Here is a 72089-nt window from a genome sequence, read left to right as displayed (position 1 = left end):
TATACGGTATATACACCTACGACACTAAAAGCAAAGCATGATGCTTTCTGGTGATAGAGTCCTTACAACAAGCAGCTATTCCTTCCTTCCAATGTTGTTACCGAGTAGATTGTTATTTTTATGTAAGACCTATCCATCTTCTTCGATAGCATTAGCGACAAATGAAGACATGGCCGTTACCGGCCGGGTTGTTAAAACACCACTCCCACTTTCATTTGTCTTTAGCCGCAAATGCCTCGGACGATCTGTTCAAAAACGGCTGTCATGTGTTTTACCGTGGAAGGTGCATCTACTTCGGTAGAGCCCCTTTTTGTTGAGACAGAGCAGTGGTTGAAATTCAAGATCAACTGGTACCTCACTTTCCTTGCACGACCACATATTAACGTCTTGGATAATCCTCGGCTTGGTAATCATAACCAAATAACCAAATAACCTTTTCTATTCCTTTAAGGTTCTTCCTTTCGGCGCCCGGTTACCTCGGTAAGGTAACCAATCCCCAACGGAGTCGATAATGGATTTATGCGAAGCCTACACGTAAACCTCTTGTTTCAGAAAAGCCCTGGCAAAAGGTGAGACATTCGAACAATGAATCTTTCAACATTATACTGGCAACATTTTTGTTTCGTTTTGGTACTCCTTGCCTGCATAAAGTTTAAGCAAATATATCGTAATCTGCTATTGTAAATGTCAATGTTAAGTTAAGAGAAGGTATGGGCTTGACATTTTTTTCCCAACTAATGAATGTTGTGTCAAATTTTTAAAGCGATGGGGGCGAAATTAGCCAATATAAGAAATTTGAATCATTAGAAGATCTGATTCGCTCCTTCCGATCTGTTGAACTGTAAAGCGATTTTCCCACACTTGACGTTTCCAAAGTTGGTGACGGCCGTATTTCAAAATCTATTTTACTAATCCTTTTGAAATTTGGTACACACTGTCCCTGTATAATTCACCTCGTAATGCTGACGAGTGTATTTATGTTCGTTGTTATTTTTTACAGTAGCAAATGTGCCGATTTTTTAAGCGAAAATTGCGTTTTCTGACTTTCCAGTGTTACCAAAATTCGAAAAATCATTACAAAAAGAAAAACTGGAACACGTTACTTGGGGAAACCCACCCAATAAAAACACTTTGGTTGTTTTGCTCCAGGTGATCGAGTCATGAGTCGAGAGATATTTCTTGGCAAAGGTAAACAGTTGAGAGTTGCCCTTGAATCAGCTCCGTAAAATCCATTACAGAAAGCAGAAAAGTCCAAATAACGTTTATTACAGTCAATAATAACACAAATATTTATTTCGTCTCAAGGTAAATACTTTCTATCTGGAAGGCTGATTATGTAACCCCGTTGACCTATAACCCTGAGACTCTTAAGGACTAAAGAGCAAAAACACTTGTATGCCAGCCGACCTCACGCTAGCCCAGAGTTATTGGACAAAAACAAACATGCCAGGGTATTAGGGCTCTACCAGAAACGATAAAGTTTTCTTTGACATTTTGCATGAACAAAAACACATTCAGCTCGCAAAATTGCGCCGATTTTTCTCGTTTTCATGCTACGGATAATATCACAGTGAAAAACTTCCCAGCTCCCAGTCGTGTTTTTCTTTTACTGCAACCCAGACAAACTGATATATGACCACGACCAACTTGAGAGCGCTTACTAGGGGTCCAGCCCTTTCGTTCCTCCTGAGCCCAGCCCCATTTTCACAGTCTTACGTGCTCGAAAGAAGAGGACTACGTCACCCGTTGGAGATTCGTCTAATTACATTTTACAGAAAACTTTCCTGTTAATTTTTAATTAAAAGAGAAAAGTCCAGACTTAGCAAAATTTCAGACAACTGAAAATTTTCCTATTCACTTAGTTCGCACATTTTTCTCCTTGGTCCTTGGCTGGCACTCGAGGGTACAGTTACTTAGCTGCGGAATGGAAGACGACAATCAGACCATGGAAGTTTTTGAGAATGTGCATAAAATGTTACTAAGTATTCAGCTCAGTGAATGTTTAAGCGCAGTTTGCATCTGAAATTTAAATACCGGCCACTTTGTAATAATGAGCTCAACTTTGAAGTGGAGGAGATCAAAGTTATTACAATTATTGAAAATTGTCATTGAAACTTTCTGGCAATGGCAATAATGGGAAAGTGTTCGGCAAGATAAATTATTGAATGAGTTTCGTCTTTGCGCACAGTTTGCGGAAATTGTGAAAGCACGTCGGTTAGGATGTTTGATAGTTCGCTTCAAGGACTAAAATTCTGCGAATTTGCCATCTAGAATTAAGTACCAAAGGAAGCATGAATTATTCGGGAGAAATACGAATAGCTGAAGGAGAGAATTCTTGACAGTTCGCTAATCATGGGTATTTTAGGACAAGGTTCATCTTGCCTTAATACACCCGGAAGTTAGTGTGTTCGATAGTCAAAGACTTATTAAAAAAAGTATTTTCTTAAATACAAATATAGAAAATGTACATATATACACATGTGTACGTATGCAGCAGCCGACGATTCCTTGTATCCATGCACATCCTCCCTGTGGTAATGTAACAACCCCGAATTAACGTGCCTAGACTTCCTAGTCAACCTTATGGAATCACACAACGTTCATTATGCTCCTCGAGATCTCGTTCTCGTTCCACTGCACCGTATCTTAATGCTGTCCAATTAAATTTTATTACTCAATCAGATTCTGGTATTTCTCTAAGCTAGCAGGAATATATCTTTCATGTTTGCTCGCATCAGATTCTCTGGAGTCATCCCACATTGTGTTTAATAATGTGTCTGCGAGTATTTTCGGAATACGCTCCAGCGAACTCGATTCAATTCATTGAGATCAGAACAGATTAGGCCATATAAAAACGCCTGTACACAGATGAAAGCTCTAATGAAACTGAATCCTTTCAAATTTGACGAATTGCTTTCTTTAGTTTTTCGTATGTACATAACCGGGGAGCGCCGACTTTGAACTTTTTTTCACGATGCCTACTACCATCCAATTTCATTTGTCGAAATGCCCATGAATGAAGACAAGCTCCTTAGACTATCTGCGGCACGTACGGACCGGAACGACACTACGGACGGAAATAAACCAAAGAAGCATCTCAGCACCATCTCAGCATCAACTTCATCTCGTTCTCATCTTCTAGCTTTCCTGTCTAAGTTCTAGTTAAGGCTTAACATTTTCGGCACCCGATCCGAAATCCCTGCTCTTGTCCTTGGCAAATCAAATCAATAGTTAATCTCCTTATGGTTGGATAGTCTTTGAAAGCTCTTAAATGAAAGCCGCACCCTCCCTTTTCGAGCGCAATGAACGAGAACGGACATTGAGACCTCCCGGAGATGAAGATGGAACGGAAGACATGTTCGTCGAAGCGAAATTATGGCACGTTTCAGCACTAGAAAAATTATTTATCAATCGGTGGCCATAAATCCGTAACGTAAATGGTATAGCTAACGTCCTTTTCTCCATTTCGTGAATGAATGGAAGAATGAAAGAGGACGATGACTGGATAGCAATAGAAAGTTGCAAGCGTGATGATAAGTTGAACACAAAAAGGCGGATTATCGCATTCCAAATAGATAATACTTGAATAGGGTTGTGTACACAACAATACGTCGGAGGAGATGGTCCCTTTCGCAGCATAATGTAATATGAAGTCCTTTTTCTTTGTACAGTTAGAAGAGTGATTTTATCTTAGCTTTTTGTTGACACTTTTGATATTGGATAGCAAAGTAAAGAACTGCGATATTAGAACCTTTTGAAAAATACGGAATTTCACTCATAAAGGGAGAAGTATATACGCACGCTGGAGATTTGAGCAGCCTGGAAGCTTCTCGCAATTCAAACTTAGGGCCAAATGCCAAGATGAAAATTCCTTTTGACGTCTAAGCAGGTTGGTAAATTTAACAAGGTCGTACTGCTGCCTTCACGGATATTGGATGACTTTTATTTATATCTCTAGAACTGGGAACCGGATATTGACCAACATTTTGAGAAATTTTGTAAAGTGTGGTTCTATGTATATCTGTCTGTTATCTTTCTATCTTTGTTAGTTGCCTTCAAGTAGAAATCATGAACAAAATAACGTGGCTATTATCATTGATATGACAAAATGGTCTAAAGGTGGATATGACGCAAATAACTTCAACTACTTTGTAGATTGCACGATGCTCAAGGATCATATGAGATAACTAAAGCTAATTAATGGGTCAAGGCCTCCGAAAAATTGTCAAATTTGACCCGCAAATATTGCAGCTAGAATGAAGTTACCCATTAACACCCGCTTCCATGCCCGCTTTCATCCGGTACGAGAGTGTACCAACACATGAAGTGCGAAGTAGAAATGCAACTGGCGTAACGTCAAAATTAAAAAAATTAAAAAAACTCGAAACCCGAGTACCGCGATCGAGAAATAAGATCCACTACGGATTACATCTTCAGTCTATGCCTCTCCTGTCTCTAATTTTTAGGAGCCGTGGTGGAAATAAAAGTAAACACGGTTGGGAAGGGAGGAAGAAAGGATGGCTTCAGTCTGAATAGCTGTTGACCGCAGCATCAGCTTTGTGTTCACCGAGGTGGTCTAGGCGCTCGTGTAAACAGTGAATCAAATGGACTGAGGAAATGAACCAAGTAAAACATGTCACCCTCCTATAGCACCAAAAAATCGTAGAGCGTTTCTCGTAAAACGTTGGATTGCAGAGCAGTACCGCTTTATTACTCGCAGCGAAACAATTCTGTCCGTCATTAAGGAGTCTGTTTAACTTCAGGTTCACCTCAGAAACTGGTGATCAAGGGGTGATGGGGCAGAAGTCCTCTTCGTACATAGGTTGATTTAGGGATCAAATCAAACCGACGCCATGATTAGCACAGTGGTACTGGTTTGCAGGGTCAATATTCATACCACGGGATGCAAGACCTATCTAACCCGTCGCAACTGAGGAGTACGCCCCTGCCTGCGGTATAGGCAATTAACCGAGCCAGGAGCATTTCCCCAAGAATCCTTCTGGATTATAAGGCCATCCTGGTTCCCATGGTTCCACAAAACTTCCGGTAAAACTTTTACACAATTAACCGCAGCTACATGCAGTTCAGGAAAGACCCCTTAAAGAAGACACTGTGATCGTGATGGGTGATCTGAATATCAAAGGGCTTTGCATGTTGGCCACCTTGCTTGGACATGTGATGAGGAAACACGGTCCCGGCGATGGTAAGGATAATAGTGGAAGCTTTGTAGATTTCTGCTACTTCCACTGCCTCGTCATTTGGGGCACTTTGTTCGAGCAAAGAGCCTGCCATAAGAAAGTGGTTCAACTAGAAGTCAAAACTCAAAAATATGAATAGTATCTAATCAATGATTGGTCATTATGGTATAAATACTTCCGCAATAAAAAAATTTTTACCTGACTTCCTTCCTTGTGTAAACCAAAACCTTATTAAAATCGGTTTACTGTGTGTCTGTCTGTATGCTGGTATGTCCGTTATACGCATTTTCCTCGGAGACGGTTATAGCGATTGACACCAAATTTGATAAAAAGGTGGGAACTGTGAACACGCACGCATATAGTGAGTTACATTCTTTTACGTCGAATTTAAGGGGGATGTAATTTTTTTTCATCAAATATAGTTATGTAGTGTCCGGGTAGCTGAGTGGTTAGAGCACAAGGCTATCAAACGGAAGGTCGCGGTTCGAATCTCACTGGTGGCAGTGGGATTTGTATCGTGGTTTGACGTCAGATACCAGTCGACTCAGCTATGAATGAGTTGACTCAGGGTAGTAATCTCGGGCGAGCGCAATGCTAACCACATTGCCTCCCACAGTGCACTGTAGTGCACCGTGACGGTCTTGAATGAAGTGCTCTAACACACTTCCAGGCCCTGATCCAGTATGGATTGTTGCGCCAACGATTACTATTATTATTAAATATAGTTATGTGGGGTGAAAGGTGTCAGTACTTTCCGAAGCCGGTCTTAGTTTTGGCATTTGTTAGAAAGGTTGGGAGTGCGGGAGGTTGAAAGTGATCTTTTCTTTAAGGGGGCCATTCTCAGAAACTGCCACTGTATGCTGCCTGGAGTCCGAAATACGAAATACCATACCGATATCTATTCAAACAAAGTTAATAATAGTATATTACTATAATTTTTAGTAATTGGCTGTAAATTCCACTTAAGTTCATCCTAGGCATCCCACGTGTAGACTACAATATGGAGCATGATCTTACCAAGTTTGGTGGAAATCACACTATTGCTAACAAAGTTGTAATATGTGAAAGTTGTTGCTTCTTTGCAAATTCAAGGCTATGTCAATCGCACCCGGAAGTGGTTATATGCGTATAACATATGCATATATTAAGTGCTACGTACTAAGGAATACACAAAACCTTTCGTACCTGAAGCGTCTTGTTTATAGATTAGAACGATATATACATATTGTATATTAGCTGCTCCCCTAGTTTATACACGCTTGCAACGATATAGGTATTACAAGGCTACCTAAATATGCCCTTTCTTTTCTATTATCTATTCTACTACTAACGAATAAAGTGTTCGAAATCTCGTGTCTCCTGAGAGCCACAAAAGTAGGTAAAAAGGGGACAATTTTAGATAAACTGTTAGCGGAATTGCCAGATTTAGAGAAAGTGGACCTTAGTGATATTGCTTCCTACATCAAAAACATATGCAAAAGGCTTCCTGAGTTTTAGAAAAACTGTTATAGGTCAAGGAAAGAAGTGAAAAACAAGCATTCAAACTGGTTGGATGTGACGGAAGTTGGAATTCTGCCTAAATATACAACCATGTCCCAGACGGCATCAACAAAGGCCACTCTCATGGTCAGTGTCGAACTTTGCACGATTGCAGTGAACGTTTTAAGCTAAGGAGATTAACGCAATTGGCGAAAGTGGACAAATCAGCTGTAAAAAGTTTGTTGGAAAGTTCGGAGCCTTCCACCCAAAATGATTGTGAAATCGATAGTGACGAAATGTTTTCTTTGATAACTGAAACAAAACTCACCAAACTTCAGTATGTATTACTTAGAAATTTTATTAATTCTAGGAAAAATTCCGTGCTAACATTATATCCAGAGGAAATTAAAGTTTGCGAATCATCGGCTGAAGTTGTATTACAGGCTTTATTTGAGGCTGAATTGCAAGCTTTGCTTTAGAGTTACGGAAAGAAGCTATTGCGTCCATTTCATTTGATTGACCAAGAGGATTCACTGTGTACTTAATTAGAAAGCGGGGTTTCGATGGTAGCACAGGTCATACCGAATATGAGCAAGCATTCAGCGAATCAAATATATATGATAGCTGCTTGTTTGTGACGTCATACATACCTCTACGCTTAATTTCAACTAATAGTACCTCCGATGGAATCATATTATGGAGGTACCCAAGATCATCCTCCACTCGATAATGCAGGCCTATACGATTGCAATTTGCTAAGGAGACTGAAGAACTGACTATCCAAAAACAAAAGTATTTCACAGAGAAGATAAAAATTCTCATTCCCGCCAACTATGCAATAGCCGAAGAGAATGAAATACAAGTAAATCATTTCTTGGAACTTACCATGATGGACAGGAAAGTTTGCAGTATTTTGACAGAAAAATCTAGTTCGAGGTGTTACGTGTTTAGTGAATTACCTACAAAAATGAATAATATAGACAGTTCCATTCAAAGATCGGTTGACTATAATGCCCTTTTTAATTGTTGCATTTATTTGTCACTAGTTATGAACGGTCTCTTATGAGTTTTATGTTGTCTTTCAGTATACGTTTTTATTAAGTTTCAGATGATCCTGTTTTTAAAGTAAGTCTCTACACTACTAATACTCATTTTACTTAAAAAGCCTACTACAATGCAAATAAAATTATTTTTAAATAAAGCATAACTCAAATCCAACCAATAATTAATTATGACCGCACCGCCAAAACAGCTGAACTAGGGTACATAAGGTCAACTGGGTTTTAACTGGTCAATGTCATAAGAGCATTCAGATCGACCACTTCGCGATCAGCAGCAGATTTATAATGAGAAGCTCGTTTGAAAAATCGATGAGCATTTGACTGCTCTTTTCTCGGGTGCTACACATGTCGTTGATCTCGTCTCGATAATTTGGCTGGCTGCAGAATCGTGGAAGCGTGGAAGCAGATCGATGAATGGAAGGGATTGAAGGCTCTACTGTCCGCTGCGAGTGATGGTGGGCGTGGCGTTCTCAAACTCCGATACCGATCGAGATCGGGAAGCGGAAGATGCCGTAGAACGCAATAATTTCAAGAGGGTATACAGCATCACGAAAGAGCTTGCTTGTGGTCGCAAATCTTTCAATGGTCCTGCCAAGGACGTCAACGATCAACTTCTGTGTTGCGTCCGCCATTTCTCGCAGGGTTGAAGTGCTGCGACTCCAAAAGTTCAAAACCGACCGCTTATACGATCCAACGGTCGCTAGACAGTGGAGTAGCTATCCTGCTGACCGGACGCAGATATCCAAAGTAACCCACGTCCGAACATCGACTTTCGCAATTTATCTCGACCCTTAATTGTATCACATCCGGTGAGGTCCTTCCTCTTGTGGATGAAGTAGCCAGTCACGGTAACAAGCGGATACGGACTGTTCTTCTAAGTAGAAGAGAAATCATATCGGCCATGAATGCACTCAAACGAAGTAGAGCCGCTAGGCTTGACAGTTTCCCTAGAGATTTATTTATCGCTTCCCCTGCAGCCACTGCAGGTCTGCTTCTGCCACTCGTCCGGAAACCCTGGGCATCCAAGATCTTTCCCAGAGAATGGAAGCGGGGGGTGATCGTAACAATTCCAATGAAGAGTGTCGGTTTTCAGTATGGTAATTGGAGTGGTAACTGCCTGTTCACTGCCGTTGCAAAGATAACTAATAGATAAAATATTCCTGGAACGCATCAAGAAACGAAAGAGTGGCAGCGGCTAGTTTGGTTACCACTCCAGATTCTCCATCATTGACCACTTCAAAGCCATGCGGATCATCATGGAACAATACGCGGAATTTACATCTTCGCTTTAACAGTTTTTCGTAGATTTGTAGAAAATTTAGGACAGCGTGAGGAGGGAGGTTTATTTCGCAGAAACTAATAGCTACTATCAGATCGATAGATAACAGCGCCAAATCCGTTCACTCTCTCGCCGGAAAGAGACGCAGGGTAAGCTGAACAAAACCAAAGTGAAGTGGTTGCAGTGCTCATTATCGACTTGGTAGTTGTGTGTGCCCGTCCTAAGGTAAAAAATGAGTAATATATTATATTAATGAGTAATATATAATATTAAGTTCTCTTCGGCTTTGTATAGCGCCGAACCGCCTGATATAGCTACTGAATCATGCTAGAGGGCTTGGTTATGCAATTAAACATGTCCTACGTGCTACGTGCCAGTTGGCATAGTTAATGTATTTAGATGAATGCTGATACTGACCAGCATCTTAGAAGGCTAGCAATGTTCGGATGGACTTTGGTCTTGACAAGTGTCGAATACAAACCATCCACAAATGTCACCACATACCAAACAAGCTATGACTAAGCCAAACAAAACAACTGATAATGAAAGAGCGGGCCGACCATGATCAGTGCAGAATGTGTGGTTTGACATAGTAAACGTTGGATTATCTCATTTCTTGATGTACCGTGATTGCGCCGGTATAATACGAGGGTAAGCTTAATTTTGTATGAAATATTATTCATCGGAACCTTCCATGTAAGTTCGGACTGAACACGGGAATAAGTTTGGATTACTGAAGCAGTACTCAATAGTTGTGCTTACGGGTGTATTGGAATCAGTATGTTTTAATGATTGCTATATTGCCCGCAATTAATCTAACGTTCTGTACGTTGATCAGTTTATATTAATGACTTTGCATTCCCCTATAATAACATTGAGCTGAAGCACGTGATTCTCCTCCATTTGTCAAGAAATGAGAGAAATTTGGCATTCCGAGAGGGTTTTTATATTCTCTATAATATTGTTAAACCCTGGAGTTATAAGGCTGTAGTTCCCCGGCTTTCCGACCAGAGACAATCGTAAAAGGAAGGTCATTTAATATTATATAAATAGGATATATTTCCTCCTTTTCTTCCATTTGAACACTCCTTAGCTTTCCCAATATACTCATCCCAATTTCTTACTTCCCACCCCGAAATTCACTTACATCAACCATCTAATATTTTAAAATTAATAGTTTCAGTAGTTTCAGTTTATTTTCCTTCAACCTTTTTCCTCAAACAATTTATACGAAATGATATTACATGACCGGTCAAAAAGGAACGTTGACCTTCCAGATAATCTTAACCAGGTGTCATATTATTAAATGCAGGCCCAACATTTTGCTTCTGGTTGAGGCGACTGCAACTGTATTTTGCAATGCGATTAGCGGGATCGGGACCGGCTGATGGATGGACAGCTGACCAGTTGGATCTGAGAGTGGATTGAGTGTCTTGGAGGAATTGGATGTTGATTGCGGAATCTTGTGAACACTCTGAGGTGCTGCACTTTGTCTGTTGCAATTTTCGCTACATTGAATTTCATAAAATACCGGGGGTGAATTTCTTAAAAGGAAGTAAAAAAAATAAATTAAATTGGGAGTTCGATTTTGACTTTGGAAGAGGCCGAGTGGTTTTTGTCGTTTTGGTGGTGCTTGAGATTGATGTGTCGGATTCCACAGAAGAAGATCGATTAAACATCCACAAAGCAGATTTCGAAAACATTAATTTGTCGACATTGCTATCGCTGTGGAGGAATTATTGTGGGAAAGTGCGCGTTTTCGGGACGCCAAGGCTTGCAAATGTTCGTGTATCTAGAAGACAGGAATCCGTCGTCAAAGAATCCGAAGCCATCAAACTACATGCGGCCGACCGTACCCCTTCAAACAGCAAACTTAGTGTGTTGCGTATCTCGTGTTGCCAGAAACAAGGCATTAAAAGGGGCGGTTGAAAAGAAGCAGATTTAGGTGCAACACTTGTAGCTGACAATATTACGGAATCTAGAAGCACCCTCCCCCCGAGACGTTCCCATGATAAGCCCATGCCTGTACGCAAGCTTCTGATGACTCATCTTATATACGGCATTGTGTTTTGCACCAGTTCCATTACCGTGCAGCCAGTAATGAGATGATCCAACGTCTTTAATGCCGAACCACACATTCTGCACTGGTCGTTCTCCGCCCATTCTTTCAGTATGGGCTTTTATAAGCTCGGGTGGAAACCACGCCATCTTGAAAAGCACACATGAATTCCTCTACCTCAGCAACAAGCGCCCCAGCACACAGCCATCTGTTTGACAAATGCAAATTGAGAAATGTCTGCCACAGACAATTCACGTGTTTACCGTGCATTTCCTTTGACTTCCATTCATACATCCGCCCTTGGTCCGATTTCACCCCATTCAGCGAATTAAAAGATCGATCCTTCAAGTTAAGTGGAGTCAGCCCACAGTCTGCCTTACAGATAGCCTCTTAGGAACTCCCCTGATCTTTCCTGTAAACATAAGCGTGCAGCCAGTCAATTTTACGATAATGTTGTGCCACCACGTCACGCCACTACCTCCGGTGTCACGAGGCACGTTTATCGGCTCCCCGGCACAGTTTGGGTGGTGCATTCGGAATTTGAACATAGTAATCCGTATCCGCCGCTGGACGTTTTCCAGGTTGGTTTTCCTCCACGGCGATATTCCGAATGCATAAGCCAGTGAAGGGATAGCGAATATGTTCAATGCGCTTATTTTATTCTTCCCCGAGAGATACGATTTCAGTACCAGCTTTACACGTCGCAGGAACTCCGACAGCAGAACATCCATCAGATCACCAACTTGAGCATGGGTTCCTTACAGAATTCCTTGGTACTTGTAGAAGTCTGTCTCGATCATACCTTCGATGTGGAGGTCACAAAAGCTATGTCCGGCATGCGATTCGTGATTATCTTCGCGGATGTCTTGGATTCGACACTTTTCTAATCCAAACTCCATCCGAATATTACGGTTGAACATTTAAACTATTCGCAACAGACTTCTAAGGTGGTCGTCAGTACCAGCATACAGCTTGATGTCATCTAAGTACATCAAGTGCGTCAGTTCGCACTTAGCACGTAGGCCATACTTTATTGCATAACCATGCGCCCTAGCATCACTCAGTAGTCTCAGTATACGGATGGACTCTGAGGTATTAGCATCCTCAGACGTACGCACTGATAAGGTGGTATGCCACCATTCCATGACTGCCGCCAAAAACTTTATTAGTTTCGGATCAATGGGAAATTGTTGTAGAACATCGATTAGCCAGGTATGCGGGGCGCTGTCCAAAGCCACAGCATATTCAATATAGCAACTAAAGAGGTTTCTTTGGCCTCTAGTTGCTTGCCCTACAACTACCGATTCGATAATGAGTTGCTCTTTGGAACCCTTTGACCCAACTCGGCAGCCCTTCTGCACCTCGGACGGAATGTTGTTGGTCTCGTGGTGTGCATTGACCCTTCCACTAATGATGGAGGTAATGAATTTATAGAAGGCTGGTAAGCAAGTAATCGGTCTTGTATCGACGGGGTCCTGCACCGTGTCCTTCTTAGGGATAAGGTAGGTAATCCCCGCTGTAAGAAAGGGGGGAAATTAAAATTATATATTTCACGTGAATTTATCGCACTCTAAGACGAATATTACATCTTCATCACAGAAGTGAACTCATATGTGCGGCGGCGTTGGAGTTTGAGAATACATATTAAGAAATATTTTGAACTTAAGGCATACGCGAATGGGGAAACGTAAATAGGAAATTGTGCATAGAAGATGAACACAAAATCTTTATACCCGAAACTGGATGCAGTTTACGGTATTCCGACTTGTTTAGATTCTCATTCTCCTCCGATCTACATCTCCCTCGTTATATTTATTCCTACCAACTCGTTTTTATTGTGTGTTGTGTTTTCAACTTTTCCTTACAAATCAAATCAGAAAATAACTTAAGACTACGTTATACCCTAGATTAAGTTTAGTGTTTGGGTAGCCAATAAATTAACAATAAGTAATTATATCCTGAAACGTAAAAATGTTATCTGTGAAAATCAACAACCAACAAATTGAAGCAGGCAAAAACCAATATTCCGCTCACTCATTTTTTTCACAGGATCTATCTCCCCAACGCAATGGATACAAGGGATGATATCTTATGTTTGCCTAGACTAGCTTTATTATTATAGAAATTTAAAGGCAAATGATTGAAAACAACAACAGAATAAGAAACTTTTGAAAAAGGTTTCTAGTTCTCAAAATCGGCAATAGAACCTATAAAATAAAATTTCACTTAGAGACAATCTTCTAAGGTAAGGCCAGGCCTTTTACTAAAAATAACAAAACTGTGTGAGGAACGATTTCTTCATGATAAGCAATCAAATAGAACCCATGAGAAACAGACGCACATCTAACCATTATTGCAGTCTATACATTAGAACTTTGAAGTTGTTACATTTCCTAAATCAAAAACATCCCTTTCATATATTTGCAATGCTTTGCAATGCATTTAAAGACCGGTTTAAAGTTAACACCAACACCACATAATGCTCACCGTACGCACGTATACCCCATTGAATGAATAATTAACCATTCCCAGTGATGCCTTTTTATGTGACTCTTCGTGTTTATTAAATTAACACCCTGTGGAATTTTCTGCAAGAATATTACCGTCTCATACATTACAGCGTGTGCTTAATCTTCAATTACATCCGAGCGTAACTCCTTTGTGCGCCCCAACATGTAACGTATTATTGCCGTAAAGTGCCAAAGCAAATTCTCCCTGTTCATTCACCTCACCACTTTACTTACTTTACACTAATTAGAAAATAGCACTAAGTCTTAAGGAATGCCCACCTATGTTCCAGATTCATTCAGTTGCGGTAGATAGGTAACAGTCTGCGAAGGAAAGCCGGGCACGTACACATCGGGGAATAGTGTCCCTTCGCTTCCCTGGAGTAGAAATTTCGACACACCATAAACGACATCGAACCTTTTCACTTTCGAAACTTAATGATCTTCTAGTCAACCAAAAAGAACTTTCAACCAAAATCCCTTTAAAAATTTGGAGTCCTAGTCAGCTCAAAACAGAAGGTTCCGCAAACTCCACTCCAACATACACTTCCTTCATTCGCAACATAAACTGTGCACCCCTTCGAATGTAACACCTTCACGTTAGCAAACCACCCTCTAAATACTATTTGCATTATGTGTGGTCGGGATTATATTGATTCCTGTGAGGCTATGCTACGCTACTTCTTCGCCGCTGCTTCCGAGTTTAGTGGTAGATAACTGAAATGTCGGTGTCACATGGTTTTGCAGATAACCCTCTTGACAGGATATCTAATGGCATGTCCTCTGAGTAGCTACCCGAGTTCTGCGTTCATCACCTCTCGCCCCCGCTACATACGACGACTAGGAAAGTACAATAAAGCTCGCCGTAGAGCAAGTCAAAACGACGGATGCAAAAAAATAACGAAAGTAGCTAAATAAAAAAAATATAAGTTAGGTAAAGGAACCAGGCACCTTCGCGAACAGTGGCGGTGCTCTAGATAGAATTGCCACTCTACGTAGATGTTCCTACACGTCATGACGACCATGTCCTTAAAATGAAATGTTCAGAACGACATGGAATCCAATAAAAGCCGGAGTGAAAAGATTTCGATGTCATCGTGAATGGAAAGCAATGTCTTCTGGCCTTCGTGGGAAGTCGATACAAGGAAAGAAGGGGACGAGGCTCGGAAGGTGGTGAAAATGTGCGAAATATTTACTGAAGAATGGCGGCAAAACGAAATTAAAATCCCATTTCATCATTGAAATGAAGAACAAATTTATTCCCATATACAATATAATAGAAACCGACATATTGCACTACAAGGATAAACCTAGAGGGTCACTTCGATAAGCGTCCTTAAGGGGAACCTTAAAGAGTAGAAAATTTTTTTTTATTTTATTTTCTAGTGGAAGAAATTTGTGCATCCATTTCATTTCAATGGAAGTGTCTACCTTGATTTGAGGAGAGTGAGAGAGAACTTCATTTATTTATTTGTTTCGTTTAAGGAGCAATGCGGGGAAAGTGAATTTCTAATTAGGTATTGCCCTCGGCGAGTACTCTAATTTATGCTTAAAACTAAACCTATATTACTGCAAAATTTCATGATTCTAGAATGGACTTAAAGGGGATTTAACAATAACTAAAAATTGCAGTAATATACTATTATTAACTTTGTTTACGGCGTGCTTCCGTACAGCAGCCTTGTACCGATAACTGAAAAGGAGAGTGACACTCCCAAATACCTGGTAGGTATCGTTACGAGAGGCTGTTATGTTAAGTTTCGGACAATGTGACTTAGGTACCTAAGACACATCAGACAACCTGCGGGGTTCGACAATAATCGGCCCACGGCTCTCTTTTGTAGATAATATTATACAATGGAATTTAGAAGATACAAATCCCCAAAGCAACGATGTTATCGGTTTCGCAGATGATATCCGAGAAACTATCGTGGGGAATGTGGTGGGATTCTGGGTAGGAGGCGCTTTTCTGGCTCTCGCAGAGTATAAAACAGAGGGTTATTCTAATCACCAAACGAAGGAAGTAAACACCGATGAAGATTAGGATTTTCAAACAAACCACATACTCATGATTGACTAAAAATTAAACTTCAAACCACACCTTGAAAGTTTAGCAACAAAATCATCTGGAGTTACAACATTATTGCGAAAACGTTACCGAATATAGGCGACCCAAATCAAAACCGTCGATTCGTTATCTCCAGAGTCGTTAGCTCGATTTCGCTTTGTGCACAACAACACCTGACGAAGCAGTATGCGTGGTGTAAGCACGGCGACATATTGGCAAACGAGGATTGATTTGTCGTTGCCCCAATGCCCGCAATCAGCGCATCCTACACCTATCGTTGACAGTTGGCAGGAAACGAAGAAATATTGGAGTGGCAGAAGATATGAGACGATTTTCTTAAAGAACGCTGGACAGAATTATCCCAGATATCGCAATGTGTGTCCGGATGGCTCAAGCAGTTAGAACGCTGGGCTATCGTACCGGAAGATGACGGTTCAAATCTTACGGGTGGCAGTGGGATTTGTTATCGTGATTTGACGTCGGATACCAGTCGACTCAGCTATAAATGGGTACCTGAGCCAAATCAGGATAATAATATCGGGCAAGTGCAATGCTGACCACATTGCCTCCTATAGGGTACTTTAATTCTGTAGTCTACCGATACGCCCTCGAATTACGTGCTCTAAACACTTCAAGGGATATATTTTGAGGCCTAGATTTCGCATGGATGCACCGTTGCGATTTTTTTTCGGTAGGATAGGTTCTGAGAACGAGATCTATTTCACATTTTGAGTCATACACTTTAAGCCGAGATTCCCCTATGTTTCATCCAGTGCCAACATATTATCATTTTCAAAAAGCACTTACTAAGCTGTTTCATTTGATTCCGATACCACACGACCATATCCTGTGAAAATAAGTTTATATTCCCCTTTCAGGCAGCTCCCCCCCCAAACTCAACGCAAAATGGCACCCCTTACTACATGTAAATGGATTCACCGATCACACTTTCTCACGAAATTTCGTGACAATTCGTGCAGTCATTTCCGGGTAAATCGAGTGTGGTTGACCGATAGACAAGCGGATAGACAGACATAGAATCGATTCTAATAAGTTTTTTTTTTTACATATTTGCCTTGTACAGCTTAAATAGCGAGGCAGTCATAGTTCGCGGGAGGGAGATCAAATTACAGCACAATATTGAAGGTTGTTTCTGACAAGGGAGGACTACATTGAGATAAAATTGGAAGAGAAACGTAGGATACCAAAATCATACATTTTGGAAGTAGGCCTGATATTGTCAACGAAATCTGAATTGAGACGACGCTTGGCATTGAAGGTTACACTTAGAAACAGGATGAACGAATATGAAAAGAAAATCTGCAAAAACAGTTAGAACGGCAGGAGGCAAGCCATGAGATAATTTAGGACGGGAAATCGAGCAGAGAGAGTCTGGTAACATGTACTATATATTGTGGCTGGCGGAATCAAAGACTGTAAAGAAATCGATGTAAATGACGCCATTTGCTCGAACTCCTGCAAGGATTTAAGATATAGAGCAACGAATTTTGTGAAGTCAAGAAGCAGCAGATCTACGCATGTTGAACACAGTTATGCTGCCCTTTATTTCGCAGGTGACCAAAGTACTCGGCCAACCAATCGTTGAAGTATTTCTTGACGATTTTGGAACAAGAGAAGAGTGTAGATAGGGCTGTAGCTTCTCCATGTGGGGTATCAAATGAAAGGGCTCAATTAGTACATAAGGGAGTGAGGGCTCAGAATATGACCGTCAAAAAGTGTAACAGGTCTCGTTCTCATAACCTATCCAACCGAACAATCGAAAAAAAATCACAATCTAAGCTTCAAAATACATCCGGTTGCGATATCAATGCAAGTAAAGTTAATAATAGTAGATTTCCACATTTTAGAAATTTACCTGGTAACCCACCTTATATCCATTCCAGAAAATTTGGCATGAGCATAAGGGATAGCATAATGCACAATCCGGCCAAATTTGAAGAAAATGCAACTATTATTAACAAAATTAAAGGGGATGAAACTTCGCCAATTTTTGTGAATTTCGTGCATTCTACAACGTGTATGACGTCATCATCACATATCAATTCGTCAATACCACAACGAAATGATTTCTTATGAATGGGGTCGCAAAGAATTATTTTGTTTTAGTTTTTTATTCATTTGTATATGAAAATCACAACCGATAACAGCTACGATGATGAAATCCGCGCTCGGTTGTTGTCAGCCAACAGAGCCTATTTCAGCTTACAAAGACTGTTCCGCTCGAAAGGTCTCACCATAGGGTCAAAGCTCTTAATGTACAAGACTATGATCTTGCCAGTCCTCATGTATTCCTCGGAAACTTGGGTTCTTAACAAGAGAAATTGCGAACTCTTGGCCGCGTTCGAGTGAAGAATCCTCCGAAGAATTTTTGGCCCCCTACATGAAGATGGACGATTCCGTAGCCTACACAATGACGAAATCTATGAGCGATACCATGACCGTCCGGTTGTGGACAAAATCTGGCTCAATAGGTTACGGTGGGCGAGTCACTTAATCCATATGGATGAGGATGATCCCACCCGGAAAGTCTATAAGGGCAATATTTATGGTAGAAAAAAAAGACGAGGCAGACCCTGCCTAAGATGGAGCGATAGCGTAGGTCAGGACGCCAGACAGCTTTTAGGTATATCGAATTGGTGGACCTCGGCGCAAAACCGGGATGTTTGGAGTTCCTCATTAAGGCAGGCCTAGACCGGATACCGGTTGTTGCGCCGTTGATGATGATGATGATCATCATCCTCATCCATACGTATCAAGTGATCCGCCCATTGTAGCCTATAGAGCCGGATTTTATCCACAACCTGACGATCATGTTTTTGCTCATAGATCATGTAAAATCCGATTTGCCGCTGATTTTCCTGGAGTGAAGCCTCTTTGGTATGGGCTATTGACGTTCTGGGTGTATGGGGCTATCCGGCCTAGCAAGATTGCGGAGAATATCTCATAGGTTGTACTCAGCAACGTGATATCTCTATAATTGCTGCACTGTGTGATACCTCCCCGTTTTATGTATGAGACAGATAATGCCTTGTTGCCAGTCGGCAGGCATTGATTCGCTGTTCCATATGTTGAGCACAAATTGATGAATCACTTGCTGTAATTGGTCGCTAGCATATTTAACTAATTCGGTTGTAATGCCATCCGCTCCTGGCGACTTATGATTTTTAAGCCGACCAATTGCACGGACTGTTTGTCCTATACCTGGTGGTGGCTGTATTTGTCCGCGGTCTTAAGTTGACGGGACCTCCAACTCGCCGATGTTCTGGTTGTTTAGTAGCTCATCAAAGTCTAATATGTAAATTCTAACGGAAATCAGATTTCCCTCTTTGTCTCAGCTCGCCTATATGTTCTTACATTCATCAAAGCTGAGAGGTGGCGGTGGCGCAAACCAGGTACTCCCGACAACCATTTCGTGCGATACTGCTAACTGAGTAATCCGCAGTCCGTTATCATTGGTATCCCTATGTAAGCTACGGGAGACGACGTATCGTCTGAATGTGGGCTCCGTCCCTACTGAACTGTTGAAATATCCAAGTATGATTTTAATATCATACTTGGAACAGGCTTCGAGGTTCCGCTCAACTGGCTCGTAGAAGGAATCCTTCTCCGACCCTGCAGTCTCCTCTGTAGGGGCGTGAATGTTTATGAGGCTTATATTTCTAAACTTGCATCGCAAACGCAGAGTGCATAGCCTTTCGCTTATATTTTCAAGGCCGATAACAGCAGGTTTCACTTTTTGGCCGACTAAGAAACCTACGCCGAGCACATGGTTTACTGGATGCCCGCTATAATGTATGGTGTAGTGGCTCTTCCCCAGGAAACCGGTCCCTGTCCATCGCATCCCTTGCAACGCCGTGACATCAGCCTTATATTCGGCTAGGGTATCGGCTAGCTGCTCAGCAGCATTCGGTCTGTACAGGGAGCGCTTGGTCCATGAGAAAATGCGCAAATCGTTATTCCGTTATCGTTGCCGAGTTTGTCGTTGTAAAATCCATCCTGTCTGAGGCTCCTTCCGTGGCTTGGTAACATCGGTTTTCCGTGTAGGGTTGTCAGCCCTACCCAACCCCCAACCTGGAAGACCAGCTGGTACATTTTGTCCCGTTTTTAGGGGCGGGAGACTCGCGTTCATCCTTCTCCGTCCGCAGAGAAAGAACTCCCAGCGATCACTATGTGGAGGTGGGGATAGGGTTTGGTAGTTGAGCTGTGGGTACCAATCCAAGTTTCATCCTGGGACCTTTACTATCCTTTGACCGCCTGATGATTTATCGAAAACATACTACACGTGTTGCCTATAACTGAGCTTCCTCTCTATCACCACTTCCAAGTATTTGATGGTCGACTTGGAAGTGTTAATATGATTCCCGATTTTAATACAGGCGTAATTTATCTTCTGGCGCTTAGTGATGAAGACCGTTTCCGTTTTTTCCTCCAGGAGTGTCAGATCAGCTAACCCTTAACAGCACTGATTGGCTCGCCCGAGTATAACTCTGCATCTTCGAGATGCTTGGCGACAACAACCAGCGTTATGTCGTCAGTATAATCCACCATTGTGGCTTCCGCTGGAAGGGAAGATTAAGTAAATCTTTGTACAAGATGTGCACCAGTAGTGGACCCAATACGGAGGTTTGTGGAAAACCCGCGCAAACAACGGACTCCTGGGGTCCGTCATCGGGGTCATACCACAGCCTCCTTTCAGCTAAAGAATTATCGGCAATAGTAGTGAGATAGGGGGGAATACCAGCTTTCACTAAAGATTTTCGTATTAGATTTAAACTAGCCGAAGTGAATGCACTTTTCACGTTCAAGGTTACTACCGCACAATATTTGCTGGCACTACCCTTTCCAAGCCAGTAACCAATTTGATAGTATCAAGGGTTAATCTGGTTCTACGGAACCCATATTGGCGATCTGCAAGGTCGCCTTGGCTCTCGACAACTAGAAGTAATATATTATAGATTACCCTTTCCCCACAGTATCCAAAAGACAATTGTGTCTGTACGAGGATGGTTCATCTGGACGTTTACCAAGCTTGGGTAGAAGTATCAACTCCTGGCGTTTCCATGTCGCTGGAAATATGCCTTCAGAAATGCACGCTTCGATCAACTGAGCGAACATGTCCGTCCTGGATTGCGCATGCTTTGGCGATGCATTGGGCCACAGGCACAGCTCTTTCCGTAGAGACGCCTGCTTTATCAAATTGGTCTAACTGCACCCATATGAAGCTCCGGTCATCCGAAGTTTTTGCAGACAAGTCTGATATCTTATTCGGTTTCGGGCATACTGGTCCCTCTGGCTCCACACAAACCTCGAAAAAGATTGCCCGGTCATCCTTGTGGGTGTAGCGTTCGCACCAGGATATACCACGGGCCAGCGCAAGGTTGACAAAAATCAGGTTAACAACCGAGGCTAGCCATCCTTTCTAAAAGGTATTTAAAACATCTGGGTTAACCAAAACTATGTCCATTTGCACAAAAGTTTCTAATAAACTGCGCTCCCTTGCATTTGATTCTCTGGTACCCCACTCAAGTGCCCAACCGTTGAAACCGCACCTCTGGACTTGAACCCTTGCGTCGAGAGCAAAATTATCAATGTTTTCGTCGAATTCAGACAATGTCAAACTTGGTGGGGCGTAAAAGCTGTATACTATATGTACACCTCAATTATTTCCGCCTACACAAAGCCATTGGCCTAACTTGCAGTGCGTTGTATTGCCCGTCGAATCCATGACGCATATGCCGCCGTGACGGTTTCTATACGGTTCATTTATGATGGCGATTTCCATTTCAGATTTGTACGCGTTTTGCTCAAGTAAATCCTGAGCGATCCTGCCATGATTGCGGTTTATTTGAATAAAGTTAATTTTCTCATTGCAATCAGGGCCTTCCTAAATTCCGAACATTTACCACTTCCGGCAATATGCCGGTTATCCTATCCCTCTTTTACATCGTATAATAGGCATTAGGGTTCCTTTCGCACTCCCTGGCAATGTGGCTTCCATACACCTTCTGAATCGATCGGCTCGTTCGTTCAATGCCGCTGGTGCATGCCTTCAGGAAGTGCCTAAATATTAGGCATTTAAAGCACTTCTTTTGTGAAATTTGTTCTCTTAAACGGCAGATTACCCATCCAATCGGAACTTTTCCGGCCACCAACAACTTCTGCGCACTGGTACTCGTATTGTGTCCGTTTGAGTACCGCTGTAGGCTTTTCATAAGCCCACAATAAACTCCTTCGCAAGTTCTTTAAACTTGAATTGCTCCTTCAAAGCAATTTCTCCTTTCGATGTCATTTCATCAAGATCTTTACAGTGTATGTAGATCTCATGTTTTTGGGCACAGGCTGCGGCATTCTCCCCAAGTGAGTTTTTAACTTGAGTGCGAAAGTCGTTAGATTTGCTAAATGCTGGATCTTTGCAGCTCAAACATGAGATCCTTTTTTTTTGGGTTCTTCGGATTCTATTCACATTTATTGGAGATAAAAATTGTCTCTGGTCGAAATCGCACTTTTGCTTTTGCTCTGCTGTTTTGTTGGTAACTCCATCTATTGTTTTCTTTCGTCTTGAGTTTCGCAGCACTCGCCGATGTTCCTACATTCGCCGTATGCTTCCCCCCTTCTAAACTATTAGTGCTGGTTTTCAGAATTGCCTGTCAGACTTTTTTTCACTTAAGCGCCTGCTAATTATTTAAAGGATCCAATCTTCTTCGCGTACTCGTTCATTTGACCGTAATTAGATGGCAGTACGGTCGGGGGTCATTTGGGTAGGTTGTGACACTGTTGCGACAGCAGGGTTCGGCGTATCCTTAGTGTTCTTTTCCTCCATCCACGATCTATTATAAAGGACTCTAATAGCCCTCACCATATTCTTTATCGGTTGGTGCACGTTGTGCTTGTCCTTGATAAATTCGCGCAGCTCAACTCTTTTTGCTCCAAGCTGGGTGAAAACTGAAAAAAATTAACAGGCTGTCACTATATGTTACCTAGGCTCCGAAATACCTTCCATGCGGATATAGATTCAAATATAGTTAATAATACTACTACAATTTTTAGTAATTGACAGCAAGTTCATCATCGACCTTTTGCAGCAGAATAGGCTATAGTATAGAGCATGATCTCCCCCCCCCCCCAGTTTGAGGAAAATCGCACTATCACTAACAAAGTTATAGTAGGTTAAATTTGTTGCTTCTTTACAAAATCAAGGATGTCAGTATCACGTAAAAGTGGATATTCTCGCATAATATTGGGTTGGGGAAAAAGAAATGTCGTATTTTGTCAATAGATGGAGACAAGTAAACATATCTTGTGTTGTGTTTATCGCATCGAGTCATACTAAACGGCGATTTGAAGACGACAATCTGTGCTATAATTGCCTCTTTGACAGTGTTGTGATCGTAAGTTTCAGTCTCAAGTTATAGCGCGCGAAGGATGGAGTCCACCAAGCAAGAAATTCTTCACATTTTACGTTTTTACTACCAGAGAGGTAAAAATGCAACGAAGGCGGCCGAACAAATTTGTGAAGTTTACGGGTCCGATACTGTAACGATTCGCACAACACAGCGTTGGTTCGATCGATTACGTTCTGGTGTAGTGGATGTCGAAGATACACCCCATACTGGTAGGCTAATCGTCGTAGAAACCGATAAAATCGTCGAAATCATCCAAATAGACAGGCATGTGAGCATTCGCTCGATTGGCCAGGAACTGGGTATATACCATAAAATCGTTTGGAACCATTTGCAGAAGATTGGATTCCAAAAAAAGCTGGATGTTTGGGTGCCACATGAGTTGACGCAAAAAAATCCGTTAGACCGAATCAACGCCTGCGATACACTGCTGAAACGGAACAATTCGACTGGTGACGTACGAAAATGTCAAACGAAAAAGATGGTGGTCGAAGCACAGCGAGTCAGCCCAAACCATCGCCAAGCTCGAATTGACGGCCAGGGAGGTTTTGCTGTGTGTTTGGTCCACTCTGAGCTGCTCAACTATAGCCACATCCTCAATTCGGTCCTCTACTGTGAGCAATTTGACCGTTTGAAGCAGGCGATTGATCAGAAGGGGCCAGAATTAGTCAATAGGAATGGTGTCGTGTTCCACCAGGACAGCGCTCGGCCTCATACATCTTTGATGGCCTGCCAGAAGCTACGGAAGCTCGAATGGGATGTCCAATCGCACCCACCGTATAGTTCGGACCTGGCACCAAGTGATTACCATCTCTTCCGGTCCATACAAAACCCTCGTGGTGCTACTAAGTTGACTTCAAAAGAGGGTTGCAAAAACTGGCTGTCTGGCTGTTTTGCAAATAAGGAGGGGGGATTTTATATGGGGGGTTAATGAGACCAATCAAGTTTGCGAACAAAACGGCGCATATTTGACTTAAATCGGATAATTCTAAGTATGTTAAATAAAGCGTCAAATTTCGATAACAAATACGACATTTCTTTTTCCCCAACCCAATTTATGCACATATTACCTGCTAGGTTCTAATGTTCTTATAAAAGAAATACACGAAACCTCTCATGCCTGAAGCGTCCAGCTTCCGCTTTCCCGTCTTATTGTTGGTAATGGTGATATCGCAATGAAGTGTATAAAGAACAAATTTTATTTATCTTTTGGTAAATCGCAACTAATTTACAGCAGATTCCCAAATCAATATAGCAACGCCGTGTCGCATACGGAAGTATTCTCTATGACATCTACAGTTTATCCAAGGAACCATTTTGGTCTACTATACAATGTTTCGAATCAACTAACAACATCAAACCGCACTGGTCAAACACGAAGAAGAATAAGGATAGGAGAATACAACTTTGAGACCGTCGACAATTTCCCCTATCTAGGGTCGAAAATCACAACCGATAACAACTACAATGATGAAATCCGCGCACGGTTGTTGTCAGCCAACAGAGCCTTTTTCAGCTTACAAAGACTGTTCCGCTCGAAACGTCTCACCATAAGGTCAAAGCTCTCACTGTACAAGACTATGCTCCTATACAGTCCTCATGTATTCCTCGAAAACTTGGGTTCTTAACAAGAAAAATTGCGAACTCTTGGCCGCGAAGAAGAATCTTTCGAAGAATTTTTGGCCCCTACATGAGGATGGACAATTATGAGCGATACCATGACCGTCCGGTTGTGGATAAAATCCCGCTCAATAGGTTATGGTGGGCGGGTCACTTAATCCGTATTGATGAGGATGATCCCACCCGGAACGTCTATAAGGACAATATCTATGGTAGAAAAAGAAGACGAGGCAGACCCTGCCTAAGATGGAGCGATGACGTAGTTCAGGACGCCAGACAGCTTTTAGAGATATCGAATTGGTGGAGCTCGGCGCAAAACCGGGATGTCTGGAGTTCCTTATTAAGGCAGGCCTAGACCGGATACCGGCTGTTGCGCCGTTGATGATGATGATAATACAATGTTTCTCTAAATGAAAATCAGGTGTAGCATCTTTGTTTAAAGCCGGACAAGTAATACAAATCCACGTGATTCAAACTCCTGGTGTCATATAGTGCTAACAAACGCATTCCCTGCCCATTCTCGAAACGGTTCCCGGAAGACGGGAGTTGTCTGATGATAACGCTTGCTCACTATGGTTTGCTTCCGTTCCTTCGTTCTTTTTCGTTATTCAACATTTCTGAAGATGCTATGAGTTTCACATAAAGTACCCGCTTATCGCGGGTTTGAAGATCAACTAGGGGAGAAATATCATATGGAAATGTATGCAATTGTTCTTAAGAAATTATGACAGCATTGATGAATTGAATGAAAAAGTTGAAAAGGAAACTCCATCTTTTTCTTCAGCCTTTGTCCCATTCACAAGCGGGGTCGGCTCGTCGTGATCGGCTTCGCCATTTGGCTCTATCGAATGCCTGATCTGGGTACAATCTCGAGGCTCCTCATCTAGCGAGAAGGAAACTCCATGATATATAGTCTCTGTCGTTGCATATTTCTAGCATACCACTTATTTCGTAACCGTATATATTGAGTAATTACTTTTGCAAGTTTCCATGAAAGCAGGCCAAAATCGGAAATAATTTTCATAGCATCGTGAGCCCTTAATACCACCATCAGATACCTAATTGAATAAAAGAAACTGTTACTTCCTTAATATCCATGCGCAAGCTCCGAAATTTGATTGAAATTCATGAGACACTTCACTGAGATTACTTGTTATGTACAACATGTACGCACCACGACACAAGGCGGGTTCCACCCCCGAATCCAGAAACTAGAGCGCATAAATATCTTCTTCCTCGTGCTTTGTGACCACCCTACTCATAAATTATTTCCAAACCCATCTGTATGAATCCAGCAGAGTCCAATCACTTTATCCTGAAATTATTTTGTGTCCATCATGAACACATCACCAGTTATCTAATATATTAAGGTCAATTGATAGAGTAGGAGCAAAGTTTCTCGACGCAGATCGTCTGATACAAAGCTGACACCCACAATAGTGGAGAGTATACAAACTTAAACACAACATACCACCATGACTGAATGAAAGGTTAGACAGCCCTGAAAAGGTCACCAGAAGCAAGCAAGCAATCAAGCAATCAACCACTAGTCATGTATTAGGACCATCGACAAATTATAGGAAATCCATCAGATTGATAGGATTGGATTGAATAGATTACGGAAAATTACAGAATGCTTGACTTGCAAGATATTCACGGAAATTGAAGGACAACAAACGTATGGCAGTTTTGGGCAGGAAATAAGTTGTGAAAATTATAGGCGGCCAGATGGAGATACTAAGACAATAACCAAACAAACGGTTCCCAATAAAATAGAATATTAGATAGAATTGATATGGTTCCGGGCATTCAATTTGGAGGTAATCGCTTTTATGTATTATTGACAAGGTTCTTTGTGTGACCCCGATATATTAGTAACGTCTTTAGCTTTCCGCGAGTGATTGGACGTTGGTATGTTATCAGGTTTTATTATTTATGAGTTCCGCAATCCAAAATGAGGACACATAACCTCATATTGAGAAGATTAGTTAAATTGTCCACAGCTATTCGTGGGAAAAATACATCAAAGATATGGATGTCTTTAGCCATATCTTCTTTTTCTTCAGCCTTTGTCCCGTTCACAAGCGGGGTCGGCTCGTCGTGATCGGCTTCGCCATTTGGCTCTATCGAATGCCTGATCTGGGTGCAATCTCGAGGCTTTCAAATCCCCGTCCAGCGTATCAAGCCACCGTTGCTTAGGTCTGCCTTTTGGTCGTTTACCATCGACTTCGATGTTCAGACCAATCTTTGCAAGTGAATTCTCGTTTGCACGAATTGCGTGACCATACCATCGAAGACGCCTCTCTCGCAACTTTTCCACGATCGGTGCAACCCCATAACGATCGCGGATATCCTCATTTCGGATGTGATCTAAACGTGTGACGCCACTAGTCCAACGTAGCATCTTCGTCTCCATTACCGCAAGACGCCGTTCATTGTTTTTTATGGTCGGCCAACACTCAGAACCATAGAGAGCGACTGGACGGACGACATTGCGGCAAATTTTAGATTTGAGACGTTCGTTGATACGTCGATCACAAAGGACACCAGTTGTGGAACGCCACTTCATCCAGGTTGCGTTAATGCGTGAAGCAATTTCATAACGCAGCTCTCCATTGGCTGATAACGTTGACCCGAGGTATTTAAATCGCTCAGTTCTGGGCAGATCACTGCCGCTGACAGTGATTGTGCCTGTTTCATGGGGATCGGTCGTCAAAAATTCAGTTTTGTTTAAATTCAATCTGAGACCGTGTTGCATGAGGCGATCATTCCATTTTTGAACAAGTTGCTCGAGATCATTTTTGCTATCAGATGCTAGGAAAACATCATCTGCATAAAGCAGTGTGTAGGGCGCTGGACGTTGGACATCCCATGTGACGATGTCCATAACAAGGACAAAGAGGAGTGGTGAGAGGGCACTTCCTTGATGAACTCCAACAGAGACACGAAGCGGTTTTGATACACCCGCCATACTTCGAACTTTACTTTTCGGATCGTGGTAGAGCAGTTGAACCCAGCGCACGAGTTCTTCTGGCACGAAGTGTTGTCGTAAAGCATACCAGATGAGTTCGTGTGGCACACGGTCAAACGCTTTCTCAAGATCCAGAAAGGCAATGTAAAGAGGGCGATGCTTCTCACGGTGTTTCTCCATGAGTAACCGCGCAGCGTGTATTGCGTCAGTAGTTCCGCAGTTCTTGACAAATCCGGCTTGATTCACGGTTATTTCAACGATTTCGCGAATACGGTTGTCAAGAATGCGTTCAAAAATCTTCATGGTATGGGAAAGTAACCGGATCGGACGGTAATTTGAACATTCTGCTGGGCTACCTTTCTTTTTCCATATTGGAACAGTAGTACTTTCTTGCCAGTCAGATGGTGTTCTTCCTTCCTGAATAACCCGGTTAAAGAATTCACTGAGCCACGGTGTTGGGTCCCGGCTCTTTGCTTTCCAGAGCTCAGATGCGATGTCGTCAGGTCCTGTTGCTTTCCCCGATTTCATTTGTTTTATTGCCTCCTCGACTTCAGTTGCGCTGGCTGGTGGAACTGCTCCAAATGTCGGCAATGATTGTGGAAGTGGAGGATGAGCAAATTCTTCAGTTGAAATCTGCTCGAAGTATTCTCGCCATCTATCCGTCGCGGCTCGACGATCAGTAAGCAAAGTACCGTTCTTGTCATTAACACAACAGAAGTGTTCGATATCCTGTGTGCGTTCATCACGGCTTTTAGCAAGTCGGTACAGATCTCTCTCGCCATCCCGAGTGTCCAGTTTATCGTAAAGATTTTTGAAATGGTTCGCTCGGGTGACAGCGACCGCTTTCTTTGCTTCCCGGTTGGCATTCTTATAAATTTGCCAATTAGCAGGCGTTTTATCGTCGAGAAATTTGTGGTAGAGGCGTTTCTTTTCACGGACCTTCATTTCAACATCATCATTCCAAAGCCAAGTATCTCGGTTGATGTACCGCTTACCCGGCTTGGTGACCCCGAGGGTTGCAGAGGCCGCTTTGTGGATCGTGTCTTTCATTTGGTTCCATGATTCTTCCACATTCGTAATGGTTGGCAATCGTATGAGTGAGACCGTTTCTTCGTTCTTCTCACCAAATCGCCACCACTTAATGCGCGGCGGGCCAGTGCGTTCTTCACGCCGTTTTATCGGTGGCTTAATTCGCAAGACAGCAATCAACGGCCGATGTTGAGGTGCGATGGTCTCATAGGGAACGACTTTGCAATCAGTGACAGTGGTAAAATGTTGGCGTCTTATGAGAATATAGTCGATTTGCGTTTTATTGTTCCCACTATAAAATGTGGGAAGATGAGACAATCGTTTGATGAACCATGTATTCATAAGTACAAGGTCATGGGTGTCCGCAAAATCGATTATACGTTCGCCACCTTCATTGCGCGCTCCGAACCCCTTTCCCCCATGGCACCTGTTACCGTCTGCCTTTTCACCCACATGACCATTAAGGTCGCCGGCAATGATTATGTAATCATCAGCAGGCACGTGACAAGTCTTTTCATCGAGAAGTTGCCAGAAGGCATCTTTCTCGGCATCAGGTCGACCTGTCTGTGGTGCATACGCGGTGAAGAAGTGAATAGTGCGATCAGCTGATATAATGGTGAGCTTCATCAGCCGATCATCAAATCTTTCGACTTCTTTAATGGCATCACGGAAACCCTCTGAGATGGCAATGCCAACACCATATTGAGTGTGTGGGTTACCGAAATAGAGAAGTTTGTAGCCATTTTTACCGCGTTCGCGTTCAATGTCGCAGCTTTTGGCACCAGACCATCGGGTTTCTTGCAGAGCGCAGATGTCAATGCACCTTTTCCGAAGGGCTCTTGCGAGTTCCTCGGTCTTTCCAGTTAGGGTACCAACATTTAGCGTGCAGACACGTATTTGTTTTGTTCGTTGTGTGCGGACTAACTTGCTTACGTCCTGACGCCGTCCATGCGTCAAGAACCCTTGCCCATTTCTCGACAGGACCGGGGCCCGTCCTGCCGCGTCGACTGAGGTGGACGCCCTAGCATTTCTCCGAGGCCTCTGACTTAATCCGATCATCATGTTTGTAGCGACATTCTATGCATTTTCTTGGTCGACCTGTCGCGGGGCCTGTCACCAAGAGAGATCAGGTAGGATTTTGCATAGTAGAATAAATCCAACTATACTCTATTTATAATATCTCTTCCCCTGATCTCAGCATTTTATTTTTGTTTTACTGAGGATAGTACAGAGTACGTTGCCTCAAACCCTCCTCCTTTACCTGGGCTTGGGACCAGCATACTATGTTAATAGCATGTCTTTAGCCATATATTTTCTACTATTTCTGAATTTCCATAATATTCGATCCAAGTCGTATAACCAATCTTATGATACTGCTTATGATACTGATCAAGCAATATCACCTGTAGCGAATCACGTACCAGTTTGTTAAACGTGTGGTATTCGATGGATTCTTCACTTTTTTGGGGTTCCCTGGATTCCCGTTACTATGTCGCCTAGCTCGCCTGTTCCAAAACTTGGGAGATCCAAAATAGGTTGATTCTTAGAACCAGGAGACCTAGACACGCAACATCGTCCAGGAGTTACGGAGGCGACTCATGTCCACCCTTATGAGATGAGCATACCTTTACATCTCTTCCTTGTCACCTTTTCCCCCAAATTCCAATAGTCCACACTTTCAAAGGCTAGAGTGGTGTTGCATTGTATGGTGAAATTCGTAGCGGTCGAATTCCATGACATCATGCAATATCGCAATTGCCCACCAATTGCGATCCGTTCTTCCTTCCGAACTTAGCCCCGTCCCTCTCACCAAACCAACCACGCAGCCCAAATCCTCTCAAACATTATTTCTAAACTTTGGTCCCACGATTTATCCTATGCATCCATAGCTAGGAATGCTGCTCGTCCTCTACCATCTTCTGATCTGAACTTTGAGATCCAGGCCCTCTTCAACATCTCCACTTCTCAACTTGCCGCCCAACTTAGTTCCTCCCTTTTCCTTAACGAAACCAAATATAATCCCAGACATGAGTTCTACATACCCAGTTACGCCACATTCCGCTCCGACTGAACTGCTGGCGAAGGCGGAGGAACTGTCATCTTGGTAGCATCTCCTCTTCACGGTCAATAAATTTTCATTCCCACCTTGCCCACCACCTCAGGGCCAACCTAACAGTCCACAGTAATTGCCCTGCCCTTGTTCTTGGTGGCAAGATAAACGCCAAACATAGCTCATGATACAATACCGCCATGAACCGGAACGGCAACTGGTTGGGTAATTGGTACGCCTAAAGCTCCACCCCCTCCAACTAATCCTCCTTTTCACCAAACAATGTTTCGCCACCGTCCGAACATGCTATCCTACATTAACCTCTTCCTAGTAAGCAACAACTTTCTTTCCCTGTCCTATAGCACCACCAACCTAATACACCTTCCAACCATCTCGGACCTCAATGACCAAACCCCGATCAAAAAGCTCCCTCCCGCAAAACACCGTTTCAAAGATCCTGCAGACAGCATTGCCGAGACTTTCCTTACAGTCCACCATACCACGCTCCACATTTCTGCCTCTAATTTTGTTTCAAACGTATGCCAGTACGTCCAAAACTGGATAGCATCCCATCCCTCCTCGCTTCACTTCCCGATCTATCCACCTGTCCTCACAACTGAAGCCTTTTCCCCCAATCCATGCCGTCACCTTCCACACAATAGAATACATTATAATATCCCACAACAACAAGAACTCCACCGCCCCGGACCAGATCCAGATCATTGTCCGGAAACGGTAGGTTAAGACTCTTACCGCCTTCTTATTCCAACTGTTCAATTCATGCATCGTTACAGCCCATTTCCCCACTCCCTGGCAAAATGCTCAGATCATTCCAATTTTATCCCGGCATTTGAATTTTTGAACATATCCCACATGACATTATTCACTCCCAAATCTCCAAGAACAAAATCATATCACCTTTCCAAATTTGCTAACTGCCGTGTCCATAGTACTTCCCACGCCCTCCTCATCCTTAAAACAGACATAACATATGTCCAATCTGAACAATAATATTCCTACCACTGCTTGCCCCCTTGATTTACAGAAAGCCATTGATTCCATCTCGCACGTTGGCTTGACCTTCAAATTATGCAACACCTTGAAATTTCGCCTCCACCTTTGCAGATTAATTATGAGTTACATCTTCAACTGCATCCCACAAGAATTAGTGCTGTCATCTACCCTTTTCTCCCCCTACACTGCTGACAACCCTCTTGAACACGCAACCAACACTACGCCATTAAAACCATCCAATACGCTGATGACATGCCAGCTGCTCATCAAGCTTAACCTTACCATCCTACCCCTCAATTAGGTCCTCCACTCCTGGAAACTCCTTTTTAATCCAAGTAAGTGCGAAGCCATAGTTTTCCGAGGTAGAAACAAATTTACCCGAAAGACGACAGCGGACACACAAAACTTAAATATTAATGTTGAGGCAACTTCTATCCCCTCCGGTTCGATCCATCAAATACCTGGGAGTGCACTACAATTCCCGCTTGTCACCAATTCCCCTCGACGATCTCAAACACCTGTACCGGTTCAATTACTCTATGGCCCCTCCTTCACAGAAATTCCTTAAGCCGCTCCGCAATAAAACTGTTTTTCTACCAAATGAAACGATTACGTTTATACGAGAGGAGACCATTCCGTCTAGTCACGCCAATGACAATGCGAACTCCATCTATATCGACAGATTCCTCTGTCAACTCTTCTTCCAATCCCACGATAACGGCCTAATCCGTTCCTACGCGGCCATTCAACAAGACCTCACTGCCCACTCCTTAAGACACTATTCAACTCCCATTGACCTCACCAATCTCCACAACGTAGGCAGCATTTATCACGGCGAATGGCTAATTCTATACCACCGCCCATACAGTAGACATCACCGAATGCCACGCTCTCCCAGTTTGGACTGTTGTTCAAACTTCTTACCGAAGTGAAACCGTATTGCAATGTTACTCCTTGGAATCAGTAATTTGAGATGCCGCCTAGAAAGAATATTAATTTTCCTTCGATTTAAACAACTCCCCGCCTCAACGATATTCCTCTCCCAGGCAAGATGTCCAGGTGGAGGGGGGGTTAATGCCAGAAGGACTACTAGAGATGGCCCACGCAAGCTAGCCTTTGAAGTTTATGTAACTCCCTGGCTGTTGTGCTGAAGAATTCCCTTCCGCCTAGATTACCGCCCCATAGGTAATCATTGGCATTACGATTGCAGTGTATATCCAGTGCAGCATTTTCGAATCACATCACCATTTTTTCCCCTGGTATGGACCTGCAAGTCATCACAGCCCTTGTAACTTTCCGACGTATATTGGCATCATGTGCCTTCCAGAGTAGATTTTGGTCTAGTGCGGCTCCAAAATATTTGACCTCTATTCCATGTAAATGTATGGCTCTCAGTTGATCATGTTTGCATTTCCTGGTGAATGGTGCTATATTAGCCTTGGCTAGACTGATGCAGCCCCACCTTCCTGCGCCCGTAACTAGTGATCAGCAGTCCGGTTTTGACTCTGTCACATAAGGTATTCTTATATTTACCCCTACAGATTAAAACAATGTCATCAGCGTAACTCTGGACCTTTCTTGGATTCCAGTGTTTACTAGCTCTCCTAGGAGCTCACCACCTACCATCATCATGATCATCAACAGCGCGACAACTTGATACCACTAAAAGTTGTCTGGCATAATGACCTACGCCTTCGCTCCATATCGGGGTCTACCTCGTTTTCTTGTTCTAACATAAATATTGTCTATAAGACTTTCCGAGCTGCGTCCTCCTCGTCCAAACGGATTAGGTTACCCACCCACCGCATCCTGTTGAGCCGGTTTTAATCGACAACCAGACGGTCGTGCTATCATTCATAGATTTCGTCATTATGTACGCTATGGAATCGTCCATCCTCATGTAGGGGGCGAAAAATTCTTCAGAGGATTCATCTCTCGAATGTGGCCAAGAGTTCGCAATTTTTTGCAAAGAAGCCAGGTCTCGGGGGAATACATGAGGGCTGGCAAGATCATTGTCTTGTACTGTAAGAGCTATGTAAGCGCTGATATGGCCACCATGTACTTCGTCTTCCCTTCATTAATGTGCAGCCCGAGATCTCGGGCCGCCTGCTCGATCTGGATGAAGGTAGACTGTACATCTCGAGTTATTCTTCCAATAATGTCAATATCGTCAGCGTAGGCCAGTGGTTGGGTGGACTTGAAGAGGATGGCGCCTCTTGAATTGACATATGCATCGCCTCTCCTCTCGCTGGAGTTCGTGATAAGTCTGCGCGAGTGCCGGCGTCCTTTGGGAATGCAACATTACTCAGTATGAAGAATTCTTCCGTTTTGTTGCTAGCCTACATTCATCGTCGAACCAGCCGTTCCACAACTTCTCCTGCGGAAGAGGCCAAATATGTTCTTCAGGCGGTGTTATAGGTGTTACGGAGGGCTGTGTTGTGAATGGTTTCAGTATTCACGCTCACCTAATTGTCAAAGGGGATTCTAGTTGGCATTGTAATTCGAGTTAGCACCATGCCAACGATATAGTTATCCGAGTCTATATTGTCCCTCCTATATGTTCTGACATTCATCAAGGCTGAAAGGTGGCGGCGTTCTATCAGCTCGTGGTCAATTTGGTTGAAAGTGGTCCCACCTGGAGAAACCCATGTATGTTTGTGGACCACTTTCCGCGCAAACCAGGTACTTGCACCAACCATTTCGTGCCATACTACTAACTGAATAATCCGCAATCCGTTATCATTGGTATCTCTATGCAAGCTATGGCCGAGGTATCGCCTGAGTACGAACTCAATGCCCACTTGGCTGTTGAAATTTCCAAGTATGATTTGGATATCATACTTGAGGCAGCCTTCGAGGGTCTACTCAATTGCCTCGTAGTAGGTATCTTTCTCCAAATCTGCAGTCTCCTCCATAGGGGCGTGAAAGTTAATGAGACTTATATTTCTAAATTTGCCTCGCAAGCGCAGAGTACATAGTTTTTTGCTTACGTTTTTAAAGCCGATAATAGCAGGTTTCATTTTTTGGGTGACTAAGAAACCTACTCCGATCTCATGGTTTACTGGATGGCCACTATAATATATCATGAGAAAATGTGTGAATCGTTGTTCCGTTTTCATTGCCGGGGTCGTACTCGTAAGGCACATCCTGTCCGAGGCTCTTTCTGTGGTTTCCTGGCTTTGGTCTACCGTGTAGGGTTGTCAACCCTACCCAATCTCGCCTTCATCCTTCTCCGTATGCAGTTTTTTATTAAGAAACAACTCCCGGCGATCACCAAGTGTAGGTGGAGATAGGGTTTGGTAATATAGCTATTGGTGTTGGTTGAGTAAGAGTTTCTCAGGTTTTATGGTCCATCGTGGGTACCAATCCACGTTTCGCCATGGTACCCATACTATCCTTTGATCACCAACTGCCATGCTCCACATTAATGGTGATAATACCCCACCTCGTGCACAATTTCGAATAGTGTTCATGCCAATAGAATTTATCCCTGTCGACACTTCTAGTTGCCTACTCTCTAACATTCCTCCCATCTGGAAGGCCATGTTGTTCCCCACTCCCTCTCGTATTAGAACGTCTCGTATCTCTTTGTACGATGCGTTATAGGACGCTTCTTCAATGTCAAAAAACGTGCACAGTGTTATTTGCTTTGTTTCTATGGCATCCCATACTAGTATACATCCGCTAGCTGATATAATGTCCTGCCTCGGAAGCGTGCTGACATGGATGTAAGGTATTACGCACTAGAACGTTCATTCCAATATAGTTTTAAGTACGAACGATGTGGGGTAAAGTAGTCTGAAAGATTTAGGGTGAAAGGATCGTATTTACCGGCTTTCGGAATAAAGGCTGCTTTTGCCCGTCTCCACGCCCTTGGTATATATCCCAAGGCTTGGTATATATGCCCCCTACTACTCTTAGGAGAAATCCCAAGATTATTTCAAGGCTTCTCTGGATTAGTGCTGGGAAGATGCCATCTACTCTGGGTGATTTCGGCGGTTTAAAGGTTCCCACTGTTCATCTCGCTCTAGTTTCTCCTTTTTCCCCCTTTGTTCATTCTTCGGGTGTCCAGCAGAATTTTAAAGCCTTTCACCGTGGGGTAGGACCTCGGGAAAATGAGTTTCTAAAAGCAGATGTACCCTGTCCTCCTCACTCTCGGTAGCCTTGCTTTGGCTACAGCTTTTATATAGCCGGAATACTGTGGTTTATCCTATCCCCTCACAAAATTCCCCGAGGTTGTCTCGTTTTGCTTCCCTGATAGTGTTGCTGTACGTCATCAGGGCTCAGTCAGTCCCCGGTTCACTTTGCCCGGTTGAAGAGTTTTCGCACAACTCATCTCATTCTGGTTAGGTTCCAGTTCCACCACGGTATATCCCTTGATGGCTTAACTGTCTTAGCTAGACAATTGGCCTCAAAGACGTCATTGACGCCTTTGTTGAGGTTTTCCAGTTCCAGTTCGCTCCTGATATCACCGCGCCTTTGTTGGTGAGTCATGTTGTTACTCAGGTGCATTGATTAGGAGTCTCAATTCGTTCGCCTGGGATTCCTTATTATTCTTCTTATTTCGGAATTGTCAATTTCGAACTTGATTATTCTGCGATCCGACATAGAGGACTCATCCGACGTCTTCCAATTCTTGCCCAAGGCGCACATCAGGGTATTCCCTAAGAATTATGTCTAGTACTTTTTCTTGGTGTTGGTCACGAGTGTTACGTTATGTATTTCCAATTTGTTACTGAGGATGAATTCCAGAAGGTGCTCGCCCCTTCAACTAATGTCGCTACTTCCCCAGACCTCATGATGGGTGTTAGAATTGCAGCCCTGAAGAAGTAGTAGCGCCTTACTCTCACAGAACTAGGCCAGTCTAACGACTAACTCCATTAGTTTCCTACTATCGCCTCCTGGAAACTATTCTGATACTACGACTGCCTCTCGAGTTCTTCCCTCGGCTTCCAGTGAGATTTGGACAGCCACGAGCTAGTTAGAAACTTTGAGATGCATCTGTATCTTCAGATTCTTTTAAGAGTGATTCAGGCTCTTGGTTTTCCACAATAGGAGTCCAAAATTACGTGCATACTTCCTCCTTTCAGATCGCGAATCCGCCGTTCACCCAGGGTTCTTGAGCCAGCACTATTCCCATGTTGTGCTTGGAACTTGCCCTTGACATTACTGCAGATGCAGTTTTTGCATGGTAGAGGTCTATTTTAGTACTGGCCATCGACTTTTTGCTTCTAAAAACTCTCCATAACCATGTGTGAAGATCCACATTTTGAGTGGTGGGGAGTCGTACAAACTTCCCCGTCATCCCCAGCACATGGCGGTAGTTCCGTTCTCTTTCATTCTGGCCTTTTGGGAACTGTAGTCCGAAGCCCGTCGTCGTTTCTTCCGTCACGAAGCGCACTAGTATAATACTTGGTAAACATATGTTGGTAAACACAAGATCCTTATTCCATCTTTCATACATGACGATGAGCTCTTCAATTATTTCCTGTTCCCCACGAGTGAGTATTTGCCCGGAAATGCTTTCGATACTTTCATCCTGATCGCCTCGAGGTTCCCCTTTCTCAAGCCCGGATTTAGGTTTCTTGGGAGCATTTCCTTCTTGCGGGGTGATTTATCATGATCCCCGCTCTTTTGGCTGTGATACTGAAGGCCATCCTGAGTTTTCTTAAGAGCTTCTTCTGGTTTTAGGCCTTCTTTCACGTGCGCCACTGAGACCGGTCTCCGTTCTGACGTCTGTTAGATTAATTCCGAATCACATGGTGCGATCCGCTTTGCATGGTGAGAACGCTTGAGCTTTGCGGCCGTTCTACCCAAATGATGGGTCTTTCGAAAAAACTCTCACGACCGAAGCGTTGGTGTATCTGGACAGCAACAGTTTAGTTCTTAATCCTGACGGTGACTAGATTATGGATCATATACAGGGTGCGGCAGCATAAATTCCTTTTTTAAAATGCGCGCCACTCAGTTAGTTGATGTCATAGCGGAGCGCTAGTGGTCTCGTTCAAGAGGGGATACTGTAAAGTTTTGTCCCGACACGGTTCAGTCGCCATCATGCGTTGGAATAGTGAGGAGCGTGCCTTTGCCGTTGAAGTTTACTTTTCAAGCGGATGTACGGTTATTGCAACCCAGCGTGCATTTCGGAATCGCTTTAATTTAGCCCCGTTGGCTCCCGTCCCAGACCGCAAATCAATTGTTACATGGGTCACTACATTCAGACAAACTGCAAGTGCGACAAAAGGAAGAACTGGAATCCCTCGGCCCGTTAGATCACCTGAGAACATTGAAGCAGTGAGAGCGTCAATGTTGCGATCGCCACGGCGTTCTGCGCGCAAACACGCATCTGCCCTTGGACTATCCGATCGTTCTGTGAGAAGAATTCTTCGTGATGATCTTCATTTTCATCCCTATAAGATGGCGATAGTGCAGGAACTTTCAGAACGTGACTTCAATTCTCGGATGAACGCGTGTGAGCTTCTTCTTGATGTCGTTCCCGAGGGTGCTATTGTTTTTTTTAGCGATGAAGCCCATTTTCATTTGTGTGGGTCGGTTAACAAACAAAACATGCACTCCTGGGCTGACAGTAACCCTCGAGAATTGCATCAAAAGCCTTTGCATTCACCTAAAGTCACAGTGTGGTGTGCAATTTCCTCAGCTGGAATTATTGGTCCTTGGTTTTATGAGGAAAATGAGGTTACAGTGACAATGAATTCGGACCGGTATGTAAACATGCTACAGAATTTTTTTTCCCACGGCTAGAAAATTTGGATTTGGGGGACACTTGGTTCCAACAAGACGGTGCAACAGCACACACTTCAAGAGCATCGATGGCTGTTTTGAGGGAACACTTTCCAGAGCGCCTTATCTCAATTAGAGGCGATTTGGAATGGCCGGCACGCTCTCCCGATCTGTCCCCTTGTGATTTTTTTCTATGGGGTTTTTTGAAATCCCGTGTTTATGTGAACCGTCCAAGAACCCTACAAGATTTGAAGACCAACATCCAAGAAGAAATTGCCAACGTAACACCTACTATGCTAGCAAGAGTCATGACAAACGCCAGAAATCGGTTTACGCAATGTATGGAGAATGGGGGACGTCACCTAACAGATTTGATCTTCAAAACAATGTAAATAAAAACTTTAGACATGTGCCTACATTATAAAAAATAAATAAATATTTTCCGATGCATAAAATAGTTTTTATTGAGTTTTGAAAAAAGGAAGTTATACTGCCGCACCCTGTATAGGCGGGTCGATTAGCGGCGGCCGCGCTTAGTTCTGCCGCTTGTCCCTTGGTAGGACTATGTAAATAGATATTATAGGGTGTTGTAATTGTAAGTAATTCCAATTGTTCTATGTACGTATATTTTCTAAATAAGTAATCAACTTTTGTCACGAATACTAAGGATTTATTCCGTTCTAATTTCAAATCAAATGTCAAGAGATACAATTGGAATAAAAGGTTCCCAATTCTTTACCGGCATCCAATTAACTTGCTTAACTTCAATAGGTCTTCCATTTTTGGAGCAGGTCCCCTATACAGAGCCTGTTTAGCGCCTCCTTGCTTCTTTCTTGCCGCAATCATCGCACGTTTCTTCAATGTATCTGGCGTATCTTCCCACTGTGCTTTAAGTTCCTGCGGAACGTCTTCCTTCCCAAGAAACACCGCTTCTTCTTTCGTTGATTGTGCGTTGTATAAAACTTCCACTATTAACCAAGATACGCAAGTAGCAATGCCCTTGTATAGTGGTCCATTGACCTTATGATCTTCCGCAGTGACTTTGCACGTTTGACAAATATTGTACTGAATGCAATTGACCAAGCGTTGCACATTTGCAGGACAGATTTCAGTAATACCTTCCATACCAATAGTGCAATTCGCAAGATACTTGGAGAATTTGTCGAACGCATCATCTAGGAATTTCTCCCGGCATTGTTGTTCCAGCTTTTTTAGCATTTGTCTATAGATAGTTCGACGCTTCCTGCGACGCCTTCGCTCATCTTCCTTTTTGTTTTCTTGCTGTTTTAGGTATTGCTCTAATTCCCTGTGGAAGGCAAGAACTACAATATTTGTGTGTGCATATATATTCACTTAATGTAAAACTGCATTTTGAAAATACAGAAAACATCAACGCATAAAATCATCATTTTAAAACTGTTGTAAACAAGAAACTATAGAACGTTGACTTGAAATTTTACATGCTTCGGTACCCAGATGCAAATGCAAAAAGATGGAGTTGCAACAAATATATTTCTTTTGTTATGATGAAAATCTTCGTCACACACCTAAATTTGGGAATAAATTTTGAATTTTGCCAAGTTAGAAAGCTTTTGAACATAGAATATTCGATTTCGATTCGGACTTTTGTTGGAAAAAGTGCTTCCAAATTTGCAAAATTTTATATTTTTGTCTAACAACTCAACTCAAACTGCAAACTCTAGTTATACCATGAGTTTGTAAATAAAATTTGTATTAAATCGGTTCACTCGATTTTTCCCTGTACTACCTCGCGCACTAAAGAAAACATGTTTTAGAATACAGTTTTATTACTGCTTCTTATTGTATGGAAATTGTTTGACGCACGCCTCGAAATATGTTTATAGAGTTAGAGTAGAGTAGTCATCAACGTAATATTTTACTCCCGTTCAAAACACCCCGGAGTTATAAATGAAGGGTGAGATGAATAAACCATAGAACGAATGCAATGGCTTATCGGTAGAGAAATAGAAAAATTTTCGAATGTAAGAGCTATGCCTTCCTTTGGACAAATATATCCGTTAACAGTGGGAGCTCATTTTATCTTTGTCTCTACATGTTTGCATCCAGATATTTCACGTAGTTTTCATCTTTGGAAGGCAACGATCATTAACTTTCCTCTTTGTTGGAAATAATAACGTCGGGACTTTATTGAATGCTTGTGCCAATGGCATCAATTATTAATCAAACTAATATCGCCTTGTATTATCTACACATAATTTATAGTATAGAGGCTCAGCCTACGTTATCGACCAGCTGAAGTGATGAAATAAAATAACTTCCATATTTTAGAATGCCAAATACATATTTGCATCGCATCCTATTAAAAGCTCAAAACCACTTGATTCTGCATAAGCTACGGTGTGGGGCAAAAAATCGTAGGGTATTACACAAAGGGGGCTTCTTCTGCTATTAACAAGATGACTACAACTAAGTTCTGGGGATGACATCATCACAGCTTCTAACAATTTTAATATCAAGACAGAGGCATTCGGCTTTGAGGATCTTTCATTGTCGAAGATCCTGTCCCCCCTCCCCCCTAAGCTAATTCAAATCCCATGGCTTTCGTACCAGGAAGATATAAGGACAGCGCTTTGTAAGGCTTCCTGGTAGCAGAAAGGAAGAGACTTTGTCATACTACAGGTTGACCACTCCAACTGTTATGTTTTTTGACATAAGCTTTGTCTTACATACAATAAACAGGTCGGGAAACCGGAAGCTTGACGCTTCAGGTATAAAAGGTTTTGTGTTTCCCTATGTGAGGAGCATAACGTAGTTCTCCATTGGCTTACAGCATTGACCCGAGATATTGAAATCGCTCAGTTCTGGGCAGGTTATTGCCATTGCCAAAACTCAGCGATTTAAATATCTCGAGTCAATGCTATCAGCCAATGGAGAACTGCGTAATGAAATTGTTTCACGCATTAACGCAACCTGGATGAAGTGGGATTCCCCAACTGGTGTTCTTTGTGATCGACATATCAGCACACGTCCCAAATCTAAAATTTCCTGCAATGTCGTCCGTCTGCCGCTCCCTATAGTTCTGAGTACTGGCTGACTATAAAGGACAATGAACGGCGTCTTGCGGTAATGGGGACCAAGATGTTGAATTGCACTGGTGGCGTGATCACGTCTGAAATGAGAATATCCGCGATCGATATGGGTTTGCACCGATCGTGGAAGAACTGTGAGAGAGGTGTCTGCGATGTTTTGGTCACGTAATTAACGCTAACGGGAATTGAATAACCAGTATTGGTCAGAACATCGAAGTCAATGGTAAGCAACCAAAAAGCCTCCAAAACAATGGTGGCTTGATACACTGAATGGGGATTTATAGGTCTCGCGATTACATCTTGATCAGGCATTTAGTAATAATAATCGTTGGCGCAACAATCCATATTGGATCAGGGCCTTGAAGTGTGTTAGAGCACTTCATTCAAGACCGTAACGGTACACTACAGTAGACTGTAGGAAGCAATGTGGTCAGCATTGCGCTTGCCCGGATCAGGTATTTGATAAAATAAAATGACGAAATCGATCACGACGAGCCGACCCCGCTTGTGAATTGAAGGCTGAAGGAAAAGAAAAAGATGTGAGGAGCGACGAGTGCGCGACAGCTCCGTGTCAAATAGCTAAAAATTCCACTGCTCTCCATTTTCTAGAAAGCGATTTAAATAAATCATTTGATGGAAAGCCCTATATTGATAATAGTCAACCTCATACGCTTCACACTCTGAATTTAATATTATTATCAAATGCCAAGAATTTAACCAGCATCAAATATGAACAAGTCGGGAAACCGGAAGCTGGGCGCTTCAGGTACGAAAGGTTTTGTTTGCTTCTTGTGTGAGTATATTTGAGTGTAGAACTACCCCATTTGTACGTAGCCCGTTAAGAATATGCATTTAGCATATCAGATTTAGTACTTCGGATTGTGAATTTACACGGTAAAGTCAATTTTGAGCTACTATAACTTTGCTAGTAATCGCATGATTTCGATCAAACTTGGAGGTAATATGCTTCATATTATATTTTATACTACTACCAACTTTTATAACTCTGAGATGAACTTAAGGGGGTTTTACTGAATTTTTCCAAAAATATTGTAATGTACTATTATTAACTTAATTTGAACAAGATATCGATATGGAGAATATTTTGAGGCCTGAGCACCATATAGAGGCAGCCTCATGATTTTTTTCAGATTTTGCGGTTGAGTAGTTTTTGAGAATGGGTCCGTTAAAGAAATCATCACTTTCCACCCCTCCCACTCCCCGCCTTTTTAACAAAACTCAAAACTAAGACCGGGTTCGGAAAGTACTAATCGAGATCTTTCATTTGATAACCCACACGACTATATTTGGTAACAAAAATGTTGTTTGTTTATGTTACCCCCCTTTTACATGTATGGGGACCCCCCTTAAATCTCAACGTAGGAGGATATCACTCACTACATGTGTGGGGGTCTAGAGGTCCCACCTTCTCACCAATCTCATCAATCGGTATAGCCGTTTCTGAGAAAAGTGCCTGTGACAGACAGATAGACATACAGGCGGACAGACAGACAGACATTGAACCGATTTTAATTAGGTTTTGTTTTACAAACAAAACCTTAAAGAGGGCTAGGGAGAATTAAATTCTTCTTCAATGGAATTTTAATATCTCACTCGAATTTCAATTATTCTCGTTAATTATGACGTCAGCATCTTATTTGTATGGCTTAGGATGCTGTTAATCAGCACGAAATTGATAAGTTTGAACTTCTATAACTTTGACACTAATAGTTGGATTTTCATGGAACTTGGCATGTGTATGCACGAGACTGTCCTCTATGTCAGTGTAGACCTAGCATGAACTTAAGGGCAGTTTTTTAGTCAATTTCTAATAGTTTTTAATATACTATTAGTAAATTTATTTGAGCAGATACCGGAATGGGACATCTCTCGAAGATTAGATTTCACATAAGTGTTTTACACAAAACCTTAAAAAGGACTGCAGATAAGCAGATTCTTCATAAATGCGACCTTAATATTTCACGCGAATGTCAATTATTCCGGTTAATTATGACGTCAGAATTTTATTTGCATGGTTTTGGAAGCAGTAAATTCGCGCAAAATTGCTAAATTTGAACTGCTATAACTTTGGCGTTAATGGCCAGATTTCCACGAAATTTAGCGCGTATATAGGAAATATTGCCCTCTATGCTGGTACAAAATTCGGAAGTCCTAGGATTTAAGGGGGTTTTTCATTAAATTTCTAAAAAGTAGTAATATACTATTAGTAAGTTTATTTGAGCAGATATCGTAATGGGACATATTTTGAGGCCTAGATTTCATCTAAGCGCACCATCTTGATTTATTTCGGATTTTTGGGTTGGGTAGTTTCCGAAAATGAGTCCTGTTTCACTTTAAGTGCATACATTTTGACTTCTTACTCACGCGTTTTGCAATTCACGCCAAAACTAATGTCAGTACTAATCGAGACCTTTCATTTGATACCCTAAATGACTATATCCGGTGAAAAAAAATTTTTGAATCCCCCCTTTGCATGTATGGGGAGCTCCACTTTAAACTCCCCATAAATTTATGCCACTCACTGAATGCATGGGATTTCATAGTTCCCATATGTTCACCAAATTTCGTTCGGATCGGTTTAGCCGATTTGGAAAAAGATGCGTGTAACAGACAGACAGACATTGAATCGATTTTAATCAGATTTTGTTTTACACAAAACCTTAAAAACAATAACAAGCATATATCACGGTGAGTGTGTCACTAGAATTTCCTCAAAAAGGCTCGGCCAATTTCTCTGAAAATTACCACATTTGGTGACGCCTCAGTATCCATGTCATCACCTACAAGAGGTTCCGCAAAAGACTCCTCTGGCTTAGATTTAACACTTTTCTAGCTCGCGATGTCCGTTTAAGACAGATCTGTCTCAATAAACTGCCATCGAGCCAGTCCCATGAAAGATATAGGAGAAAGTACTAGCAGGTAGCAGCCCCATTTGGGAGTGTTACCAATGTATGCGTCATCCTCAGCGACATGAAGCCATTGTGGAGAAGCGCGCTGAAGATTGTTGTAGTCTACTCCTTTCAAAAAAAAGTGAAGCATGGGGTCTGCCTATGAAAACTATAAGACCCTTTTGGTCCAGTTCGTACGCAACTATCCTCCACTTTGGTACATTTATCTTTACTGGAATTTGTGAACCTTACCCCTCAGTGTCCACGGTCAATACTCGGATTTTTTTACGTAGCACAGGAATGGTGACTCCTGTCTTCGTCCGAGGATGGCATATTTAAGATTCGGCGTGTTCTGCCCCCTACAGCGTGGGTCTTACAAGCGTTTTTAGCCTCTCACAGCCTCTCTCCACCGATGATTCTGTTTTTTTTCCGCCCAATTTCTCTGAACATCTGATGATCTGATGATGCAGCCACGCCAATGTCCACATTCTTAATGATCTTCGCCATCTTTTGAAGCACCTTCCTCTGTCACCAGTATTTTAAAATACTTTAGTGATCAAAGTTTCCTTTTGTCGAGGCTTTCAACTCCGGTTTCTGGTCGATTTAGGCAGTAACGCCGCGGATTATTGAGTCGTAATCCGATTTCCTATTCTCACATCATGAGAGTAGTCGTTTTTTTCTTTCTACTAATTGCACCGTGGACACTAACTGTTGGCTTTCCTATGAAGTGGAGAACACTCCTTCCACACATTTTTCCTTGGGTAATGTGTATCTGTGTGATCAAAGGGTAGTATAGGTCCCAGGGCGAAACGTGGATTGGTACCCACGATGGAGCATAAAACCTGGGAAATGCCTGCTGAACCAACACCAAAAGCTTTACTACCAAACCCTATCTCCACCTCCACTGGTGACCGCTGGGAGCTCTTTCGTAACGAAAAGCTGCAGACGGAGAAGGATGAAGGCGAGCTTCCCGCGCCTAAAAAAGGAACAAACTGTACCAACTGGTCCTCCAGGTTGGGGGTTGGATAGGGCTGTCAACCTTACACGAAAAAGCGATGTTACGGAGCCACGAAAGGAGAAAAAAAGGAAATATGCGAGGCCCGATAAAAGCAGCAGGATCACTCTCAAGACCATTCGACATCAACAACGGTCTACGACAAGGAGATGCCCTATCATGCGTCCTCTTTAACCTGGCCCTAGAGAAAGTGATCCGTGATGCTGAGGTAAATGCAAGAGGTACGATCCTCTTCAAGTCCACCCAACTACTGGCCTATGCTGACGATATCGACATCATGGGAAGAACCACCCGAGACGTACAAACTGCCTTCATCCAGATCGAGCAGGCGCTAATGAGCGCGAGATCTTGGGCTGCACATCAATGAAGGCAAGACAAAATATATGGTGGCAACGTCAGCACCGAAGACGGATCAACCAACAACATCAGACCGCACTGGTCAAACACAAACACGAAGAAGAATAAGGATAGGAGAATACAACTTTGAGACCGTTGACAATTTCTCCTATCTAGGGTTGAAAATCACAACCCATAATAGCTACAATGATGAAACCCGCGCACGGTTGTTGTCAGCCAACAGAGCCTATTTCAGCTTACAAAGACTGTTCCGCTCGGAACGTCTCACCATAGGGTCAAAGCTCTTACTGTACAAGACTATGATCTTGCCAGTCCTCATGTATTCCTCGGAAACTTTGGTTCTTAGCAAGAAAAATTGCGAACTCTTGGCCGCGTTCGAGAGAAGAATCCTCCGAGGAATTTTTGGCCCCCTACATGAGAATGGACGATTCGGTAGCCTGCACAATGACGAAATCTATGAGCGATACCATGACCGTCCGATTGTGGACAAAATCCGGCTCAATAGGTTACGGTGGGCGGGTGACTTAATCCGTATGGATGAGGATGATCCCACCCGGAAAGTCTATAAGGGCAATATCTATGGTAGAAAAAGAAGATGAGGTAGACCCTGCCTAAGATTGAGCGATGGCGTAGGCCAGGGCGCCAGACAGCATTTAAGGATATCGAATTAGTGGACCTCGGCGCAAAACCGGGATGTCTGGAGTTCCTTATTAAGGCAGGCCTAGACCTAATACCGGTTGTTGCGCCGTTGATGATGATGATGATAGTAAATTGTGAACTACAGAGGAAAAGAAGAACTGTGGGCTAATGTGTAATTTTCATTAAATGAAATACATATGTTATAGAAAGAGCCTCTTTTGAAGGTTAGGTAAATAGCTCCCGAAAAAATTCTTACTCAAGATTATGTTTAATGTATTATTATTTGGTAGAAAAACGAGATAGGACACTGGCGTCGAGAGCGCTCAGGGGAAAAGCAGAATGGAAAAACATAGAGTGACGCTGGAAAGGTTGAGAAGTTGTGCTCTGATGCAAAGTAAGTGTGAAGCAAATTTGCAGAGTTACAAAGTGTTGGCCCTGGATTGAGCTACTTTCACGGAAAGGTCACTTACAACCCAGGTCCACTGATGTAAATAGAAGAAATGCCGGAAAATTAAAGGGAAGAAGAGAGGACTATAATGTTCAGAAGCCGACGTTTCGTAGGAAACTTCACAGATTTGAATAACACCCGCTGAGTCAGTAGAGCAGCTATATGGCATTATACTAGGTTTTTAGCAATAAATCTTTCGCTCCGTAAACTTGGGTTGTTTAGGTACCCTATGCATTCGTCCGAACATATTGGCCCGTCACGGCGAATGCTCCCATCAGGGAAACTAAGCGGGTTCTCAGCAAATGGTTCATCATCAACGACGCGACAACCTGCTTCCGGTGTGGGTCCTCATTGGTAAAGAACTTCAAACACGCCTAATTTGCGCCGATGTCCGCCAATTCGATATCCCACTTGAGGCATTGCCCGCCTAAGCCCTCTCTCCACTTGAGGCAGGAGCTGCCACGTTTTCTTTTTTTCTGCCCATAAAAAAACCCCAAACTGCAACCTATTGGGCCGAATTTTGCCTACAACTAGAGAGTCCTAAATTTTGTCATCATATAGGCTAATCGTTCATCTTCCTACAGGGAACTACGAACGTCGGAGAATTCTTCTCTCTCTAAAAACTCCAGATCATTATCTTACACATTATCTTTATGGCAAGATGTTTCGTGCGGAGCAGTTGGTATTGGTTGGGTTGCGTTTCCCAAGCTTTATATTTTATAGTGGTACTAATCCAAATTTTCGCCCTAGGAACTACCCTATCCTTTGACAACAGAAAAGAAGTATCATGATCAGTTGCACTTGCGAATTCAATACAAATCCAACGGATAATTAAAGCACAACAGAAAGGGCTGTTCAGGATAACGGAAGGGGTCGATTTAAAAATTGAGGCACTTTGCTATAGAAGATTTAAGGTTGCATGGAATTCCGGCTGATAAATTGCCATTTTCTGAAAAATCATAAGAGAGTTTCTTAGCGAAATCCACCATCCACTTACACAACGGGTCAATGACAGAGTCAAGCTCATTCGAGGAGCGTCTGTAAAGAAGGATACAGTCCTGGGATTTAGAGGTGTCTAAACAGACGTGCATATCTCTCCTGTTCGTTTGTGATACAGGGAGTAGAAAATTCTTATAAGTACAGTCTAGAAGCAAACCGAAAAGGTGAGTGTGCAACGCAAAGAGCCACATACGTCCAACAGGAATCGATGATCCACATCTTCCATTCATGGAACTTAGGCAGACACTCCTTCATAAGAGAATTTCTTTTTCTGTGGTCGAAGTTTCCTCTACAAACCAGCCCACCTGTGGCAGAAACGCCTGTATGTATCAAGCAGATACTAGCCACTACGAGTGAATTGAAAGTATATTTAACATGATCTAATCTGGCTTTGATATTGGTTGCAGGAAGCCTCTGACGATACTCCAGAGCAAAGCAAGTTGAAAGGTAATGCTAAGTGGTTGACAGATTGCTTTTGAGTCACGTAATAACGTGGGAACTGAATCATCAATAGAGAAATCGGCAAGCTCTGCTAGGGAAGAAGATTCAGATGCTAATTAACCTCCCGCAAATTTCGAAGAAGCACGCAAAGACGCAAGGGATGGCGTTGGACACCTTTGTCTTGATACGAAGGATTGACATTTCGTACGCCCCCGATCATCCAGAGGATTAAACTGTTCCTGTTCCAGAACTATCCTTACAAACCCATCCCCAATCTCGCCGCAACAAATATCAGGGAGTCTTGATCCGCTTTTTCGATGACCGGAGAAGTTACAGCAATTATGCAGCAATTTAGTTCACATTCTTCGATGGTGCAACGCGGAGCGTGGTTTTATTCAGGTCATGATCGAACGTTTTCCTCATCAGATATGGGATATTTTACAACAGTTTTGAAAGAAATATCATTAGGAAAAATATACTTACTCAGTGGTCATAGCTGTCATCTCCGTAACTCTCCTCTTAATTCTCTTTTTCCGTCCCAGGGGATCTAAGACCTTCCGGTATTGATGATAGGTACTAATCAAATCTTGCCTCTTTGGTCTAGCTAGCTCTTCAATCCGTTTCGACGTTTTCGGACTTTTAGGTAAATCGTAAATAAGCTGCTGATAAAATTTCTCCAGATCCTTTTGTTTCCGATCATAATAGGCTAACTCCATGCTAACATCGCTAGATACTTCGCTTATCTCTTCCTCAACTTCCTCAACAGGATTAGGCCTGACGTGATGTATAAGCAGTTTAGGCGGCCGTGTCTTTTGAGGAATTGGGGCCGTAGCAGCCATAAATTGGAGCCTCATATTGTCTCGGTCCGGTAGAACTATTTTGGGCTTTTCGATTGCACTTTGGAATTTTTTCGCGTACATTACAATTTGAGCAACATCGCGCATATGCATGATTTTCTCTTTCGGTGACTCTCCCATTTGGACAACCGAAAATGTGTAACACTTCTCCTGATATGCGACGGTATCGGTATTTCTGGAAATAGAGAAATATAATTATCCTCTCTAAAGATTGGTTAATTGAAGGTGAATTAAACTATTCGAGTTGCTGAAGTTACAGAATGAATGCAAAATCAAGAAACTTTTTTATAAAAGTTTTCGTCTCCAAATTTTGAGTACATGCAATAAACGCTACTACTAAATACTATTGCCGTGTCATCTAGTCCTTACATTTTAACATTTTCACGCTTTAACCTGAAGTAATATCTAAGTGGAAGAGTGTTCGATAATAATATTCAAATAAGTGAAGTTCTGAAGAGAGAGAGACTTTCGAAGGCATCGATGCATGCCTTTAAAGCGAAAACCAATTGGCAAATTTATAAGAATACCAACCGTGAAGCAAAGAAGTCTGTTGCCCCGTTGTTTCTACAAACTACTAGCATTGTATTTGACATTGCTCTCCTCATAGATTATTCTAGTGTCCGCAGATACCTCCCCCAGGTGTGTATCCTGCAATTCTTGGCGAGGTTCACGAATCCTGGTTCATATTTCGACCTAAATACCCTGGATTGCTCCCAGTAAGTTTGCCAAGTTTAATGAACGGTTTCTGGAGCATTTATCGGTGTTACTGCTCGTTTCATGGCCAGCTCATCTACTGTTTCATTCACTTCTAACACAACATGGTTCAGAGTTCAGAGCATCCAACTCTTATTGTGCGGGCGAGGCGTATTAAATTTATTAGCGCATAACCATACCAGTTTCAAGCTCACCTGGTTGGAGTGCGTTGATAGCCGCTTGGCTGTCAGCCAGAATCGCAATGTTCACCCTCTATAGTTTTTTTAGGAGTTAAATGAGACATACACCTCTATCGCGTATATTTTTACCTGAAGTATACCGATCTGCTTACCACTTGGTTCAAAATAAGTTTTCTTTAACAGTAACCCTTACGCTGTCTGCCTTTTCTGTAAGGAACTCGTCAGTGTATCGATTTAGGTACCTCACACCAGATCCCCCCCGGATATCATTACTCTCCTTCTATCTGTATGAATGTGGTGGAGTTAATCGAAGAAGCACCTCCTTAGATGCCGTTAAGCATCTCCCAATATCCCCAATGATGCATACCCAAACCAGATTTTGAATTTTAGGTAACTTACTTTCTGGCTTTTATGCCCATTGTGGTTCTCTCTGCGCAGATTACCGCCGCATAGATAATCATTCGCCCTGCTATTGGATCTTGGAATGTTAGACACTAGACGAACCAAGTGTGGGCAAAGGCGAGTAAGTACAAAGGCAGAATTCTAACAGTCCAGGAAATGTATTGGTTTGATTGCGAGATAACCGACACGAAGCCGCATACAATTTTCATAAAATGGAAATCCATCAGGGAAACGTGTCAAAGCCGCTTTCATTGTGGATAGGGACTTTGAAGCAAATGCTATTGACTTCAAAGCTATATACGAAAGATTGTGCTCGCTTCGCATCAAAGCTTTAAAATACATTAGTTGACCGCATACACGCCCCATCTGAAAAAAAATATTTTGAAGTCAATGAGCAATTTTACGATAACCTATTTCTCGGTGATTTCAACGCCAATCTTGGCTAAGGAGGAGACTCATCGAGGAACGATCAAGACACAGTTTCCATAATCTGTGAAATAACAATGAGCAGCGCCTAATTCACTTTGCAACTAGCAGAAACTTTATCATAGATTTGTGTACCACACAGCGCATTTACAAAAGGACATGGGCCTGCCCAGATCGCGTTCCTTTCAACCGGGTAGACCGCGTTCTCATTACCAAAAGATGGTTATCCATCATTCTTGACGTGACATCATATCTAGAAGGAAATTGTAACTCTGACCACTACATGGAAAAAAGTTCCAAATGCTGTATTTGAACAAGGGCATTTGAGGTGGGAAAGCTGAAAAATGACTAAATAGCGGAACACTACAAGGAAAAAGTGGAAGGACTACTCAGCCTTAATGTACAGAGTCTCACGAAGAAGCCTTTTATGACCCAAAACGAATTGTCAAAACAGCACCAGTTACTCATGGTAAAACACCGTGCGAAACATTACATTCTTTACACTGCATTTCTGGATCTAGAAATAGCGTTTGACCATGTGCCACACGAACTCATCTGGTATCCTCTACGACAGTGCCAGAAGAACTCCTGCGCAGGGTTCTGTTGCTCTGCCACGATCCGAAAAGTAAAGTTTGAAGTGTGAAGGATGTAAGAAAATCGCTTCGTGTATCTGCTCATCATCATCAATATCAGGAAGCGCTTGACAAGAAAACCGAGACAGACGAAGAGAAAGAGAGAAAATTAAGGCTAGAATATTTTGACGAAGAAATAACACAAGATAATCCTACAAGGTAGCGGAAAGCCTGAGGCATGGATATCAATCCAAAAAAACCTTTTGTAAAAACAAAAACGGGCCATATTGTTTCAAAGAACGTCTTTGACCGCCTGGACAACTGACCAGCTATTTATGATCAAACAGTTGCTAACGAAATGCTGGGAATGCAACATCGACATCCATAAAATATTCATTGACTTCAAACAGGCATATCATACACACAAAGTAATGTTTGATTTAAGAATTCCAGCAAAACTGGTAAATAGCAGAATAGCAATATCTTATACAGTGCCGGGCAAATAAGTTTGAGGCAAAAGTCGGGATCAATCTAGCATTGAGCGACAGCTACCTGTGAACAATCTATAAGTCCTGCAGCATATGCGGACGGTATAAATATTCTGGTGCGATATTTCACATCAACAAGGGAGATTTTTATGGAAACTCGGCAAATCAGCAAACAAAGTTGACCTATAAGTTATCGACCACGAGACGAAAATATAACGGTTGACTAGCACAACTTAAAAAATGAAAATAACTTTATATTTATATTTAGGTAAAACATTGACCTTTACCCAAACATCTGAAAAATCTTCGAGAGGAGGGTCATGAGGAGAATAAAAAGAGCTAAACGAGAGGATGACCAATTGTACATCAGATACAACCATGAGTGGTACCAAATATATGATGGCCCAGAAGGCTCCAAATTAATTAAACTTCAGAAGTTGTAACGAACTGGCCACATTGAGTGTATGGACAACACACGGATACATAAAACGGTATTTGAAGGGAGAGGGCAAAAGAACAAAGACTGGTGAGAAAACTTCAAATGCGCTGAGCAGATTCTGTTGACAAAGGCGCCATATCACTGCTCAGATTTCGAATCGGACCGTTACAGAGTTATAGCGCACAAATTTCCTACAAAAGTTAACAAAATTCACCCTATTATGTAAAAATGTAAAAATCATGGGCTTAATGGTGGAAGATTTAGGAATCATCATCAACGGCGCAACAGCCGGTATCCGGTCTAGGGCTGCCTTAATAAGGAACTCCAGACATCCTGGTTTTGCGCCGAAGTCCACCAATTCGATATCGATTTAGGAATATTAGGCATTAACTGGGAGAAAAGGTAGTATTGATATGGAGCAAATGCATTTAAATGTGATAGTTTTTGCCCAAAAAGACTATCATCTAGGACATCTCGTAATCCGATTCCATAACACCCGTTGTAAGAAAAAAGGGTAGCGGACATCCGAGGGAATCAACTGAGACTCAGAACCGTCTGCATGTCCATATTGTATGAAAAGATCCGTTTAAAATGGCGTCCTCATGTTCCAGATTAGGATGACAGTTCAAGGAACTTGGGAGTCACGACAGGGACGACTGAAGTTATTTTGCGGTGGGCAATGAAATTTGTTTTCTTTTATGGATTTAGAGCCTGGAGCGTGCGCTCTCTGTTCAAAGCTGGCACTGTTAGAGCACTTATTGAACATTTGAATTTGAAGCGCACACTATTTTCAAAAGTGGACAAAAGTCTGGAACGTGATAATACGGCACAATTTTTGTCGTCTACAAAAATTTGGAAATATGCGACTTAAAACCAATCAACAACAGATTCATTTACTGCCTGCGAACTACGTCAAAATCGTAATTAACGACTTCAAATAAAGATCGAGAAGGAGCTGGTCCACCATGGAAATGCTAGGCCGTAATCTGCACAATATAATAAATACGAAAGGAAGCAGGCGGGCGTAGAATTCGCGTGCAGCAGAAATATGGCACCTCATCGAGCTTGGCGCAAAAGCTAGCAGGCTATTGATGAGAAAATCGCTGCATATAAACAATATCAAGAACGGAGGAGGCAAATACGTAGAATTAGGACGCCTCGTTAACTAGATCTGTGGAATAAAGAAAGGCTATAGACCATGGTATCTGCAGATGAACGAGATATTTAAGAGACATAACCTAAGGTCCGCTTACAACTTGACGAAAAGGATGAGAGCAGGATTCGAGGCCAGAATCATTTTCAGGGACTTATCAGGGAACTTTATCAAAGACACGGAGTTTATTTGCTCCGATGGGTTCAATATTTTGACGAACTACTCAATGCCACAGCTACGAACATCGAGGAAGCACAGGAAGGAGGAAGTACAGACACCAGACATATTAGAATAAGTCAAGGATGCAGTGGAAACGCTGAGAACTTAATATTTGCGGAGCCTCCGAAGACAAGAAGTGCGGAAACTTCCTCAGCTCATAAAACTAGAGGGATATTATTGTTGTGTACATGTTATAAAGTGCTGCCAAAACTAATCGTGAGAAAAATTCTCATGAAATATTATTGGTGAATACCAGCGAAGATTTCAAAATTTGAAGTCAACGATTGACCAAACATTCTCAGTAAGGCAGATACTGGAGAAGTGCTGGGAACATAACGTTGATGTCAATCAAATTTTCGTTGGCTTCAGAAAGGTGTACCACAGTATTTATAGCTCGATACTGCAGCAAACATTGTCTGAATTGGAAGTTCTATCGAAACTACTTAGACTTATAACAAGTCGGGAAACCGGAAGCTGGGCGCTTCAGGTATGAAAGGTTTTGTTTGTTTCTTGTGTGAGTATATTTGAGTGTAGAACTATCCCATTTGTACGTAGCCCCTTAAGAATATGCATTTAGCATATCAGATTTAGTACTTCGGGTTGTAAATTTACACGGTAAGGCAAGTTTGAGCTACTGTAACTTTGTTACTATCATAATAGTATGATTTTGATCAAACTTGGAAATAATATGCTTCATATTATATTTTATACTACTACCAACTTTTATAACTCTGGCATAAACTTAAGGGGGGTTTTACTCAATTTTCCCAAAAGTACGGTAATTTACTATTATTAACTTAATTTGAATAGATATCGATATGGAGAATATTTTGAGGCCTGGGTACCGTATAGAGGCAGCTTCATGATTTTTTTCAGATTTTTCGATTGGGTAGTTTCTGAGAATGGGTCCGTTAAAGAAATCATCACTTTGTACCCCACCCACTCCCCGCCTTTTTAACAAATCTCAAAACTAAGACCGGCTTCGAAAAGTAATAATTAAGTCCTTTCATTTGATACCCCACATGACTATATTTGGTGAAAAAAATTGTTACACCCCCCTTTTACATGTATGGGGACCCCCCTAAATCTCAACGTAGTAGGATATTACTCACTGCATTGCTGGGGGTCCACAGTTCCCACCTTCTCACCAACTTTCGTGTCAATCGGTATAGCCGTTTCTGAGAAAAGTGCCTGTGACAGACAGACGGACAGATAGACAGACAGACAGATGATAATGAGTCAATCTAGGGCTCAAGTGGGGATACAAAGCCAATAGGCAAGATGTTTCGACACATACTAACTCCGAATGAAGCGACGGGTATGTTACTATACAAATCATCCCAATAAAGTCTTCGTGAATAATCTAAATATCTTACCACGATCACAACAGAGCACTAAGGAGATAAGGAGAGATAAATGAAGGGATGGCCAAAATCATAGCACAAACCAAAAGGAAGACGTAGGTAGACGATGAACCAAGTTGCAGAGGAAGAAATCAGTGCCTGGCCCAGCGAGGTTCGACAGCGGTTGACGAATAAGATACAAAAGTGAGTTGTTACTACTTAACGACCAACCAGAAACCCTCATCTATATAAAGATTCAAGAGTTCCAGTAGACAGGTCTGGTAGTATTTATGGACGTCCAAAAAACGCACACGTGCCTAAAATGGAAAATAAGTAACCACCTCGAAAACTCCAAAACAAACAACACTAGGTTTCCAGAATTGAATGACTCGGTCGCTCGACCGAGAAGCATCTAACTCTTCGGCGCCAAAGAAGGGGAAGAGGCGACTTACTCTAATTGGAGTTCACTTGGAAATGTATATCCTGAAAATATACATCCTTTTGCAAAAGCAATTTCAATATCCAAACTGCCTGAGAACCCTTCTCTCAACCACATTACCTAAATTTAAATTGAAATCGTACTGTGGATGTTAGGGCATGTTAGCCCATTTAATATGAATTTGACAGATTTTTACCAATCCCTTTCATAACCGGCTTTTCGGATTTTTCTACTCAAGTTATGCCAAAATTAAGGAGGGTTCCTTAGTTTCAGCGAAAGTTGGTTCGTCTCAATGATTAGAGCAAAGGCAGCACATATTTATGAAAATTTGACAATTTTTAAGGTCTTATGATTTGGATTTACAAATCAATGTACTCTATATACGAACGAATAGCCAATTGACATCCCAGTGAAACTAGTTCAAACCACGGTGATAATATGTCAGACAAAAATATGCATGGAAACAATACACAAGCAAACTGATCGAATTGGTGGCGAATGCCAAGATGTTGAGCACAATCCAAACCCCGTGGTATTAATCGTAATGGTGGATACCGCGATGTAGACCAATATAACTAGCACCATGGGATGATCTGAAAAAAAAGGTAGAGAAAAACTTGAAGAAATGAGCGGCGGAGGGAGCCCAACCATAACCGTGTGTGATCTTAGAAAAAAAGGGATTGATTCAAAAATTGAAGTTCTTCGAAAAGGTTCCTAATTACTAGCCTCGCGGACTTAGGTACGAACTTTGGAAAGCCAAGGAGGTACTCAAGAAAATCCGCAAGTGCCTAATATCAAGAAAGCTAAACTTTCTAACTTATAATGTATTAGATCAAACGCATATGGACCCCCTCAAGGGTCGTTAGCGACTTTTAACGGGTCGCTTACGATACGGGGTGTGCCGTCCCCGAGATGCCCGAGTAAGTAGTTCTGCCTCCTAGTTGTAGTAGTAGTAGTAGCCTCAAGAAAGCTTCTCGGTGAAGAGCGAACCGCGAATGACCGGTACACGTCGGGACACACTGGGAGTCTCCGGAGCCGTCGACAACTCTCTGTCGGCGTCGACGGGGTGATGTGAGCCTAGCTCTACCAAAGTGGTAGTTGCGACGTGTATCAAGAGTCAGCCCCTTCGGGACCCTGGTCGGGAAGTGTGCATTGAACCGGTGTTAGTAGACCGCGTTGCTCCGAGCGAGCGCTGATCCGTCCGTGAATTCCGGGATCAGCTAAGCGTAGGTCAGGCCTCAGGGAACTGGGATAGGGGCTGTGTCCCCGAGGCCCGCTCCCTTGCACACGATGCGCTGGTTACTTTTTCATAGAGAATATTCATAAACTTATAAAAAACAACGACGAAACAACAGGCAAGGATAAAGAGCTGAGTGCGTTTGGGCGGTGCACAAAAATGCATCGCTCACCGCGGCGAACAGCGAAAGAGGCGACGACGGCTGACATACCCGATGTGACACCGGGGCGCCCAAATAAAGAGGAAGCCTCATCAAGTGGTGCGACTGACCGTGCGGAGATGGCAATTTCAATACCTTGCAGTACTCCTGTTCTGGAAGTAAGCTCAGTCAGAATCGCTAGTCCTGAGCAGATGGATTTGGACACAAATCGAGTGGAAGTGCATTCAACCGACCTTGCTAGAGCCGAAGAGGAAAGGCTCATCAGAAAGTGTGCAGCAGTGGTGAAACGTATGCGGTCGGCAACGTTCCTTCAGAGGAACGTCAGCAAAGGCGTCAAAAACGGGCTGATGGAACTGGAGAAACTACTGGACCGTATTTCCTTTTATAGACGACCGTGGAGAGCAGCGGAAGACGGTTGTAAAGAAAGAACAGTCGCACTCCCCGCTGAGAATGCTGCTTGCGTCAAACAGACCGCAGATAGCCCTCTGCAAAGTGGACTGGGGAAAAAGCGGAAAGAGGACTAAGTGCCTGAAGGAGACTTTATCGAAGTAGTCTCCAGGGCCCAAAAAAATAAGGCGAAAAAGGAAAAAAAGAAACAACGGACTCCGTCGACTGAGACACGTCTGTCCAAAAACAAGGAGGCTGCCAACCAAAAACCAGGAGCGGAAAAAACGAGGAAGCGAGAAGGACTAGACCGTCGGCTCTGCTCATTAAGCCGACGGAAGGCAAGACATTTGCGGAAGTCCTTAGTGAAAGGTGTCTTCGATACGGAAGACGAGGAGTGGTGGAATTCTCGTCGAACTGGGCCCAAAGACGACCAACAAGAGCACGTTCTGCGAAGCGGTCAAGGGGCTATTGGGGGAGAAGACTCTTGTTTCCAGCCCAGAACCCATGTGCTTGTTGAAACGAGTATCATCTTCACAAATTCAATGCAAAAAATTGAAAAGTCACTGCTGACTAAGTTTGCCAATTTAAATGTATTTTAACAGTTTTTTGTTGTCGTCAATCGCGTTCAGATGCTTATCTTTAAACTGGTACAAATCGGATTTTCTTCTTTGTTACTTATCACAATGTAATAAATATACTTTTACTTTTTCTAGGTGTGTTCACCGCCGCGGTTGGAAACAGAAGAGACCGGCTTATTTCCATGCGGTCATTACTGTCCCAACCAACGGCATTTTTCCACCACTAATTCTCCACTCCCTTGGTGCGTTTTAAAATGAGTGAGTGGAGAGTTCCGCGCCATCTACCCGTCCGCATCCGCAACATTCGAAATAAATTTCGAATGCTGCAGATCCTGCCGCGCCACATCACTCCGCCCCCAGACGAAACCTAGGGGGTTTCGGCGACGAATCCCGGAACTCCGTTCCCCGTTAATCCACAAAACGGATACAACGGGGCGCACACGGGTTTCAGTCTGGACAAAGAGACCGCCTTTTTGTGTCCCCCGATCTCGAGCTGGAAGAAATGTTCTCCCCTCTCGAGAACGCGGTACGGGCCCTCATATGGAGGCTGCAGCGGCTTCCGACCGGCATCCGTCCTGACCAGAACGTGCGTGTATGTGTCCAGTTCCTTGGGCGAACAGGCAGGTGTGGGCGAGTGTCGAGTGGGTGGTGGCGCTTTGATGCGTCGGAGATTGTCCCTCAGCAGACGCACCAACCCCGACTCCGTGAGACCCGATCTCTTGTCGAAGACCGGATCGCTTGGGAGTCTTGGGTTCTCCCCGTAAACCAGCTCCGCGGGGCTGGCAGCAAATTCTTCTCGGCGGGTTGTACGTAGGCCGAGTAGGACGAGAGGCAAGACTTGAGTCCAGGACGGATCGTCGGTGCCAACGTTCTAGCATCCCATTGGATTGCGGGTGGTATGCCGTAGTCCGCTGGCGTTTAAAACCCAGGAGTTTACCTAACTCCGAGGAAAGGGTGGATTCAAATTGCATTCCCTGGTCAGTGATGACCACTGCAGGGACGCCAAAGCGTGGTATCCACTCTCGGCAGAGGGCTTCGGCACAAGATTGCGCCGTAATGTCTTTCAGAGGTATTGCCTCAGGCCACCGCGTGAACCTGTCGATGATTGTGAGGCAATACTTGTAACCGTGCGAGTCTCGCAAAGACCCTATTATGTCGAGGTGTATCGTGTGGAAACGCTTGGTAGTGCGGGGGAATGAGCCCACTTCTTTCCTTACATGCCTGGAGACTTTACACTTTTGGCATGCGATGCACTCTCTGGCCCAGGAATTGATATCCTTGTTCATGGAGGGCCATTTTTCCGGTATTTCCGGTATTTTCCGGTGACTGGTTAGTTGGTTGGTTTGTTGTCCTGATGCCGGGATGCGCTAAGTCATGAACTGCGTGGAACACTTCCTTGCGAAATGTGGTCGGAATGTATGGCCGAGGTCCCTTTTCCGAGTCTTCGCAGCAGAGCGAGAGGTTTGAGCCGAAATTTGTATTTGGGGTTGGATTTGAGGCTCTGAAGTGCTGCGTCATCCTCCTGCGCCTTGGCAATAGTCGAGAAATCTAGTGAGGCGGGGATGTTAACCTCGGAGACACGAGACAAAACGTCAGCAACTATGTTGTCCTTGCCGGACACGTGCTGGATGTCTGACGTAAACTGGCTTATAAAGCTCAGGTGTCGAAGCTGACGAGGGGACGCTTTGTCGGGCTTTTGTTTCAAAGCATACCTGAGAGGCTTATGGTCCGTGAACACTGTGAACGGCCTGCCTTCTAGGGAGAAACGGAAGTATTTGATACTCAAGTACGGGGCGAGCAGTTCGCGATCGTAGGTACTGTAGTTCCGTTGAGCGGGATTCAACTGTTTCGAGAAGAAGCTCAACGGCTGCCAAACTTGATCCACCTTTTGGTGAAGGGCAGCACCTACTGCGATGTCAGAGGCATCAACAAAAACGGCTAGGGGTGCATCTTGCAGAGGAAATGCCAAGAGTGTAGCATCAGCCAGTTGCTGTCGGGATTTATCGAACGCGCGGACAGCCTCTTCAGACCACACAATCTCTCGTGTGTCTTTTGTTTTCGGGCCAGACAAGTACGCGTTCAAAATGGACTGGTGGGTGCAATGGGGAAGATCAACAGCTGTTTGAGGGCCTGCAGATACCCTGTTGAACAAGTTGTTCAAATTCTTTCCGCGCAATAGCCAGTTTCTGGGGTGGTAGAGGACGCACCTTTGAGAAAATCGGGGAACCAGTAGTATTAGGTTGGTTGTGGGGTCTATAAGGGACTTATTTTGCAAGTCCACCAGCAATCCATAGTGACACAAGAAGTCTGCGCCCAATATGGGGAAGCTGACATCCGCTAGGATGAAACGCCACGAAAACGTCCTACGTAAGCCAAGACTCACATCCACTTGCCTATACCCGTATGTATTGATGCGGGAGGAATTTGCTGCCGCCAGTTTGAGGGGCTGTGGATATAGTTTATGATGCCGGGGTACGGGAAGAACCGAAACCTCCGCACCCGTGTCGACGAGGTAGTTGCGCCTGCTGAGGGGGTCGAAAATAGTTAGGCGACGGGATCTTGACTGCCTCACAGAAAAGGCCGAAGTAGAGGAGGCGCTAAAGCGTGAATGCCCAGAGGTAACCAATGCCCGGGTAGGTATTACCTCTGTAAATGCTCGAGGCCAAAAGCTCGCCGTGGTGGAAGTCCCCGAGCAATATGTGAGGCAACTCCTTAACAGCGGGAGAATCAAAATCGGATGGGTAGTATGCAGGGTACGAATGCGGATAGTCCCTACCAAGCGCCACAAGTGTCTGGAGTATGGACAAACGCCAGAAGCTTGCAAGGGCCCAGCCAGGAGGACAGCATGCCGGAAATGCGGCCAAGCGGGTCTTCAATCGAAGACCTGCATTGAAAGCGAGAGTTGTGTTCTCAGTAGGGATCGTGGCGCGTCTGGTGAGAGCTTCGCAAACACTGCGGGCTCAGGACGGTGTCCAATCTTTAGGGCGGTATTAGAGAGGGCTAGGGTGCGAACGCCATGATCCGCATTTTGCAAATTAACATGCACCGGAGTGCAACCGCTCACCAGTTGCTAGCGCAGTTCGCTGCGGAAGTAAATGCCGATCTAGTGCTGATTAGTGAGCAATACCGAAACAAGGACCCGTCCTCATGGTATCTCGACTTATCGGGCACCGCTGCCATCTGGGTTCGGGACGACGTTCGACTTCGTGTTCTTACCTGACGCCGAATGAGACGATTCCGGACTTTCGGCGCCGGCTTGATGCTCTGTAGGACGCCGTTTCGACCACGGAGGGACGAATCCTGGTTGGCGGTGATTTTAATGCCAGGGCTCTTGAATGGGGCATGCCTTAATCAGACTCCAGAGGGAAACGGATTCTAGAAATGACGGCGAGAACCGGGCTCGTAGTTTTAAACACCGGATCCACGCCAACGTTTCGGCACCCAGGTTGTGAAAGAAGCATTCCTGATATCACTTTTGCGTCGGAATCTCTGGCATCATCGGTGGACGGGTGGCGAGTCCTAGAAGACTTCTCGGCAAGTGATCATCAGTACATTGCGTTCGGAGTGTTTGACGCTACTTGCCGGCGAGCACCAACACGACGTTCCCCCTGCGTGTGGAACGTCGCGAGGGTGAACATCGGAAAGTTCATCGAAGCTCTTGGAGCAGGTAGGGCCACGCTGGGGGGCACTCCGGGGGGGTGGTAGTGTCGCAACTGACACCGTCGTAAATTCAGTGATGAATCTGATAACGACGGCGTGTGAGGCTTCCATGCCCCGGAGGGGCCCCAGGCATGACAAGCCTTCAAAGTACTGGTGGACGGCAGAAATTACGGACCTACGGAAGGAGTGTCATAAGCTCCGCCGTTTGGCACAACGTTTGCACGCCAACGAGGAGGCATGTGCCATAAAGGCACAATATAGATCAGCAAAAGGAGACTCCGCAGGGTTATAAATAAAAGCAAAGCTCGCAGCTGGCAGAATCTTGTTAATGAGGTGAATGAGGACCCGTGAGGACTTGGCTATAAGCTTGTAACCCAGAAAATCGGGGCTCTGCAGAAACCCTGCATACCGAGCACCGACCAGATGGACCGCATCGTGCGGGCATTGTTTCCCAGACACCCTGTACGGGTTGATATAAATAGCGCGGAAAGCGTTGTGGACTGCCCCCTTTTCACAATGAGAGAGCTCAAAGAAGCTGCTCTCACTATGAAAAACAGGAAGGCGGCAGGTCCTGATGGCATCCCGGCGGAGGTCTACAAACTGGTGTTCCGCCAAGGGCCAGAGTTGCTGCTTGAAGTGTTCAACGCGTGCTTGAGGGAGGGCATTTTTCCTTGTCGTTGGAAAGTGGCCAGACTCGCGTTGATCAGTAAGGGTAAAGGAGACCCGGAACTTCCGTCTGCATACCGACCGCTGTGTATGCTTGACACGGCCGGAAAAGTGCTCGAGAAGCTCATCAGGGGTAGACTCGCTGAAGTGATCCACGCTGCCGGGGACTTATCCCCAAGGCAGTTCGGGTTAAGAACAGTGAAATGTACAGTGGATGCTGTTATGGAGGTCGTAGATGCGTTTAATCGAGCCGGGGCGCACAGCCACCCATTTCGACGGATAGTGCCACTCATAATGCTTGACGTCAAAAATGCCTTCAATTCCGTAAGGTGGACAGATATGCTGGACACACTACAGAACTCCTTTCAAGTGCCAAGCTATCTTTTGCGGATATTGAGGGATTATCTGAAAGATCGCTCCCTCCTCTATGAGACGCTAGAGGGACAAAGGAGGATGGAAATCACGTCGGGAGTAGCGCAGGGATCCATCCTAGGGCCGGACCTCTGGAACGCTTCCTACGATAGTCTGCTGAGACTCGATATGCCCGAAGAGTTGCGCGTGGTCGGTTATGCAGACGACGTTGCGGCACTTGTTGCCGGACGCACTGTTGAATAGGCGCAAAGCTGACTTGGCATATTGATGCGACGGATAAGCGGATGGATGACTACTCACGGTTTCAACCTTGCGCTGGAAAAAACCGAAGTAGTAATTCTGACCAGAAGGAGAATCCCAATCCTGCGTCCCATATCGATTGGCGAGTTGACCATAGAGTCAAAAGCAGCGATTAAATACCTTGGTTTAATGCTCGACTCGAAGATGAGCTTCTTCGAGCAAATCAAAGCAGCAGCGGACAGGGCTTCAGCTGGAATCGCGGCCTTGAGTCGGCTAATGGCGAATTTTGGGGGCCCTATATCAACTAGGAGACGTCTCCTCATGGGAACAACGCAGTCCGTCCTTCTCTATGGTGCGGAGATATGGGCTGATGCCCTTGACAAGTAGGTGCATCATAAACGCCTCGCTCAAGTGCAGAGGCGGGGAGCTTTGCGAGTGGCGTCTGCTTATCGCACCGTCTCCGAACCGGCTGTGATGGTGATTGCGGGAGTGACCCCCGTTGCCCTCCTTGCCGAGGAGCGCAAAGCTATCTATCGCCGTAAGGGCGAAAACTTAAGAGAAGTGGTTGCCCGTGAAGAACGTCAACGCACCCTTAGCGAGTGGCAACTTTCTTGGCAAAATGAGCCAAGGCGCAAGTGGACTGCGCGGCTCATCGACAAATTAGACCCATGGTTGAACTGAAAGCACGGTGAGATTGAATACCTCCTTACCCAACTTCTAAGTGGGCATGGAGGTTTTCAGTCTTACCTGCCAGGGTTGGGAAGGCGCGATCTCCTGATTATGTGTTCTGCAATAGAGTGGCGGATGACGCTGAACACACCTTTTTCTCTTGCGCGAGGTGGGACGGCCTCCGCCAGCAGCTTTATGCAGACACAGGGGAGCCCTCTCCAGACAACATTGTCAGAGAGATGCTGAAGAGCACTGGCAGCTGAAATCGTATTGCGCATTATGTTCGGGCTGTTCTTATTACGAAGAAGATTGAACTCGACCGGCGGAGAGATCGGACGGTAAGGGGTTCCCTGAACTGACAACAACTCCCTTCCTCCCCTCCCCTTCTGTTGGTGAAAGGAATTCCCTGACTTGAAGGCTCCCAAAGCCGGGAGAGCGGGAGGGCTAGCCCGAAGTAATGTATCAAACGGTTCCAGGCTAGTTCTCTAATAACAGGGAGGTGTTTAGTTGGTAGTCCGCCAGCGTACTGTTGCGGGAGTCCAACACTCTGTGCGGAAACGCATTCACCTACCCTACTCCCAAAAAAAAAAAAAAATATGGAAATAATATCAGGACCATTTAAAATGTCCTGTAATGAACATAGAATACAATACAATTCCAAATCATCCACACTAAAAAAATCCGCAACAACTTGGAAGATGATTATAACTGCTACTAGTTGATGTACATACATATATATGTTAAGGAGTGATATCTGTTTGGATTTTTTTTCTTCACCTTCTGTTTACTAGTCTAAACCTCAACTGGAGCGATGGCATAGATCAGGATGCCAGACAACTTTTATTGGTGGACCGGGATGCCTGGAGTTCCTTACTAAGGCAAGGCTAGACCGAATAGCGGTTGTTGCACTGTTAATGATGATGAAAGACGCTAGGTGCAACATTACAGCACCCAGAAAAGAGTTATAAAAACAAAATATGGTTGTGGAAATGTTATGAACTATATTATCATGAAAAATTATACCATTTTTAAACTTTTTCTCGAAACTAGGTTTTCTAAATCGGCGAGCAGTAGGACTCGAAGAGTTTTCATCCGATCGGCTTGAAAATTCAACTGCAACTTTATTTGATTATCTAGTGAAGTTCACACGATTTTGGCAATTAATGAAGATAATTGTTTTTAATAATTCTTTAAAGATCTTCGATACGAGGAGGTTCTACTGTTCGCTGCGGAGGGCTTCTAAAAAAACCTTGTCTCGTTTGTACGGTCCAACAGCCGGAAAGCAGCAGTAAAGTAGATAGAATGACTAACGATCTCGTCCAGGGCAGAGACAACTCATCAGACGCTGCCTCACCTCTGCACTGAAAGTAGCGTGACCGCAAGTGGCAAAAGAGAGACATCCGTTTTATATAATAGCAAAGACGACAAGGGTGCGAATTACATCCAATTAAAAAGCCTCAGTACTTTAAGCCCAAGCCAGGCTAAGACTTCCAGCTCCCCAAAAAAAGCCGTCGTTTTGTAAAAAAACTGTCAATAATAAATTTCCTCCAAAAGTTCCTTAATCGATTGGTATATCACTTGTGGAATATGATGGCAAAATGTCCTCATAGGAAAATCTTGGACCCTTTGGAGCTCCAGACAGATACCACCCCTTAAGAAAGGTATCAATTTGAATTACCTGCCTAAAACTAGGACTATTATGCACAATATCGTGTCCATTGAAGTCGTCCATGACCTCCAGCCAAGGCAGCATTGAGGAAGCCACCGTGAAGGAAAATGAAAAGTCGTTAAACAAGAAACTGGGCCCTTCATGTGTCACAGTTGTAATAGGTCACAATTATCGCTTCTGTTCAAATTTACCGCAATCAACAACTTTGCATGTCAGTACCACACTAAAGTGAATAGTCTGACATAATATATGCATATACGTTCCGAGCTAGATACAATTGGAACGAATGTTCTCTCAAATATATCAATGTATGTATTTTCTAATATATTTGAGTGAACATTTGCTCCATTTGTATCTAGCTAGTACTATTCACTACACTATTCACTTTAGTGCGGTACTGACATGCAAAGTCGTTGATTGCAGTTAATTTGAACAAAAACTTTAGTTAATAACAGTGGGATTTCCACGAAACTTGGTAGTATCTTGTTATATATAACTGCATGATTCAAAGATGAATTTAAGGGGGGTTCCAGCCAATATTCAAAAAATATATTAATATACTATTATTAACTTTATTTAAACAGATATCGGTATGGAGGGTACTTTAAGGTTTAGGTATCGCATAGTAGTAGCTTTAGGACTTTTTTTTCCAGATTTTTGGCTGGAATAGTTTCAGAAAATGGCCCATTAAGTAAATGATTACTAATCGAAACTTTCCATTTGATATTCCACATGACTATATTCTGTGAGAAAATATACACCCACTTGAACTCAATCTAGAATGATGTTACTCACTGCATGGACGTTCACAGTTCCACCCTTCTCACCAAATTCCTTTTCAATCGGCACTGCGTGTTGCATGTGACAGACAGACAAACAGGCTGACGAGACACAGACAATGAAGCGATTTTATTAAAGATTTACATTTTATACAAAATCTTTAAAATGCCTTTTTCGATATAAAATGTTCATTTCAAAGATTTGACATTTTGCCCGTTATAACAAAAAGCTACTATTATAATTGCTCCGAAATGCTCTCCTACGCATTTCAAATACACTTGCTGTTCGCGCAGCCAAAAGCTTTCTCCAAATCAATATAGAGCAAGTACAGCGGACATCTAACTCTACATACTGTAACAGAATTATCTACAGGAAGTTGATATGGTCACTGTTGTGAGATCTAGAAGAAAAATCTGTCTACTTTCTGTCGATCCAATGTATAAGATGTTCCTTAATGCCTTCCAGGGTGATTTTAGTTAGTATTTTCAAAACAGCAGGAAAACAGCTTCTTTTCTTTTAAATTTTTGCAATCATCCCTTTCTTCCACTCGAAAATATTTCAGCTTCCCCGTTTTACGAATGAATGGAAGTAACAACTCCGCAGATATTACAGGAGCTACATGCTTTACTCCGCCCAATCACATTAACGGCAAAGACCTTTAAACAAAATATTTCAGCCGAAAGTATAGGCGGATTTAGGCTTAATACAAATGGCAGTCACGTCATGTTCTGAGAATTATGCAATGGAGCATGTAACATCTGCGAACCACTGAAACTCCTTAGAGATAAGTGTATTGGTTTGATCTCGAAAAAATAATATGAGAGTACCTTTGAAAGACAAAGAGCCAGCCCACAACTTTTGTATACAACCGAATTTGGATGGAAATTTCCCTTAACAGGGGCCTTATTTCAACACTAGGTGAATTGAGGTTTGGTTGGCGCTATCGTCAAAATTTCAGTATCGAGAAAAGGCTTGAAACACTTACACCACATGCATGATAGATAAGAAAGAACAAGTCGAGAAACCGGAAGCTTGACGCTTCAGGTATAAAAGGTTTTGTGTTTCCCTATGTGAGGAGCATAACGTTCTCCATTGACTTATAGCATTGACCCGAGATATTGAAATCGCTCAGTTCTGGGCAGGTTACTGCCATTGCCAGAACTGAGCGATTTAAATATCTCGAAGGGCAGGTTACTGTCATTGCCAGAACTCAGCGATTTAAATATCTTGAGTCAATGCTATCAGCCAATGGAGAACTGCGTAACGAAATTGTTTCACGCATTAATGCAACCTGGATGAAGTGGCATTCCCCAACTGGTGTTCTTTGTGATCGACGTATCAGCGCACGTCCCAAATCTAAAATTTACTGCAATGTCGTCCGTCTGCCGCTCTCTATAGTTCTGAGTGTTGGCCGACTATAAAGGACAATGAACGGCGTCTTGCGGTAATGGGGACAAAGATGTTGCATTGCACTGGTGGCATGACACGTTTTGATTACGTCTGAAATGAGAATATCCGCGATCGATATGGGTTTGCATCGATCGTGGAAAAACTGCGAGAGGCGTTTTCGATGGTGTGGTCACGTAATTCACGCTATCGAGAATTCAACAATCAGTATCGGTCAGAACATCGAAAGCAATGGTAAGCAACCAAAAAGTCGGCCAAAAAAAATGGTGGCTTGATACGCTCGATGGGGATTTAAAGGTCTCGCGATTACATCCTGATCAGGCATTTGATAAAATAAAATGACGAAACCGATCACCATGAGCCGACCCCGCTTGTGAACTGAAGGCCGAAGAAAAAGAAAAAGATGTGAGGAGTGACGAGTGCACGACAGCTCCGTGTAATATAGCTAAAAATTCCATTGCCCTCTATTTTCTAAAAAGCGATTTAAATAAATCTTTTGATGGAAAGCCCTGTGTTGATAATGGTCAACCTCATACGCTTCACGCTCTCAGTTTAATATTATTAGAAAATGCCAACAATTTAATCGACATCAAATATAAAAAGAGCTAGGGAGAATTAGATTCTTCTTGAATGAAATTTTAATATTTCACTCGAATTTCAATTATTCTTATTTGTATGGCTTAGGATGCTGTTAATTAGCACGAAATTGATAAGTTTGAACTTCTATAACTTTGACACTAATAGTTGGATTTTCATGGAACTTGGCATGTGTATGCACGAGACTGTCTCCTATACCGGTGCAAAATTAAGTACAGTACAGTACAGTAGGATGAACTTAAGGGGAGTTTTTTAGTCAATTTCTAAAAGTTGATAACATATAATACTATTAGTAAATTTATTTGAGCAGATTCCGGAATGGGACATCTCTAGAAGATTAGATTTCACATAAGTGTTTTACACAAAACCTTACAAAGGGCTGCAGATAAATAGATTCTTCATAAATGCGGCTTTAATATTCCACGCGAATGTCAATTATTCCGGGTTATTATGACGTCAGCATCTGATTTGCATGACTTTGGAAGCAGTAAATTCGCGTTTGTTGACTGCTATAACTTGCTAGAACTGCTATATGCTATAGCTGGCGTTAATTGCCAGATTTCCACGAAGTGTGGCACGTATATAGGAAATATTGTCCTCTATGCTGGTACAAAATTGGGAAGTCCTAGGATGAATTTAAGGGGGGTTTCTCAGTAAATTTCTAAAAAATAGTAATATACTATTAGTAGGTTTATTTGAGCAGATACCGGAATGGGATATATTTTGAGGCCTAGATTTCATCTAGGCGCACCACCCTGATTTTTTTCGGATTTTAAGGTTGGGTAGTTTCCGAAAATGAGTCCTGTCTCACTTCAAGTGCGTACATTTTGACTCCTTACTCACGCACTTTGCAATCAATGCCAAAACTAATGTCAGTTTCGGAAAGTACCAATCGAGACCTTTCATTTGACATCCTACACAACTATATTCGGTGGAAAAAATTTTTGAATCCCCCCCTTGCATCTATGGGGAGCCGCATTTTAAACTCCACCTAAATTTATGCCACTCACTATATGCGTGGGATTTCATAGTTCCCATCTGCCCACCAAATTTCGTTTGAATCGGTTTAGCCGTTTTGGAGAAAAATGCATGTGACAGACCGACAAACAGACAGACAGACAGACATTGAATCGATTTTAATAAGGTTTTGTTTTACACAAAACCTTAAAAAAGAGCCTAGATATTATGCGAATGCTCTGAATCTGCAAAAAGCAAAACCAATGGGATCACCTGCATCGCAACGTGACGTACTATTTACCATTTGCAAATTTCGCGGCATTTGAAACTTTTTTTTCCTATTTTAATTTCTCCAAAGTCAATTAGTATCTTTGACTCAAACTTTCCAACATTCCCTAACACGTGTCACAACTGTGTCTCGTACCTTTCTTATTTTAAAGTCTCCGTTCACAGTACTTTAACTTCTAATACTGAAATTCAAGACAACATTTTGATGGGAGGGTTACTTTTGTGAATTTTCAGTGTTCAATAACAATAAGAAATATAGCTGTTGTGAAATACGAGTATGTATCCTTTGTCCTTTTGGAAGTATATCCATGTCCAGGCTATTAGATGTATATAAATAGCAATGTATTTGGAGGTCAAATCTAATCACCGTGAATGGAGGGAAAAAAGAATGAATAGAAAAATGGTATTTCTTTAAAGAATGACTTCAAGGTAAAGGAATGACTGAGAAAAGGCCTTCCTTAATTTTCCGGTGAATTCTCCTAAAGCAAATAATGTATACTCTTCCCTGACAGGAAAATTAAATCTTAACTTGTAATCATACAATGAATGTTGTCGTGAATGCATTGAGGAGTCAAAATTGGGAGATAAACACAATGTCCTAGATTTAGCCTCGACGAATTTACCTTACCGGATTTTGGAGGATTTTCATTTTTGAACCTGTTTTTCGATGCTTCAAGGCTTGGTCACATTCAAAACTAATTAAGTGTAAAATGTATTGTTCATTCTTACGCACCACGGATATAAACGTTGAGATATTATTCAAATAATGTGTGAGTGCTCTTGAAGTTTAGCCAAAGCTGACCAGTAAGCAGGCGTTACTTAGTCTCACATAATTATCAAGAAAATCAATAGGAACTTACCCTTTTTTTCACAACACAAATAAAAGTTTTCTTTCACTACAGCTTTTTAATTTTCTATTGGTTACAAGTTTAATCAACAATTAATTTTCACAATTCAAATTTCCAACATCTTCGCGGAATTAGTTTCGGAATAAAATGACACTTGACAACCGTCAAAAACAGTAGCCAACTCTAGACACTTTTCAAAATAGTTTTATAGAAGAAAACGTTGTAGGTTTCTGTGGTCATAAAGCGTAGCCCTCTTCCATAACATTACCTTTCGATATGTTAAACATAATTAATTAAATGTATTGTTTTTCTTTTTAAAATTTTGTGTGAAACAAAGCCTTATTAGAATCAACTCCGCCATGCTATTAACATAGTATGCTGGTCCCAAGTTCAGGTAAAGAAGGAGGGTTTGAGGCGACGTACTCTGTACTATCCTCAGTAAAACAAAAATGAAATGCTGAGATCAGGGAAAGAGATAAATAGAGTGTAGTTGAAGTTATTCCACTATTCTAAATCCTACATAATCTCTCTCGTGGTGACAGGTCCCGCGACAGGCCAACCCAGAAAATGGATACAATGTCCTTACAAACATGATGATCAGATTGAGTCACAAGTCTAGGAGAAAAAGAAAGCCTTAATAGAATCGAGTCGTTGTTTGTCTGTCCGTCTGTCTACCTGTGTCTGTTTGTCTGTCACACCCGATTTATTCGGAAACAGCTAGACCGATTGCCACGCAAATTGGTGAGAGCGTGTGGTCTGTTGTTCCCTTTACATACAGCAAGTGTAAAGGGGGGGAGGCGTTTGGGGGCCTCCTCATACATGTAAATGGAGAGTACAACATTTTTTCCACAGAATGTGGTAATGTGGGGTATCAAATAAAAGGGCTCAATTAGTACTTTTCGAAACTCCCATATTTGATGTCGGGTCAAAGGTAAGGGAGTACGGGCTCAAAATATGACCTTCAAAAGTGTAACAGATCTCGTTTCCCAACCCTATCTAACCAAAAAATTTAATTAAAAATCCCAGTGGTGTATCTAAACGAAATATAGGCGGTCCGATATCTGTACAAATAAAGTTATTAATAGTATATTAGTATATTTTAGAAATTTAGCCGGAAACCCCCCTAAGTTCATGCGAGAACTAAAAATGTTTCACTTGCGTAAGGGATAAGGCACAACTTTGGGAAGTTTGAAGGAAATCCAACTATTATTAATCAAGTTGTAAAGGTGAAACTTTTCCACTTTATGTGGATTTTGGGCATTCTGAAATTGTGTATGACGTCATCCCCAAATATCAAGTTGTCAATAACAGAATAAAGTGAGCTCACGTGAATGCGAGGTGGCAGGGGAGTATTTCGTTTTAGTTTTTTAATTATTTATACATCAAAATCAATTGGTCGAGACAAACATATGTATGTATACGTTAATGAAGTTTTGGGGTAGTGCCTAGTTCAGATAAATATATTTGTGGCGCAGCAGGATTGGCAGCATTCGAAATTCATTTCGAATGTTCCGAATGCAAGCGGTTAGATGACGCCGCGTTTTAGAACTCGCCACAGGAGTGGAGAGTCAGCGGTGAAAAAGTGCGTTGGTTGAAGGCAGAGGGACCGCATGGGGAATAACCGGTTTCTTCTGAATCAAGCCGTGGACAGTTAGTAGTTGAAGTTCAACTTGGGAATAAGCAAAAATGCGCTGTAGCTAAATACACCGTTAGGCGCCTCTTTTTTTATACCACAGTAATTAAAATACTGTCAAGTAGTTTCTTTTAGTTTAGCGAAATGAATTCAATAAACAGTTGTTTTTACGAAAAAGTGTCTAGTTTGCAATTGAAACAAGTCGGGAAACCGGAAGCTAGACGCTTCAAGTATGAGAGGTTTTGTGTATTTGAGTGATTTGAGTTAGCATGTAGCACGTAAAATATGCATATATAATATTATGTGAAAATTTCCACTTTCAAGTGATATTGACATT

At 42.9% G+C, this 72089-nt stretch overlaps 1 protein-coding gene across 1 annotated transcript; it reads right to left on the bottom strand.

Annotated features, from left to right (window-relative positions):
• Window positions 1–39184: 39184 nt before the first annotated feature.
• On the bottom strand, window positions 39185–49400 carry LOC119661430. Its single transcript, XM_038070775.1, has 2 exons — window positions 48857–49400; window positions 39185–39800 (listed from the first exon to the last, which is right to left on the bottom strand). The coding sequence occupies exons 1-2, from the start codon at window positions 49348–49350 to the stop codon at window positions 39230–39232; spliced, it is 1065 nt and encodes a 354-aa protein (XP_037926703.1). The 5' UTR covers window positions 49351–49400; the 3' UTR covers window positions 39185–39229.
• Window positions 49401–72089: the final 22689 nt, after the last annotated feature.

The sequence above is a fragment of the Hermetia illucens genome, chromosome 1, assembly GCF_905115235.1.
Source record: "Hermetia illucens chromosome 1, iHerIll2.2.curated.20191125, whole genome shotgun sequence".
Classification (NCBI taxonomy): Eukaryota; Metazoa; Arthropoda; class Insecta; order Diptera; family Stratiomyidae; genus Hermetia; species Hermetia illucens.
The sequence above is the reverse complement of the archived record's forward strand: the minus strand, read 5'-3'. Positions and strand labels throughout refer to the sequence as shown.

Excerpts from the sequence above, each read along its gene's own strand:
- LOC119661430 (XM_038070775.1), bottom strand. The coding sequence starts at position 49,350 with ATGGGAGAGTCACCGAAAGAGAAAATCATGCATATGCGCGATGTTGCT. Across the intron at positions 39,801-48,856 it reads ATGACAGCTATGACCACTGA|GGAATTAGAGCAATACCTAA; the intron begins GTAAGTATATTT and ends TGCCTTCCACAG.